Below are 72,089 nucleotides of genomic sequence, written 5' to 3'. Positions count from 1 at the left end.
AAAAAAGCAACCATAAAGATTAAATTCTAAAGATGTCTTCTCCTGTCATCTTCTAAAAAGTTCTTCTCAACCATTTACTCATCATCTTTAATTTGGAGTTGATATATCAAGGAAAGTACATTTTTATAGACCATGCTTCCAAACACCCCAAGCAAAATGTACAGTAGCTCTCTTCACTAGAAGCAGCCATACACAGTGACCAGACATTGGGGTCAAGGTACATCATATAGACAAAAGTATCTGGATACCTCCTGGACCTTTTCTGACCTACAATTCTAAATCCTTATGCATTCATTTGGAATTATTCCCTTTGCATTTTTCACCCTTCAGGGAATGCTTTCTCCAAGATTTTGAAGGTTTCTATGTAAACTTTGGCTCCTTCATCCAGAAGAGCATTTGTGAGGTCAGACACTGATGTTGGTGGAGAGGTCCTGCTCACAATCACTGGTCTAGTTTATCCCAAAGGTGTTAAATGGGATTGAGGTTAGGGTTCTGTGCGTCCGGTCATGTTTTTCCCACCAAACTCCCCCAACCATGTCTGTATGGATCTTGTGCACTGGGCACAATCATGGGGAACAGATAAGAGCCTTCCCCAAACTGTTCCCACAAAACTGGAATCTACAATTGTCCATTCTTGTGCAGAAGAATTAACATTTTCCTTCACTGAAAGCCCATAGCAATTTTCATCCTCCACCAAACTGTACAGCTGATAGAATGCAGACAGGCAGGTAAGGTTCTCCTGGAATCACCAAACCCAGACTCGTCCATCAGATGCCGGATAGAGAAGTGTGATCCTTCACTGCACAGAAGAAGTTTCCACTAGAGTCCGGTAATAGCAGCTTTACAATACTCCATCCGACGCTCAGCATTGTGCTTGGTGATATACGCCTGAATGCAGCTGTTCGATCATGAAGTTTCCAGTAGGGGATGTGATGATGTTATTACCAGAGGAGGTCTGGACTCTGCAGTTATGGAGTCAGCAGAGCGTTGGTGACTTTTCTGCTCTTTGCTCTTCAGCACTCGGTGACCCTGCTCTGTAACGTTATAGGGTCTCCACTTCTTAGCTGAGTTGCTGCGGTTCCTTCCACTTCTAAATAATATCACTCACAGGTGATGGAGGAAGATTCATGAGGAAGAAATGTTCTGAACGGACTTGTTACACCGGTGGCTCCTATTCCAGAACTATGCTGGTATCAGTGAGCTCAGCATCAACACTGGCCATTCTGTCACGTGATAGTAAAGGCTGGCAACATGATGGGGGGCTGGATGTTATACACCGGGGGGGGGCAGATGTTATACACAGAGGACAACGGGGATGGATGTTATACGCCATTGGCAAAGGGAAATCCTGAATGCAATCATTAAGACATGCAGCCCAATACTTTTGTCCACATGGTACAAAAGTATTTGGTATAGTTGCATATTTTCCAGATGTCTGAGATTTTTTTTATGGTTTTCCTACATATTCTGGGAGTATAGATAAGATTTTCATATGGATTTAGTTATACAATGATACATTCACCAGTTCTATATGGCTGCGTACTATAACTAGGGAGATTTATTGTTCCGAAGCCTAGGACATTTGGAAGCCAAACCGAATGAAAATACTAATATTTGCCTTATTTTTGTGTCACTCAGATTTCTCAGAAATAGATATAATAAAGATATATTGTAGGACCCAGCCGAAGAGACTTATTAATAACAGAAGCAGACAACTCCAAATATTATTTTTGGTGGCAAAATAAAGGGGTGTTCCTCGATTTCCCAGTATTCCCAAAGTGAGTCTTTGGATCCTAAGAATGGGGACCTGCAGAGTTCCATCTTGAATGTAGGATAGTTGTGCATGTTTTACCTTCTATAAACTGTCAACAGGACTGCCAGAAATAGCTACGCAGTCACATACACAATGAGTGGGTTGAGCAGTTGCACCATTGCTGATCTCAATATGGAGGTCTTTAGAGCTTGGTTCTTGGGATCTTTGAATGTCCCAGTGGTCGGACCGCTTAGGAACAGCACATAATCCCCTATCCCAGAGCCGTATTTGGTGTTCGCGCTGACCTGGGCACTTTAAGTGGTCCCCCCTACTGATAAGTCGGACTAAAAGTGCCCTTACCCTTTAGATAGTGGTTAAAGTCCCCCATACACACCAGACTAATGTTGGCTAAACTGGCCGGTATCATCGGGTTTGGCTGACAGTCTAAGGTGCCTGTTGATGACCGTATAAGAAATTACCTGAATTTCATCCAGAAAACTTGGACGTTTTTTTTTTCGAATTTTCATCATATTTTAATTAATGTGCCATCCATGTGTCTGTTTTTTATGTCCCTAAGACCACTGTGTGCAATCCATTTTTATACAACTACTTTAAACCATGTACATGATCATAAACAGTTTCAAAGGTTTAGAGTAGAAATGTATACATAAAATTGGATGCCACTTGGATCAGATTTTTTTCTCGCACCCGTAGACTTCAATGTGTGAGTCTCATCCGAGACTCGGTAGAAGGTAGTGCATGCTGCAATTTTTTTCTCATGGACACTCAGACAGAGAAAGAAATCGTTCACCTGAACAGCCCTATTGAATAATATTGATTAGTGTGTTATTCATGTGTGATCCGGTCAAAAATCACACAGCATACAGATGGTTTAAATGCTCATCTGCATGAGCCCTAAGGACCATTAACACATTCGTGTGAGTGTTAAAATCCAATAGTACGGCTGCGTGCACACAATGCATTTTTCATGCGTTTCCGCTGCGGAATTTCCGCAGCGGAAATGCATCAAAAGCGCTTGGTAATCCGCACCCCATGGTCCCCAATGGCATTCCGCAATGTCAATGCACATGCTGCGGATTTTTCCACAGTGTTTCTGCAGCGCTCATAAATCCACAGCATGTTCATTAATTTTGCGGACACGCAGCGTAATCGCCGCCATTGACTTGCATTGAGACGCATATAATCCGTGTCTGTACATTTGTACATGCGGATTATATGCGGTTCAATGTGCGGATGGTACCCAGGTCTGGAGGAGAGAAGACTCTCATCCAGACCTGGGTACCATTGTACCTGTGAAAAAAAGAATAAAATAATGAATAAAGTTTATATTCACCTGTTCGGCGGCCCCTGCAGCGCTTACCTTCCAGGACCTGAGATGACGTCGCGGTCATGTGACCGCAGGCTGTCTCGCGAGATGCCGGCAAGCCAGGAAGGAACCAGGAAGGAGGGCGACGGCACACGCAGCGGCATCGGAGGTAAGTATAGCTTTATTTTTTTATTTTTACGGTCACACTGTTTAAATCCATGACGTTTGCATGGATTTATACAGTGTGACCTAGTTGTCAAGCACTTTCCAAGTGATGCTATCGCCTGGAAAGTGCTTGTCAGTCCGCATGCGGAAACACAAGCGTTAACGCATGTGAATCCGCATGTGGATCCGCATGTATTCTGCAGGAAAACCGCATGCACAATCTGCATGCGTTTTTTCTGCCAGGGAGATGCAGAAATGCTGCAGAAATTTTCTGCTTCATTTCTGCATCGTGGGCACATAGCCTAATAACAGTTCAATTGTTTCTCAGGTGTCCTCCTAGTTGTACCTAATTACTTCTGTGTGTATAGAGGTGTCCTTCCTTCCAAGCAAATTAAAAAAAACTTTGGAAGATCACGTTTTTTCTCAAGACTGCAAAGGAAAGAAGCTCATCAAGAGAATGCCAAGAGTGTGCAAAGCAGTCATCAAAACAAAAGGTGGCTACTTTGAAGAACCTAGAATATAAGACATATTTTCAGTTGTTTCACACTTTTTTGTTAAGTATATAATTCCACGTGTGTTAATTCATAGTTTTGATGCCTTCAGTGTGAATGTACAATTTTCATAGTCATGAAAATACAGAAAAATCTTTAAATGAGAAGGTGTGTCCAAACTTTTGGTCTGTACTGTATATATTATATATATATATTTATTATGCATTGCTTATATACTTCCATCATATTTCACAGCACTTTATAGACATTATCATCGCTATCCCCAATAGGGCTCACAATCTAAATTCTGTATCAATAAGACTTTGGAGTGTGGGAGGAAATTGGAAACACGGGGAGAATATACAAACTCCTTGCAGATGTTGTCCTTGATGGGATTTAAACCCAAGATCCCAGCATAGCAAAGCAACAGTGCTAACCACTGAGCTACCATGCTGCCCATATAGCCAGCACCCCATATATACCCTTACATATAGCCTGCACTCCCTTATATATATCTACCCACCACATACAGACTGCATCCCCATATGAACACCCACATATACCCTGCACCCCCATATGTACCCATATAACGCACATATAGCCATCGCCCCCCCATATGTACTCCAACATATAGCCAGCACTTCCCATATGCACCGTATCATATAGTCTGTACCCCCGTATGTACCCCCACATATAATCTGCACCCACCATATATACCCCCACATATTGCTTGCATCCCCATATGTACCCCCACATATAGCCTGCATCCCCCATATGTAGCTCAACATATGACCATCACCCCATATGTCCTGTTATTTATGGACGTATTTTACCACCAGACACAGGGTATTTTTGGGTGCAGAACCAAAAAAATAAAGTCAATAAAACTTGTGCACAAGAAAAAGAAAGGTGGCACTCAATATCCCTTAAAAGCTCCTTTGTTCAATAAGAGTTAAAACATTGATGCAGGAGAAATTGAACATATTGTGGATGACGGCCATTTCACGACTTACTGTGCTACAACGGGCCCTAAAATGATCCTAGGACCCAGTGAAGCACAGCAGGGTGGGAAATGGCTGTCGTCCAGTACGTGTTCAATGTTTCCTGCATCCATATTTTATGTATTGTTGAATAAAGGAGCTTTAAAGGAGTGGTGAGTGCCACCTTTCTTTTTCTTGTGCACAAATAACCACACATATAGCCTGCACCCCACATGTACAACAACATATAGCCTGCACCTTTCATATATACCCACTCATATAGCCTGAACCCCCCATATGCAACCCACATATATAGCCTGAACCCCCATATGTACCCAAACTCATATCCTGCACCCCTATATGTACCCCCACATACAGCCTGCCCCCATGTGTACCTCCATATACAGCCTGCACTACCATATGTACCTCCACATGTAGCCTGTACCCCCATATATACCCGCCCATATAGCCTGCACCCTTCATATATACCCACACATATAGCCTACACCTCCATATGTACCCACACTCATAGCCTGCCTCCCCCATATGTACCCCCACATATAGTCTGCACCCCCATATGTAACCCCCACATGCAGCCTGCATCCCTCATATGTACCCACACATATATAGTCTGTACCCCCATATGTACCCCCACATACACCTAAACCCTCCATATGTACCCCCACATATATATATTCTGCACCCCATATGTACCTCCACATACAGCCTTCACCCCATATATATACCCATATATTGCCTGAACCCCCATATGTATGCTCACATATAGCTTGCATCCTCCATATATACCCCCACATAAATAGCTTGCACCCCCATATGTAACCCCCACATATAGCCTGCATCACTCATATGTAACCCCACAAATATAGTCTGCACCTCATATGTACCCCTACATATAGCCTGCACACCAATAGGTACCCCACATACAGCCTGCACACCATATGTACCCCCACTTATAGTGTTCACCTCCATATGAACCCATACTAAAGATGGCAGTTTTCATACTCAGTCCAGCAGAAGTAAGAAGAGAAAAATTGTATTAATTATTTTTTTTTATCTTCCTTCATGTTTATGCTGCTCCCCGCATCATGCCGCCATAGACACCTTCCCTTGGTTTGTCTGTTGGTAAATATGGCCCTGCCCTATCCATAGAAGAGTAGCTATAAGACCAATAAGAAACAAAGATCCTGAGACAATAAGGTGATTATTAGTTGTCTTAGGGGACATCAAAGGATCAGTTGTAATCTTTGGAAGAACCTTTTAAAAAAAGTCATTCTCCTGCAGCAACCCCACTGAGAAAATGAAGCATTACAGTTTGTAATTGAAATGAATGGGTTGTTCATGTAATGCAATGGAAATGCTAGTCCTCCAAAGCAAGAGACACTCTTCGATGTGATCAATAATGGAAGGTCCTGAATGGAGAATAGTCCTGGGAATTCAAAAATAGAGGGTTGCCTCTGAGAATGAATGAATGACTATTCACAGAGCTTTTTTAGCCTTCTGAATTACAACTGATCATCAGGGGGTAATTGGAAATCAACTGATCTTTGGTTGGCTTCTTATGCTATTTATACAGCATTGAAAGGTAATTAAACTTAGAGGAGTTCTCAAGAACAATTTTTTTTTACTATGGACCTAAAATCCTAATTCTGCCCGGCATCGGCTCAGATCTCTACTGGCGGAAATTCAGCTGCTCCACGTCAACAGAGCAGCTCTTCCTCTTCCGGGATGCTCTGTTAATGGGGTATGACTGCCGATGTCATGTTAATTGACAGCCAGTTCCCAGCAATTAGGCAGCTAGGAGCCGTCTATCAATCAGCATGACATCCCCCCATCAACATAGAAGGTCAGAAGACTGCTCTCTTGACTTGACGTAAGTGGAAGAAGCTGAATCTCCGGCAGAAGCAGTCTGTGACCACTCTGTGCCAGCAGAGATTGGAGCCGGGCACAAAAGGCACATAGTTAGCAACTACCTGCCTGTTAGTTCCTCAGCCCATAGTAAGAAAATAAAAATTGGCATGGATAACCCCTTTAACTACTTTTGATATGTTTTAGCCCCTGTATTGACGGGTGGTAGAATGGGTCAAAAGATAGTCAATGGGTCTGTATATTGCTATGCTCGGGCTTGAGTATAAACTGAGCTCTTTTGCTCCTTCATTAGAATCCTAGTGTTGGTGGGAGTCTCATGGATCAACACTATATGCATGGAAAATTTGTTAAAAAATTATTTTGTTACTTTTTAACTTCCCTTCCCCTATTTTTTCTTATTATTTTAGAAAATAGATTTTTTTCTTATTTTTCCATTTTCTGTCCCTGTTATACATCTACATGTTTAATTAAAGACTTTAATAAAAAAAAAAAAAGGCCTAAATAAGACTTTGCATCCCAAATTGTTGTTTTCTGTTGCTCAGACGGGCACAGATTTGCTTATCTCCTCATTGGCATCCTAAGTTCATCTCTGTGTTCTAGGAGATAAGATTAGGGGCCTTGATCTTCTCGCTGTTAGAACAAGACCTCAATTTCTCACTGCTTCTATTTAATCAGTATCTCGGTATCTAGATGCCACCGAGCTGTCAACAATGGAAAACAGCCATCCCCCTACAAAGGGGTTAAAATAGATTCTACCGAGTGCAAATTTTCTTCCCTGTTAAGTTCCACCTGTATCCTCCATCAAGTAAATTACTTCTGACTTTTAATTTATTTCCCCGGGAAATAGAAAGGTATGGCATAACCAAAGTCAATAGGGAATAAAGAATGAGGTATAATCAGGCTGTTCACCAATTCAGAGGCTCCTTTGCTGTCAGTTTTAATCGATTCTCAAACCGTACAATTTACGGAACGCTCTGCTTAGCCTTTTACTTGGGTCTCGTCTAGTAAATAGCTTCAACAGGTGACAACTGATGTGTGATGTGATGGTGCCATAAAATAAAGAATGATTCTTGGTGCCAGAATGACTTGTATATATCTCCAAATGGTGCCATTTTATTTCACATTTATCATGTCTCCTTGACGCAAAAGTAAAGAGACTAGATTGGTCATATGACCCACAGTTGAGAGATGGTTTTTAAGGTTCACCATGAGCTAAGCGTGAAGAAGATCCTTTTGCAAATTTTTGATTAGTTGACCATCTTTTGATTAAATTACTAGGGAAGCGGTGGAGTCAGTGCATCACCATGGACTTTTTTTGCCTGCCAGGGGTGTCACGCAAGGTGTGGAAAAGACTGGTGCAACACAAAGGGAAGAGGGAAAGAGAGCCCAGACACTAGGGAAAGGGGAAAGTGCAGACCTCCTAGGTTAATCTGATATCACCCTGTCTCCACTAACGTCCCTATATTGGTTCTTCACCAATAGCCGCACGTGTATAGAATCATAGAATCATAGAATCATAGAATGGTAGAGTTGGAAGGGACCTCCTGGGTCATCTGGTCCAACCCCCTGCTCAAAGCAGGATTCACTAAATCATCTCAGACAGATGTCTGTCCAGCCTCTGTTTGAAGACGTCCATTGAAGGGGAACTCACCACCTCTCGTGGCAGCCTGTTCCACTCATTAATCACCCTAACTGTCAAAACGTTTTTTCTAATATCTAATCTGTGTCTCCTCCCATTTAGTTTCATCCCATTGCTTCTAGTCTTTCCTTGTGCAAATGAGAATAAAGATGATCCTTCTACAATGTGACAGCCCTTGACATATTTGTAGACAGCTATTAAGTCTCCTCTCAGTCTTCTTTTTTGCAAGCTAAACATTCCCAAATCCTGCAACCGTTCCTCATAGGACATGGTTTGCAGACCAGTCACCATTCTGGTCGCTCTTCTCTGAACTTGCTCCAGTTTGTCTATGTCTTTTTTAAAATGTGGTGCCCAAAACTGTACACAGTATTCTAGATGAGGTCTGACCAAAGAGGAGTAAAGACCGATAATAACTTCACGCGATCTAGACTGTATGCTTCTGTTAATACATCCCAGAATTGTATTTGCCTTTTTTGCTGCTGCATCACACTGTTGACTCATGTTCAGTCTATGATCTATTAGTATACCTAAGTCTTTTTCACATGTACTGTTGCTTAGCTCTATTCCTCCCATTCTGTATATGCTTTTTTCATTTTTATTGCCCAGATGTAGTACTTTGCATTTTTCCCTGTTAAAAACCATTCTGTTGGTTGCTGCCCACTGCTCCAGTTTATTTAGGTCTTTTTGAATCCTCTCTCTCTCTTCTCTAGTATTAGCTATCCCTCCTAGCTTTGTGTCATCAGCAAATTTAATCAGTTTACCCTCAATTCCTTCATCTAAATCATTGATAAAGATGTTGAACAATACAGGTCCCAGGACGGAACCCTGCGGTACCCCACTTGAGACATTCATCCAGCTGGATGTGAAACCATTTACAACCACCCTTTGAGTCCGATCACTAAGCCAGTTATGAATCCACCTAACAGTTGCCTGGTCCATTGCATACTTGGTCATTTTTTCAATAAGGATGGTGTGAGATACTTTGTCAAATGCTTTGCTGAAGTCAAGATATACTATATCTACAGCATTTCCCTGATCCACCCAGTCAGTGATTCTGTCATAGAAGGAAATTAAGTTAGTCTGACATGACTTGTTAGTTACAAACCCATGCTGACTCTGGTTAATCACTTCATTCTTATCCATGTACTTACATACATGTTGTTTAATAATTTGTTCAAAGATCTTTCCTGGTATAGAAGTCAGACTCACCAGCCTATAGTTCCCTGGGTCCACCTTCTTCCCCTTTTTGAAGATAGGAACAACATTTGCTCTTCTCCAGTCTTCTGGGACTTCTCCTGTTCTCCAAGAATTTTCAAAGATTATGGAGAGTGGTTCTAAAATTTCTTCTACGATCTCCTTCAGTACTCTGGGGTGTAATTCATCTGGACCTGGAGACTTGAACTCATTTATGTTAGCTAAATATTCCCTCACAATCTTTCTGTTTACAGATAACTTGGATTCCTCTATTCCTTTAAAAGGACAGTGAAGATCAGTTGATGTTACATTTTTTTTCTGAGAGAAAACAGATGCAAAATAGGAATTAAAAAGTTCGGCCTTCTCAACATCCTCTCTTACCATTTCTCCATTTTCATCCTGTAAAAATCCTATAGCATCTTTGACTTTTCTTTTACTTTTGACATACCCCCAAAATCCTTTTTTATTGCTTTTGACATCTCTTGCAAGCCTTAATTCATTGTCAGCTTTAGCTATCCTGATACGTGCCCTGCAGGATCTGCAGACTGCATTATAATCTTCTTTAGATATGCCTCCCTCTTTCCATTTAATAAACATTTCTTTCTTTCTTTTTAGCATGTGTTTAAGTTCTGTGTTCATCCATCCTGGTTTCCTTAAATGCTTCCCATTCTTCCTACTTTTCGGGATTGTTAACGATTGTGCTTTGAGAATCTCATTTTTAAAAATTTCCCATCCTTCCTGGACATTTTTGTCCTTAAGGACATTCAGCCATTGGATCCCTCCTATCATCTTTCTGAGTCTCTTAAAATCTGCCTTTCTAAAATCTAACCTTGAAGTTTGAGTCTTCACATGTCTTCCTCCTCTAGTTATCCAAAATTCTATAATAGCATGATCGCTGCCTCCTAGGGTCCCAGCCACCTTTACCTCCTCAACCATTTCCTCCCTGTTTATAAGGATTAGATCCAAAGAAGCAGATCCCCTTGTTTTCTCCCCTACCTTTTGGAAGATAAAGTTGTCAGCAAGAGAGGATAAGAATTTGCTTGACCTGTTAGTTTTACTTGAGAGAGATTCCCAACAAATGTCTGGATAGTTGAAATCTCCCATGACCACTACGTCATATTTTTTGGAGAACTTGGTCATTTGATACATAAAGAGTTCATCCATATCTTCAGCTTGCCCAGGTGGCCTGTAGTAAATGCCTACAATGGTGTCCTTTCCGTTGTTCTCTCCTTGTATTCTTACCCAAACAGTTTTCACAGAACTCCCAGTCTCTGAAGCTTCAATCTCTGTGCAGATATACGCTTTTCTAACATACAATGCGACACCTCCTCCTCGTTTATCAAGTCTGTTTCTTGCAAATAAGTTGTATCCTTTTAGCCTTTTATTCCAATCATGTGTATCGTCCCACCAAGTTTCAGTGATTCCAATGACATCATATTCCTTTTCCTGCGTTAGTAGTTCCAATTCTCCTTGTTTGTTGCCCATGCTTTGTGCATTTGTATAAAAACATTTTAGTTTGTGATTGGTTTCTCTTCCTCCCATATTTTTATTATTTAAATTGTTTTGTCTTTGTTCTTCTGACGCACCCCCTGGGCCATGTTCAGGGGATACCCGGAGCCGGATCTGGATAGGGGTAGTAGTCCTTGTGGCGGTGACGCGGTCCGTGCCCAGGGTGTCAAACTAAGTGGCAGTCTATGGCAGTAGATGTTAACTTGGATGTCGACTACGCCACCCGTTGAGTGTGGCTTTGCAGCCGCCGCTGCAGAACAGTCCGCTGAGGCCGGTGGTATGGGTGCAGCGATGATGGGATAACCCCCAACGGGAGGGGTATGGCCTCAGGGCAGCAGGTGAAGATGATGGGGGTTGTGACGGTGCAGTAAGAAGAGTCAGAGTCAGGAGATGCAGTTTCAGGGTTTTTACTCACGGGTGTTCTCTCAGTCACTCTGGCCTTGAGTGACCACCCGAGCCGTGCTGCGTCCACCAGGTCCTGGACTCGGCTAACCCCCAGGCAGTTCCGGAGCGTGGTCCTGAGCTCCCTTCTCTCTCTCTGTCTCTGGCCGTTCCCACCAGGGATCCACCTTTGGCCGGCTCCCTCGGGTCTCTTGGTGGTCAAACCTCCTCTGGGTTCCCTGACCCTATACTTGATGTGCCTTTCTGGTGGATTTGGTGAGGGTCGTGGCAAATCTTGACCACGACCTCCGGTTCCTGGCTGAGGATAAGTGGCCTCCACCAGTTCGGGTTCCGGTACCCGTGTCCGCCAACCCTTCACCCTTTTTGGTCTGATTCTGGGTTCTTAGGGTTCCCTCTGGTCTTCCACTCTGGGCCTTTCTTTCTCCTCTCTCCTCTGCAGGCTTGGCTCTGGAGCTGGGCCCAACTGGAGCCACAGCTCCCAGTCAGCCCTCCTGGCTGAGCTCCTCTGCTCTGCTCCTCCTCAGGCTGAACTCGACCCTGTCCTAAGATGGTGCCCACCTTATATACTCCCTCTATGTGTGAGCCCAGGTGACTAGCACCCAATGAGCTCCTAGCTTTACCCAGAGTACTCCCCCTATCTGCCCCTACACTACTGGGATGTTCCACCCCCCTCCCACTCCAGCCAGGGACAGACGCTGTCGTACCTGCACATATACTTGGTGGGAGTACCGTAGTTCTGTCCCCCGGAAATGGGATGTATGTAGTGCATGCAGCCTACTGAGCTCAGTCCCACACTCCATCTTTACCCGGGAGTGGAATACCACACCTCTGGGTCGAGGTGCAATACCCCTGTAGCAGCCGAGTCCTCAGGGTGCTACACTTCCTTTCCACTTCCAGTAGCAGAGATCTCAATAGTATTTGTCAGCTGTATGGCTTTTTCTGGCCTTTTGCTTCCCTTCCCACATTGTTCTAGTTTAAAGCTCTTCTGATGAGTGTAGCAAGGCGACTTCCAAATACATGTTTTCCAGTCTTCGTAAGGTGCACCCCATCTCTAGCAAGTAGTCCATCGTATAGGTAATTCATTCCGTGATCCAGAAATCCAAATCGTTGTTGACGGCACCATCGACGTAGCCAGTTGTTCACCTGTAGAATCTTATTCCACCTCATTGTTCCATGGCCATCCACTGGGAGGATGGATGAGAAGACCACCTGCGCTCCCAATTCTTTCACTTTCTTGCCTAAGTCTTCAAAGTCACTGCAGATGGTTTCCAGGTCCTTTCTTGCGGTGTCATTTGTCCCCACATGTATTAGCAGGAATGGGTAGTGATCTGTAGGTCTGAAGAGTCTTGATATCCTGTCAGACACATCTTTAATTTTTGCTCCTGGAAGACAGCACATTTCTCTTGAGGTTATGTCTGGTCTGCAGATAGCGGCCTCTGTTCCTCTTAACAGGGAATCCCCCATGACCACCACTCTCCGTTTTTTCTTCACAACATTCTTCTTTCTCCATCCAGGAGGATTCTGAGGGCTTACAAGGTTATTCATTGCTGGCAAAGTCTTATTTTGCTGCATTTCTTCATGGTTCTCCTGCGTGAGAGCCTGGTACTGGTTCCTGAGCAGTATGGGTGCTGACTGCCTCTCGATCCTCCTGCTTCTGTGGGTCACATGCTTCCATTCCTCTGTTTCGTCAGGTGCAGTTCGAATTTCTTCTCTTTCTGAATCATGAAGAGATAATTCTGCTCTGTCTAAGAACTCTTCACCTTCCTTAATGATTTTCAAGGTAGTTAACCTCTCTTCTAGATTTCGCAACTTTTCCTCCAACAGGGACACAAGCTTGCATTTCTGGCATGTGAAGTTTGGCTTTTCCACTGGCAAGTCTGTGAACATGTAGCAGGATATGCAGCTCACCAAATGGCTCCTGGACTCTTCCATGTTCTTACTGTTAATGTTCTGAAAACAGTGAAAAAAGTTTCAAAAAAAAGCCTCAAAGCCTCCCCTGGTTTACATCACCCTTTCTTTCCTTGTCGTTAAGCTTTGGTTAGGGAAAGAAGGCGATGAGCACTAGTCGATCCCCACTCATAGCTCAGGACAACAAAGTGGGAACAGACAAGGGAAGATAGCTTAGCTTTACGTTGACTTCAGAGAGATGAGCACCTGTCCTCACAGCTCCAGAGAGGAAGAAGTAATGCACTTGCTCTGAGCCTTCACAAGGGGTAAATGTGAGTATCGGCCGCTCCTCCCTCTGGCACACAGCAGGTATTTATACACCCAGGTCACGGTGTTAATCAGCCAGAGGAAGGTAGCTGCTGGGTCCTAGAGAGACAGCTTCTAAGAAGTTGTCTTTAATGCCAAACAAAGAGATCTCCTGCAACCAACTGCAGGGTGACTGCCTGTCACTTCTAACACACCCGTAACAAAGGGGTGCTGACAAGAAGTGGAAAGAATTAAGGATACATATTTTGTTTTATTGTTCTTTTGGCTCTTGTTGGTTTCTGCTGCATCTTACCAAGGGCAGAGGACTCCAACAGGTCAACAGTGGAAAAAAATTCCCTTTATGGAGTGAACATTTTAATGTCCCTGATATGTAACATTTTTTTTTTCTTGAAGTTTCATTTTAATGTATTATTTTTGCCACTGTATTATATGTGGGAAATCAGGCTCCATCTAAAATAAAGAAATTATAATTTTTTAATAAATATACAAAATAAATAATAATATAATAAATGAATCATAAAATACATAATCAAAATATTATTTGGAGTTTTATTATTATTATTATTATTATTATTATTATTATTATTATTATTGTTAATGATAATAATAATAATAATAATAATTATATACAATAATAATAACAACTATAATTATTATTAGAACTTTTAATAATATAAAATAGTAATAATAAAAATAATAGTAATGATAACAATAATCTAAAATTATAGTATATATTAACAACAATAATAATAATATTAATAATAACAATGACGATGACGATAATAATATAAATATATAATAATAACAATAATCTAAAATAATAATAATAATAATAACATCAATAAAATAATAATAATAATAATAACAATAATATAAGAACAATAATATGCAAAAATATATAGATAAATATATATAATAATAATAATAACAATAATAATAATAAATACGCATATCACCCACCCTACAAGGTGAGACAAATGCAGTGTACTGTAGCCTAACCACCTCTCGATAGCTGCACAAATTGAAATAACCCAGATGAAAGCTTTCTTTCTTCTCGGTACACATGTGATGGTAGCTGAGTGGCTTGACTTGTAGTGGGAATGTATTGATGCGCTTTAAAGCTTTGTGATGATTCATCATTGCATTTGTTTTGTCTTTCCGCTGTTCTACTCACCACTGACGTATTGAAACTTATAAATAATGTTCTTAGGATTACAATTCACAAATGAATCGTTTTATAAATCAGATTTGCAGGTGAAGAGGTAAATGCATCGTTCTTAGAGGTTTTTTTATGTATATTTTATATTTAGAACAATATCCATAAATTTATGCTGCGGGACGAGAGAAGATATATCTTTTTTTTTACGAGGCGCACTATTCAAAAGAAAGACTTTGCTATTTGGGAAAATGTACCATTTATACGGGAGGCAGCCAGCACAATGATTTACCATTTTTAGGAAATACTTGCATTTTTATAGCAAATGGTTATCATTTAATTGCTATTAACTCCTTCCCGACCGGGTGGTTTTTGTTTTTTTCGCTTTCGTTTTTTTTTCTTCTAACTTATGTTTTTCAGCATAGCATTATTAGGGCTTGTTTTTTTTTTCCTTTGCCAGATGAGTTGTAATTTTAAATGACACCATCCATTTCATTGTCTGATGTACTGACTGGCAAGCAGGAAAAAAAATCCAAGTTCGGCGATATTGCAAAAAAGAAAGCACAATTTCGTAATTGTTCTTTTGAGGGTTTTCATTTTACAGCATTCATTATAAGGTAAAAGTGACCTTACAATATGATTCTCCAGGTCAGGATGATGACGGTGATACAAAACATACATGGTATTTTTTGATTTAAGTGGTGAAAAAAAAAAATCGCTAATTTGTAAAAAAAAAAAATTTGGTCAACAGAACTGTGTAAGAGTTTCCACCCTCAGTTGATTATTTTTATATACTGTATACATCTTTTTGCGGTGATTCTTTTTTTTCTTCGTACCGTGTTTACAGTTCAGTTTTATTTAATTTTATATTTTAATAGATTGGAAGCTATACATCGACCGAGAAGAAACCGTCTGATTGGATCACGGAGATATGGCATGGTTCAAAGTAGAGCGAAGCGTCAGATAAGACTGCATCCTGTCACCATTTCTCTTCAATTTATATGCAGAAACTATTTCCACGAAAGCTGAACTTGCGCAAAATGAAGCAGGAATCAAAATTGCGGGATGAATTATCAACAATTTTAAATACGCAAATAATAGAAAATTGATAGCAACAAGCGTAGATGGAATGAAGGACTTAGTACGGAGTGTCAAAATGGAAAGCTCCAACATGGGACTCCTACTCGATACAAAGAAGACAAAGATATTGACTACTGTCAGGTACAACTGGGACACATTTGAGATGGATGGCGATGGACTGGAAGTTGTAAAGGACTTCAACCTACTAGGATCAATGTTCGCTCAAGATACAGCGATGGCACCCGAAGTCAATAGGAGAATAGCTAAGGGCAAATCAACAATGAAGTCACTGGACAATGTCTTCAAATTGAGGAACATTGCTCGGGCGATCAAGACAAAGCTCGTACATATCTGTTTTTTACTGTGGTAACATATGGAGGTGAAACTTGGGTGATAAAGAAACAAGACAAGAAAAATCAACACCTTCGAAATGTGGTGCTGGAGAAGGTTGTTATCAATTCCATGGATTGCAAGGAGAACAAAGAAATCAACTTTGGAACAAATAAAGCAACGCATTTCACCCGAAGCAAGGATCACCAAGCCACGGCTTGCCTAATTTGGATATGACGCGCCTCCTAGGACCGTGGGGTACTCGCCACCGGGTCCGTCCGTTCCTTGGGATAGTCACGATGGCGTGACCCGGTCCGTGGCCCAGGGCAGTTAATAAATAAAGAAAAGAGGGGAATAAAGTTTTGGGGATAAAGTTTTGTGAGGCCACCCATGGTATGTGGCTATAGGTGGCCGCCGCTGCTATTCAGATCCACTGGGACCGTTGGTGACGCAGCAGAGATAGTTCAGCTCTCCACGGGTAGAGCTAGGCCTCAGGGCAGTTAAATAGGAATTTTTTGATGTTGGTGGTGTAGTGCAAGGCAGGTGACGCAGCAATTAAGTCTAGGACACAGCGGGGTGCAGTCTTCAAGTATTTACTCACAGTTTTTACGGTGCTCCAGGTTACAACTGCTAGCCATGTTATAACAGCCCACCGAGTCCTATGTTCTCCGGGGAAGTAATCCAGCAACTCTCAGATAACTTGGTTGCACCCCCTTATTGTGTACCTTCCCGAGTCGTCTCTCTGTGCTTGCTGTCGCCCTCCTGCCCTGCGCCTCACACACAATGTCCCGAGCCAGTGGCCCTGGGCCTTGTCGGGTGACGTCCTCTCTGTCTCCTTGGTCCTATATGGCCACCTTTTCAGCGAATTTGTGTGGTTTTGGTTACGGCACTTAGAGATACCGCAACCTCCAGTTTGCTAGCTGAGTCCTGCAGTCCTCCACTTGTCTGGGGCCGGTCCCCTACTGCTGCCTGATCCCTTCATGGTCGGCATGAACTCGGGTGCACGGGTGGACTCCGCACTTCCCAGTCACCCACATTGATGTAAGTGTCACAGCGGACATTCTAATGCCATTTGCGTAACTCAATGCATCCGGCATCAGGATGTCCATTTAAGTTTTTCTTTTTAGTGTATGTCAGACCCATCTGATGTACATCAGTCCTAAAGGGGCCTAAAAGGACATAAAGGGTTATGCCAGGTTTACTTACTTCCGTTCCGGGAGCCGGTGATGTCATATCTACTTTTACCTACTAGGACATGTGCACACACGGACCCTGGCAAGAATCAGTAGAACGGACATCACCAACTCCACCCAGCTCCTGATTCAGAAGTGAACGGTGTTTTCATGTCCCTTTAAATGATCTTTATCATTTCAGACAACTTGAATTCACTTGATGGATAATTTACTCAATGTTAAATGTGCAGATAACTTTATTAAAAATGATGCTCTTAATCCCAAAGTTCAGGACATTACATGTTTAATTGTCCACTTCTGCGTAATTTACTGCCGACTGCCGGTCATGAAGTGTAATCCACCTCTTGCTACTGTAACATCTAGATTGGTTACTGGTAGTGATGAGTGAGTATGTTCGATTAACCCTTTCGGCGAGTATACTCGGTTGAGTACTGAGTATCTTCAGCGTACTCAGTGATATGTTTGAATCACTACCATGTGCATGATTTGCGACTGTTTGACAGCTTTAATACATGTGAGGAATGCTTGTTTCTTAACATGTATTAAAGCTGTCAAACAGTCGCAAATCATGAGCACGGAAGTGATTTAAACATATCACCGAGTACGCTGAAGATACTCAGTACTCACCAGAGCATACTCGCCGAAAGGGTTAACCGAACATACTCGCTCATCACTAGTTACTGGGAGTTGCATAGGGTATTAAAGGGAATCTGTCAGTAACTGTGAAGGATTTGTCACTAAGAGTTCAACATTGCCGGACTAGTCTGGCAACGCCCCCCCTGTGATAAGCACTTAACTGTCTATGGACTTTGTACACAGAGAGCCTGGTGTGGGCGGGGTTAGCTTTCTCAGCTCTGCTTCATTCTAAATCTAAAAGCTCTGATTGTGTCAAAACCAATGCACCCATTAAACTAAATGATACATCATCAGTTTCAGCTTCTCTTTGCCTATATCCCACTGCTCTCAGATAAGTTATAAAAAACCTGCAGACAGATTGATTTTAAAACTTGCTTCCTTGTCTGCATTCAGGCACAGCAGAGAGGTACAATTTCAGTTTAGGACAGGCAAAACATTAAATAATGGCATATGCATTCCATACTTGAAAGCGAGGAAAAGGAAGTTCCAAAACCTATAGTGCTGGCAGAATGATAAAAAGCAACCATCAGCTTAAAAAAAAAGAGTGGATGATAATTTAAGGAGCAAGTTCCTGGACATTTTGCACTGGTAAGAACACAAATAGAAGTTTTAATTTGTCAAAGGGTATGAGCATGTCAAGACTTTGCTTGTCTGTAGGTTTCATGTGAAAGGAGAGATAAACTAGAAAAACATGGCTAATTAAAAATAAAAAGTCCTACACGTTTTCACAAGTTGTCTACTGTTGTAACCTAGCTCCTCTGACGTGAATAAGGCTTAATCTGCAATACCAACGCCAACCTGTGGACAGGTGTGGCACTGTTTTTAGAAAAAAACACCCACGTTCTTATAATCCTGTTCAAAGCCTTCAAGGGAGATATTATAGTTGATTATTCTCTGTCACGTAGCTTTACCTCTTTGTATTGAAGAAATATTACTTGAAAGACCCCAATTGATTACAGTAGGAAAATACTAGCGTGCAAGACACACAACATGAAGCAGCTCACTCTGTGCTCAGAAAGATTCCTGTTAATGGAAAAGGTCAAAATTATAATATATGGAATTCAATTAAAGAGAATAAATGAGTATATATAAAAGTTAACATTGTTGGTGCTCGTTTTAAAATGAAAAGTATCACTTTCAACACCATTATCTCAATTTGCTAATTATATGTAGTGCAGATTTTGCGCTTTATTAATGCACATAGCACTTTTTCTGATCTTCACCTAGATTCTTTTATTTTGATTTCTTTGGTCTCTGTTTTTCCTTTCAACAGCTAATTCCCTACAACTATGATAAGTGGATAAAAAACTTCAGTTTATAGTAACTAAGTGGTTTCTATTCTCTTAATAATAGAACTGTAGGAGACTCACCATAAATTCCTTAGTTATTATCATATTGTACCTGCAGTGATAATTTTCCACGCTGCCCCTGCACTGATCGTTTTCACATTGCACCTGCACTGATCGTTCTCACCTTGTCACGATAGTAGTCATTCTCAGTGTCCCTTAAGTGGTCATTCTCAAACTATCCATGTAATGGTAATTGTACCTGCAATGGTCATTCTCACACTGCCCTGGCAGTTGTTATTTTCTTTGTCCCAGCAGTGGTCATTCTCACAGTGTTCCTGCATTGGTCATTCTCACACTGTTCTTGTATTTGTCATTCTCACACTGTTCCCACATTGGTCATTCTCACACTGTTCTTGCATTGGCCATTCTAACACTGTTTCTGCATTGATCATTTTTACAGTGTTCCCACATTGGTCATTCTCACACTGTTCCTGCATTGGTCATTCTCACACTGTTTCTGCATTGGTCATTTTCACAGTGTTCCCACATTGGTCATTCTCACACGTTCCTCCATTGGTCATTCTCACACTGTTCACACATCGGTCATGCTCACACTGTTCCTGAATTGTTTTTTCTCACACTGTTCCCACTTTGGTCATTCTCACACTGTTCCTGCATTGGTCATTCTCACACTGTTCCTGCATTGGTCATTCTCACACTGTTCCTGTAGTGGTTCTCACAGTGTTCCTGCATTGGTCATTCTCACACTGTTCCTTTAGTGGTCATTCTCACACTGTTCCTGCATTGGTCATTCTCACACTATTCCTGCATTGGTTATTCTCACACTATTCCTGAATTGGTCATTCTCACACTATTCCCGCATTGATCATTCTCACACTGTTCCTGCATTGGTCATTCTCACACTGTTCCTGTAGTGGTCATTCTCACAGTGTTTCTGTATTGGTCATTCTCACACTATTCCTGCATTGGTCATTCTCACACTGTTCCTGTAATGGTTCTCACAGTGTGCCTGCATTGGTCATTCTCACACTGTTCCTGTAGTGGTTCTCACAGTGTTCCTGCATTGGTCATTCTCCCACTGTTCCTGTAGTGGTTCTCACAGTGTTCCTGCATTGGTCATTCTCACACTGTTCCCACATTGGTCATTCTCACACTGTTCTTGCATTGGCCATTCTAACACTGTTTCTGCATTGGTCATTTTTACAGTGTTCCCACATTGGTCATTCTCACACTGTTCCTGCATTGGTCATTCTCACACTGTTTCTGCATTGGTCATTTTCACAGTGTTCCCACATTGGTCATTCTCACACGTTCCTCCATTGGTCATTCTCACACTGTTCACACATTGGTCATGCTCACATTGTTCCTGAATTGTTTTTTCTCACACTTTTCCCTCATTGGTCATTCTCACACTGTTCCTGCATTGGTCATTCTCACACTGTTCCTGCATTGGTCATTCTCACAATGTTCCTGTAGTGGTTCTCACACTGTTCCTGCATTGGTCATTCTCACACTGTTCTTGTAGTGGTCATTCTCACACTGTTCCTTCATTGGTCATTCTCACACTATTCCCGCATTGATCATTCTCACACTGTTCCTGCATTGGTCATTCTCACACTGTTCCTGTAGTGGTCATTCTCAAAGTGTTCCTGCATTGGTCATTCTCACACTATTCCTGCATTGGTCATTCTCACACTGTTCCTGTAGTGATTCTCACAGTGTTCCTGCATTGGTCATTCTCCCACTGTTCCTGTAGTGGTTCTCACACTGTTCCTGCATTGGTCATTCTCACAGTGTTCTTGCATTGGTCATTCTCACACTATTCCTGCATTGGTCATTCCCAAACTGTTCCTGTAGTGGTCATTCTCACATTGTTCCTGCAGTGGTCTTTCTCATTATCTGTATATATGAGATTAAAGGGAACATGAGAACGAATACACCGAACCACAGGCAGCAAGTGTCAAACTACTGCTCAAGATAAGGGGTAAGTGACTTATTCCTGTACAAGGGCCCACCGGGGGATTCCCCTGTTCTCATGTGGGCCAGTCCAAGTCTGGGAACATTCTTGCATTTTTGAGTAAAACATACCTGGCTGAAATGATAGAGCCAGTGTCTGAAAGTTGCTGCCGGGGTTCAGGCAGAATGCATCCCTTTAAAAAGGAAACCTAAGGTCATTTGCAGGTTGATGTCAATGTTTCTTTATTTAAAACAAGGATATAGATATGTAGCTAAAAAAAACAACAAATCATAAAAGAAACAAACTTTAAAGCTTTGGTTATTTCCTTCAACACTATGTGTTACTATAGAAAATGTTTCATATTCGTAATGACATTTAGCACATATTTACAGTTTATAAGAAAATAAATCCCTATGCTGAGAATGTACAAGACAGATGTTCTAACTCTGTCATCAATTTATTTATTTATTTTAAAGCTTTTTTTTTGGTATGCAGACATATCCCGCTGTACCTGTGTAAATATGCATGTCATACATACACTATCTCCATCGAGGTTAAACATGATTGACAGGTTCATCCTGCATTACTATCCACGTAATAGATTTGCCTTTGGCTGTCCATGTAACTGCAGCAGATTCTAGTCCTTACCAAATTGTTGTCTGTGATAAGAATTAGTCCCAGTCATGATATAAGGTCTAACAATTGCAACACACAACTGGAAGGAATATGCTAATACTGGGAAGGGAGAGCGATGTTACTGGAGTGAAGTGTGGATTACTCCCTGCTGCCATGTTACCATGAGAATGAATCTTATGTTATTATACTGCATGCAAGAAGAAGCCGAAAGTAAGAGGAAATAAGAAAGTAAATAAATTACTGATGTTGAAAATAAAATATAAAAGGATAAAGAAAAATATTGGTAACATGGTGGCTCAGTGGTTAGCATTGTATCCTTGTAGCTCTGGGGTCCTGGAAACATATTGCCTTAAAGACAACATCTGCAAGGAGCTTGTACCTTCTCCTCATGTTTGCGTGGGTTTCCTCTGGGTTCTCCGGTTTCCTCCCACTCCACAAAGAGATGTTGATGCGGAGTTTAGATTGTGATCCCCGATGGGGACAGGGATGATGTCTGTAAAGTGCTGCAGACAAATGCAATGTCACGGATGTGTCAGATGTGACAGACAGTCGCCCTGCAGTTGGTTGAAGAAGATCTCTTCGTTTGACATTACAGACATCTTCTTAGATCTGTCTCACTTTAGGACCCAGCGGCTACCTCCCTCCTGCTAATTGACATCCAGGCCTGCGTGTTTAAATATTTTGTGTTTGCTACAGGGAGATGCCGTTGATATTCATATGTTCCCTTGTGAAGCCTTGGAGCTATCGCAGTCTGCTTACTTCCTCTCTGGTGCTAAGAGGACGTGTGGTGTTGTCTCTCTGAAGTCGGCTCAAGCTAAGTTACTTTTCTCCATGTTTGTCTCCTTGTTGTCTTTAGTAGTGTTGAGCGAATGTTTTCGGCATTTCAAATTCGGGTTTGTGTTCGGGGTTCCGGCTTGCTTGCGCCAAAAAATTGGCTCCGCCATGAACATCCCTGATTTGCCGCGCTGTCACGCTGATGTTATCTGCGTGACAGCGTGGCAAATCAGGGACGTTCGTGGGTGGAGCCGATTTTTTGATGCGAACAAGCCGGAACCTCTTGAACATTAACCCGAATTTGAAATGCCAAACAAATTCGCTCAACACAAGTCTTTAGTTGTTAGTGGGGACTGACTAGTGCTCATCCCCCCTTCCCTATCCAGGGCCAAGCTCTAGGGAAATACAGGGTTTAAGTTCCTGTGTAGCGATTGGTGAGGAACCAATATAGGGATGTTAGGGGAGACAGGATGATATCAGATCAGCCTTGGAGGTCTCCACTCCCCCTTTCCCTAGTGTCTGGGCTCCGTTCCCCTCTTCCCTTCATGTTGCACTTAGTCTTTCCCAGACCCTGCGTGACATGCTAACATAAAGGTTAAAATTACAAGAAACAAATTTATGCAGTCGCGGCATTATTTACATAAGCCAATCATCTGCCTCTATGGTAATTTGTCATGTTGAGCACATTGTTTGGCAGAGGCCGTGTGATTAATGGACATTACTTTTGCAGGAGTCACCTATTTTATCTGCTTCTGTTCCACTACTATCAGTTCTATGGTCCCCACTGCTAGTGCATATGTATGTAAAGCCTCATCCATCTGCAACTGCTGTGTACAGTATCAAGAGCTTGGGCGACAGCACTGCTTCTAAACATAAGTGTCCACGTCCAATTCCCACCAAATTTCTAATTACGTAAAGATGGAGAAACTCATCAGAACTGTTTTTACTTTCAGAAACAACACTGAGGTTCAAATACACATTTCGAGAGGTACAGGTGCGTCTCACTAAATTAGAATATAATCAAAAAGTTAATTTATTTCAGTTCTTCAATACAAAATGTGAAACTCATATATTATATAGAATCATTACAAACAGTGATCTATTTCAAGTGTTTATTTCTAATTTAGTGAGATGCACCTGTATATTACGCCCTTCATCAGGCATTGGTGTCAGTGGTTGGTGATGGGAACTGTTGGAGTATTGATATTAGAGTAATGATTCACTGAATAGCTGAGAGTTATTATTTTATTATTTTAACACATTTCCCGTCCTTACGTCCTTTTTGAAATATCTTGGAAAAAGCTTTAAAGCAAAATCTGTTACATGGACCTCCACAAATGTTCCATCAGTAAAACTAGTGGAGCCTTTGGGACCCTAAGGCAACAGGGTCTAAGTGAGATTTTTACTCATCCCTTTAAAGGGACTCTGTCAGCAGATTTTTGCTACGTAATCTTATAACAGGACAGAGACCCTGATTCCAGTGATATATCACTTAGTTTACTAGGTAAAACAGTTGTGATAAAATCACAGTTTTCTCAGCTGCAGATCAATCAGAGCTCGGAATGCTGAGCTGTGTATAACCCTGCCCACATCACCGATTGGCTGTTTTCAGTGTATACTGTGTATTGATCAGTGCTGTGGGTGTGGTCGGGCCAGGAGGCACGAGACACCAAGTCCTGTAGTGATAATCTCCTGCTGATAAAACTCTGAATTTATTAAAACAGCAACACACAGCCTAGTAAGTGACACGTCTCTGGAATCAGAGTCTCAGCCCCTACAACATGCTGCTGTCAGATAACACAGCAAAAAGGGGTTGTCCAGGATTAGAAATACATGGTTATTTTCAATCAACCTAACCATGGGCTTGTGCCTTATTTTGCAGCTCAGCTCCATTCACTTTAATGGGGCTGAGCTAAAATACCAAAAGGCCAATGGTCAGGGGTGGCACCAAGTCTAAAAGAAAGCTGCCATGTTTTTCTAATTCTAGAGAACCCCTTTAACTGCTAAACTTTTGAGAATCGCCTAAAAATCTATAAATCAATGGGTGACACTGGAGAAGGAAATTACGAGGAACGGGATGTGGAAAATTCTACTTCTAAAAACAGAGATTGTGCAAAAAGATTTCCAGGACCCTGCTCCAGTGACCACCGGACCTGAACTTTTTACATCCAGCACCCAATGGATTTGTAGACCTGACGGGACATCATACAATTAGGAGATGCCAGCAGGTAGGAGGAGGTTGGCAGGGTTCCTGCACGGTGGTCATGGGCTACCAACTGCTGCACCAGAGTCTCGCACATCTTTTTACTCAACTCTGTTAATTACAGAAAGAAAAGAACATGCCTTGTATTATAAATAAATACATTAAAATAACACAATACGTATGGAATTACATTATTTATGGCTACATTTGCATATTTTTTCCTCTTTGCCCTATAGCCGGCACCACGCAGACAAATATTAGTCTTGTTCTTTTCAATGAGCGCTGTCAGCTCGGGCATGTTTGAAGGTCAGGATAAACACTCCATGCATTATGAAACATTTATATTGTAACAAGTCAAGCTGTCATTCATTTGTCTGGCTGTCAATACAACAAGCAAATAGATTCGAGCGCTGAGTCTAATACTGGGTCGCTGCACTGGAGTAAAAATGCATGAAATAATTTTATGGAGATATCAAAACAAACAGAAGGAGAAAACTTCACTTTTACTTATGCCGGTCACACATGGAAATGACTCCTGTGTCCTCTTGAAGCCGTGAGGAGGATTATTGGGCATCTGAGAAAAAGCCGATAAATAGTAATCGGTGACAGCTCCTGTTAGGCTGTCTGTTTAGTTACCTTTCTAACATTTTAATGGGGCGATCCAAAGGGGCGACACTTTTTTTAGACTAACCTTGGACTAATGGCACTCATTGGACTAATCTGTTGTTCAGAATTCCCTTCCTACCTTTGAATAAAAAAGTCTCCAGTTCTTTTCTTGGCGTGTGCACTTTATCAGTCTGGAGTGTAGTTAAAGGGAATCTGTCAGCAATTTTTTGCTACATAATCTGAGCAGCATGATGTAGAGACAGAGACCCTGATTTCAGCGATGTGTCACTTACTAGGTTGTGTTTTTGCTGTTTCAATAAAATTAATGTTTTATCAGCAGGAGATTATCACTACAGGACAAGCTGCCTCGTGCCTCCTGGTCCAATCACGCCCCCACCACTGATTGGCAGTTTTATACAGTGCACACGGAAAGCAGCCAATCAGTGGTGTGGGCAGAGTTATACATGCTCTGCTAGCTTTGCACCAGAGAAAACTATGTTTTTATCACAACTGCTGCACCCAGTAAATTAAGTAATACATTGCAGGAATCAGGGTCTCTGTCTTTATATCATGCTGCTGCCAGATTACATAGCAAAAACCTGCTGACAGATTCCATTTAAGAAAGCATTAAAACCAGAAATTCATTCTTAAATGGTTATTAAAAAATTTTTTTAACCGATATATAGGATAGCCATTAACTTGTTGAGCACTGTGATTCCAACTGCTGAGACCCCCAGTGATCTAGTGATCCGAACTTTGTAATTCTGAAAATGGGACTTTGCAATGAAGTAGCGATATACATGCATGTCCTCCACTCAACTGATTGTCTATGGGACAAGGCTGGACAATGTACTTTGCAGTCCAATTGACAATGAATGGAGTGGAAGTCAAGCATGCGTACCTATGCTTTATCCAGGACAGAGCTGTAGAGCCCCTTCCTGAAATTTCAAAGCCACAATTTTGGAATGGCTTAGGGTCCCAGTGTTCGGACCCATGTTTATAAGTAAATTATCACCTATCCAATGGACAGGAGATAACTTATTTTTCTTGTGAATAATCCTTGAAGTTAAACAAGAAATATAGTCGCTCACACTTAGGTTAACCCTTTCACAACCTGCATGCAAATTTTAATTAGGTTTACTTATACAAACTTTGCATTCCCATGTTAGGGGTAAAAGTACAGAGTATTCTTAAAACATCTTTCCCACCATGAGGATGGTGGTCAGAGCTTTACAATCACTCTCCCCAAAATGTGTTTCGCGACTAATGGCTTCCTCAGGGGGAAGCCCCTGAGGAAGTCATTAGTTGTGAAACACGCATGTTGTGAGAATACTCTGTGATATTACCACTACAGGTTGTATTGATGAGATTAGATATTTATTATGTATGTGATCGTCATCATTCGGAATTGTACAAAATAATGTATTCATAATTATTGCAAGATATGATGCAATGATGTGCTGAATAAGTGACCTTGCAGTTTTTATTCTGTAGAATTCCTTGCTAAGACCAATTATACATGGGAAATTATGTTTTAATTTTTCTTTTTGCATCATATTTAGTGGTTATTCTGTTTCTTTTTTATTGAATAGTATTGTAATGGGTGCTTTGAAGAGAGCACCGACAAGCTCGTGCCATGGGCGGGATGTTGAGATTCAGGGCTAGAGCAATGGAAGGGATACTTGTCAAGGTGAAGGTAAGGCTAGCTATCACTCTAGTTGTTTACTCGACAAGCGCAATAGAAGTAAAGAGTAAAAAGAAACTCTATGGCCAACCTTCATCAAGAAAAAATATTGCAGCAGTAAGAAGGACCCCTCAAAAAAGGTCATAACAACAGGCAGTCACCCCCAAGCCCTGGTGCTAGAGCATTCCCAAAGTCCCCATTGCCACATAATAAGAAATCAGCATTATAAATGAAACATAGAAGGTGGTTGAACCTGTTAAAGATTTTGCATTGGTACCAGAATCTTTAAATTTTGCCTCGAGTAGTGTCCCACCAACATCCACTGGATGACCAATGAGCTCTGGGCAGCTTAGCTGTTAACCAAGTTGTCTTACAACCCCCCAGGAGCAATTATCCCCAGATTAAACCCTGTCTAGCAAGACCTTTCCCTACAACAACATGTAGAATTCAAATAAATGGATGTCCACATGATACATGGATGAAACATAACGGCAGTTTTTGGAGTTCTCACAGAAGTAACTGGGGAGAGCCTCACATAAAGATGACACAGAGCCATGTTCTCGAGACAGACAGAGTTCCCAATGCTGCGCCGCCTTTAGCAGGGGAATCGGTCAGTGGAGACTTACAGCTCTGAATTCCGTAGGTGGGCAACCGATACCAAATGAAATGACCCGGCTCTTAGAAGCTAATTTTGTCAGGGCCTTACAAAAAGGTTGAAAGATGCTTTGGCAGTGTATGAAACCCCGGAGTCCTTGGAGGCTGCCATGTAATTGGTTATATGTGTTGATAGACACTGCGGGATAGGTGGGGAGGACCACCTTCTCCTGGGCCCTCTTTCCAGGACAATGCTTCTTTGCCGGGAGAGTCAGTCTGGGGGTGAACCAGTACTTTTGGAATCAGTAGAACCCATGCAGTTAGGGGATGCTTCTGTGTCATATGTTTCCCCTAATATCTGAAAACGGGCGTGTGTTTATTTGTGGGAAGAAGGGACATTTTAAAGTGGCCTGTCCCTCGATTCCTAAGCAAAAAGAGACTCGATTAACCCTTGGGAGTCTGGAGTTGGATGATCAAGGGGTTTGTTTGTCTCTTACCTGCAGTTCTCGGTTTGTCCTGACGGCAGAGGTGGTGCTAGAGAGCAAGACTGATAAAATGTCTGTGTTTGTAGACAGTGGAGCTGGAGTCAGCATGGTTGATGCTGAGTTTGCGAGAACTCATGGGCTTGTTTGCTGTACTTTAGCTAAGCCCATTCCTATTTATGCCATCGACTCAGCACCACTTGCACAGAAAGATTTGACTCAGATTGTGCAGAGTAAAAGACTAAGGGTGGGGTCTTTTCATTGTGAGATAATTCCTTTCTATGTTCTGGAGGGCCTTCCCACTCCAATTGTACTGGGCTTACCCTGGTTAGTGTAACATAATCCGATAGTCCAGACTGCACAATCTTTCTGGCCCTGAGAGACAAGCCATGAAGGATTTTATTGCTGAGCGTCTGGAGAAGGGACATATCAGACCCTCATCTTCACCCGTGCCAGCAGGGTTCTTTTTCGTGAAGAAGAAGGATGGCGGTCTCCTTCCTTGTTTAGATTTCCGGGATGTGAATCAAATTACCATCCGAGATCCATACCCTCTTAATCTGATTCCAGATTTATTCAACCAGGTTGTGGAAGCTAAGGTGTTCTCCAAGTTGGATTTAAGGGGGACCTACAAGCTGGTTAGAATCCGAGAAGGGATGAATAGAAAACAGAGTTCAATATCCCTGAGGGACATTTCGAGAGTCTTGTTATGCCTTTTGGTCTGATCAATGCACCTGCGGTATTCCAGCATTTCATAAATTATATTTTTCATCATTTGGTGGGCAGGTTTGTGGTGGTCTATCTGGATGATATTTTGGTTTATTCACCTGATTTTGAGACACATCGGAGGCATGTTAGACAGGTGCTTCAGATATTAAGGGATAACAAACTATATGCCAAGCTAGAAAATGTGTTTTCGCCGTCAAGGAGCTGCGGTTTTTGGGGTACCTGTTGTCATCTTTGGGTTTTCGGATGGATCCTGAGAAGGTTCGTGCTGTACTGGATTGGGACCGTCCTGAGCACCTGAAGGCATTACAGCACTTTCTGGGCTTTACTAATTTTTACAGGAAATTTATTCAAAATTATTCGGTAATTGTGAAACCCCTTACTGACATGACAAGGAAGGGGTCTGATTTTTCAAAATGGTCGAATGCCACCCAGCAGGCTTTTTCCTCCCTTAAAAGTTGTCACCTATACTCAGTCAACCCGATGTTGGGGCTTTGTTGTCTCAGGGTCCGTCCCCTGGTAAATGGCGCCCATGCGCTTTCATTTCCAAAAAATTATCTTTGGCTGAGAGAAATTATGACTTAGGTAATAGGGAGCTTTTGGCAATTAAATTGGCTTTCGCAGAATGGCGGATTTGGTTGGAGGGGGCAGTCCATCCTATTACTGTTATCATGGACCATAAGAACCTGTCATATCTTCAGTCTGCTAAACGTCTCAACCATAGGCAAGCTAGGTGGTCCCTGTTTTTAGTATGTTCAATTTTGTTGTCACTTTCCGTCTAGGGGTTAAAAACAGCAAGGCTAATGCTTTGTCCCGGAGCTTCCCTGGTGGTGGTGACCATGAGAACCCTGCCCCTATTTTGCAGAAGGGGGTAGTCATTTCAGTGTTGTATTCTGACCTGGAGGGTGAGGTGTTTGAGGTTCAGGGGGACGCCCCTGCCTCCTCCCCTTGGGGGAGGTTATTTGTACCATCTAATTTGTGCCGTAAAGTAATTAGGGAACATCATAACTCAGTGCTTGCGGGTCATCCAGATGGTAAGGAAACCACGGACCTCCTTTCTCATCATTTTTGGTGGCCGGGGTTGCATCGGGATGTAGTTGAACAGGTGTCTGCTTGCAGTATTTGCACACTTTCTAAAATTTTCCTCTGCCTTTCATCCTTAGTAGAATGGACAGACTGAGAGCATTAATTAGAATTTAGAGACTTACCTCAGGTGCTTTGTCTCTGAAAACCAGGAGGATTTGGCATCTTACTTACCGTTGGCCACGTTTGCTATTAATAATCTTTGCCAAGAATCTACTGGCAGGTCACCGTTCTTTGGTGCATTCGGTTTCCATCCATAGCTTGGTACTTTTACTGGGGGAGGAGCTTCGGCAGTTCCTGAGGAGGAATGTTTTGCTTCTTCGCCATCCTAGGTGTGGCGGGGGGTTCAGAGTAATTTGAAGATCATGGGAGACAAGTAGAAACATATGGCTGACAGGAAACGTTCACCAGGTCCGGACCTAAGTGTGAATGACTTTGTGTGGTTGTCTTCCAGGAATATCAAGTTGAAAATTCCTTCCTGGAAGCTTTGACCTAGGTTTATTGACCCCTATAAAATAACCACTGTCATTAGACCTGCAGCGTTCTGTCTTGAGTTACCTTAGGCTCTTAAAATCCACAATGTGTTCCACAGGTCTCTGCTCAAGAAATATGTAGATCCTCTCCCTTGCCGCCACCCCCAATCATGGTTAATGGTAATTTGGAGTTCCAAATGTCGAGGTTTATTGATTCCCGCCTCCAGTGTTGTTCCCTACAGTGCTTGGTGCACTGGAAGGGTTATGGTCCAGAGGAAAGGATGTGTTTTCAGCATCAGAGGTAAATGCCCCTAGGCTGGTTCATTCCTTCCATGCCTCTCATCCTGAGAAACCTGGTCCTGAGTGTCTGGAGGCCACTTGTAGAAGGGGGGTACTGTCACGGGTGTGTCAGGTGTGACAGACAGTTATTCTGGATTCAACTGTAGAAGGTCATTGCGCTTGGCTTTGCAGGCACATTCTTGATCTTTTTACTGTAGTGATATCCTTCTCCCTCTAGGACCTAGTAGTTACCTCCACCATTTGCTGCTTATTCACACGCCTTAAAGTGCTGTTGTAATTTTACACGTTGCAGTAGATTGTACTAGCTAGAGAAGAATGACATGATATCGGATAGGCTTCCCCATTATATATTTCAATTATCAAATCACATGGTATAGCACAGCCAATGAGGAGGTACTATCAAAACCTTTATAACAGCAGAGGCAGGAAATGCAGTGGCCTTTTTATTAGGTGAATCTGGATATTGATATGATGTCACAGTTCACAGATAAGCCGTAAAGATAGGGAGACAAACCCATAAAACATTGAAAAAAACTAATGCTGCATTCACACATTGCGGCTGCAAAAAAAGTGGCAAAAACAATGCAGATTTACCTCGATCACCGAAAAAAATCAGAGAAATGGCTGCAATGTGAGATCGTGGCCTAAAGATAGCAGTAAAGAAGATTAATGTGCAAGTAAAAGATAATTGTGTTAGACTAGGATGCCAATGGCCCACCAGTGGGACGGACTCTCAGGGCCCACTGTTCAGCTACATACAAAGATTACATTCAAATTTACCTTTGCTTCTATATAATAAAAGACTGGGTAGTTTATTAATTGAATAATAAGATGCTTTCCTTGTCTGTACATAGTGAAATGAGTGTGTTGTACCAACTACTGCTCATATAGGCAAGGTGAGGGGCCCATCGGGGAATTCACCTCTTCCCCTGTTGACCAGTCCAAGGCTAAGTTTGTCACTTTTGCACTTTGGAGAACTATTAATTTGTCAAAAATTGAATTTTCTAGGAAAAATCTGTGAATTTGAAAAGGTCCTACCTGGCTGAATGAATTACAACAAGACCTCCCCTCCTGATACGCTACTTCTATATCTTACATTTTTATGCTCATGTTACTGCTACCGTTTGCAGCAGCAGAAGTTGTAATATTATTATATATTGTTATTTTTTAATATTTATTATTTAATGCTGATCGCTCAGGAATCAAGATAATACACAGTAGTGCAGAATAACAGCAATGTGTTTTATTCGTGCCTAAGACATAGCAACCAGAGTGAAGATCATCTTCTTCTAATTCACTTTCAGTTTATCTGCAAGGACAAGAGAGAAAAAAAAAAACACGGTACAATCAGGCGGCTCTACTTCAAACATTTTCATGTAGCAGTAGCAGACAATTTATATCAGCATGTTCTTTACTAGAATGTGAAGTAGCTAGAATACAAGAGAACATTGCACTGCAGTCTATTCTTCCCTGTGTTTTTAGTGCATGGAAAATATAGAAATCTGAAGATAGTAGTAGATAGAAAATAATAAAATTATCAATGCATGATTATTATTACTACTATTATCATTATTATTACATACTAGAAAAATAGGAAAAAGAAGGCACGCTGGAACCAAGCGATCATCTCGTGTTGAGCAGGTTGTATCGCCTCTAGTGATGAGCGAGCATGCTCTGTTAACCCGAGCATGCTCGCCTAGTATTTGCGGCGTGCTCGAATGTTATGTTTGAGTCACTGTGTGTTCATGATTTGCGACTGTTTGACAGCTTTAATACATGAGAGGAATGTCTAACAAACAGGCATTCCTCAAATGTATTTTAGTTGTCAAACAGTTACAAATCATGCACACAGAGTGACTCAAACATAACATTCGAGCACGCCGAAATACTCGGAAAACACCCGAGCATGCTCATAAATCTCAAGTAATGAGCATGCTCGCTCTTCACTAATCACCTCCCAGCTGAGTGAGGAAAAATGCATTGGCACTGAAACCTGGGAACACCCCTGAGTATTCAAGGGTCTTGAGCAACCATTTTTTCTTACTGATATGTCATTTTGTGTGAGGCATGTATGCACTTTATCTATATCTAGTCTGTATGCACTTTATTAAAGGGGTTGTCAGGTCCAAATCGATAAGTCTCCAAATCGATAAGTCTGCAGTCACTCTGTGTGACTGCAGACTTATGAATCCCACCAGCACACGCACTATGCGCTTCGGGGATTTGCTGGTTTCTGACCCGGTACTGGAGGCTATATATGAGTTGTACATACCTAGTGGACGTGCCTCACTCCATACACTTATTGAGCAAGGCCGCAACCCGACTAGCGATGTGGCTGACCAGTAGGCATGGCCGACTAGAAGGCACGGCCTCTCTCCATACAAGTGTACACGGATGCACCCACTCGCTTGAGGTATGTATAACTCATACATACCTCCGGTACCGACTCCCAAAATCGGCAAATCCCTGCAGCGCACAGTGCGTGTGCTGGGGGGATTCATAAGTCTGCAAACATACAAAGTGACAGCAGACTTATCGATTAGGATTGGACAAACCCTTTAATGACTAACAGGAGATGTGATACATGGTTGTTATGCGCTAATTGATATGCTCTCTATCTATAGCTAATAGGAGATAGCCTGATGCATTGCTAGCTACCTGGAATCAGACTCACATTTTTTTTATTTGTGGTGTCTGTTATTGCACAGGGACAACTAGATACTCCATTAGGACCAGGCAATGACGAAGGGATGGCACCATTACGTCTATTAGGACTGGGGTGTCAACCCCTATGGACAGGTAAAATTAGAGTCTGAAGAGGGTAAGACTCAATCTATTTAGGGGTCCATTTATTTCTCCTGTACCTACATTTTTTATGTGTAGATTCTCTATATCCTTTAGATGTTTATAGCTTCCTTTTAATATAAAGAAATAAAAATTGTTGTACCATCTTTTAACTTTTTTATGAATTCGATAGTCTTTGCAGTATTGAATTTTTTTTTCTATAATAATAGTAATGCATAGCACTTGGGACTAGAAATGAGCGAATAAGTTCAAGTAGGACTGAATTCTCCATGAATCTGACAAAAAAAAAAAAAGATTTTTTTTTTTGTAATTTGATTATCGCACATAAAAGGCAATTGAAATCTTACAAAATAAAAATAAATCTAATACTCACTAGTGATGAGCGAGTATGTTTTGTTAACCCTTTCGGCGAGTATGCTCGGGCGAGCACCGAGTATTTACAGCATGATCGGTGTTATGTTTGAATCACTCCCGTGTGCATGATTTGCAACAGCTTTAATACATGTGAGGAATGTGTAAGAAATAGACATTCCTCACATGTAATAAAACTGTCAAACAGTCGCAAATCATGCACACGGGAGTGATTCAAACATAACACCGAGCAGCTGTAGCTACTCGGTGCTCGCCCGAGCATACTCGGCGAAAGGGTTAACAAAACATACTCGCTCATCACTAATACTCACCTTACCGCTCACCTCTCCAGCCCCTCGGTGTCACCCATCAGGTCTTCGCTGCATCTTCTGATTGCCACCACTCGCACTTTAATCCCTGAACATCTCACTGTAAGCCGGGACTTCCGGCTTTTATGGGGCTCTCAAGGGTTATGCGCAAAACAGCAAAAGGTCACAGTGTCATGACGTTAACACATGTGCCATGACCCTGTGGGCAGGTGCATAGATCCCTCCTAGGCCTCATTACATGTGGAAATCCTGGACCAGCATGATAGGCCCAGGGATTTCAGCATGAGTGGTGGTGATCTGAAGATATGGTGAGGACCAACAGGTGATAGTGAGGAGGAGAGAGGCTAGAGAGTTATAGTGAATATAAGGAATTTTCTTATGTTTTAGATTTTACTTTTATCATGCTCCGGGGTCTGATGAGACCCTGGAGCATAGTAAAGTACATTAAATTCTCAGAGAAAAACTTTTCAGCAAATCAAATTTTCTGGGAAAATCTGTGCCAACAGTTGAATTCGAATTTTGCCTCATCGGCCCATATCTTCTTGGGGTGTTTGTATTTTATATATATATATATATATATTATATATTTTATTTCATGACTCATAAGGACAAATAGAGAATATCATAAAATAAAAACTTTTCTGTAAATTGAATTGGTCCTTGGTTTGTTCAGAGGTTTGTACTTTTCTAGTACGGTATTGTGTCCAGCTAAAATGGGAGGAAGAACAAACAACAGGCTTGGACTGGCCCAAAGGGGAACAGCGGAATCGACTGGTAGGCCTCTGTGCAGGAGCAAGCCACCCAACTTCCCACATAGGCAGTGCTTGGCACTGTATACTTGATGTAGTGTTTAAAGACAAATGTTTCTGGTGGGTACTTGGCTCTCGAATTCAACACTGATAAATGGAGTCCAAAGTTGCAGACTTCCGACTTTGTTTCATTCATTGAACACAACAGCTCTGTTTGGGGTTGTCCCCAAAAAATGGGATTTAGGAGGAGCATTGAACATTGAGTCAAAACCTAACATGAACCCAGCTTTAAGCATAGATCCTACACCTAAATTCTGACAAAAACCTCTGTATTCTTTCTCTATTTCAGATACAATGGATCATTCTTTGCTTTAAATGGTTCATATACCCAGTCATTCACCACCAATAATAGGACCGAACCATTATATGTCTTTTTAGGCCTGTGGACGGCAGGGTGAAGGTAGAGTTAAGTGTATCAGATATAACTAAGACTTAAAAATTATTCAAAAATAATTATCATCACCTTGAGGAGTAATCTAGAATATGCGTGAAATATAATCATAGTTTTATCGAAACACCTTCCTCAGGCTAGACAGAAAGTCGTCTTAAGGCTGAAATCTCCTAGGAGATGATCTTGGAGACTTGGAGAAGTGTATCCGGTTCTGTAAGATCTGCATTGTAATTATTTGTAATATGTGCTCATACAATTTCACCACAGATAAATTATTCTAAGATTGATTATAGATAACTAGATTTATTTAGACTTTAGTATATACTAGCGTTGAAACTTCAATAGGACTTTAATTGCGACAAGGTTCTTTGAGAACTACGTAAATAAGTAGGGAAATCGTGATGAGCCTCAGCCAAATCCAACACCCACTACCCAATAAATAAAAAAATACAAACTGATTTCTTTATAGCATTCTCAACAGCCTTTCATTTTACATAAGTCATTATCAACATTGAAAAAAATTATTGCCGATAAAGTGCAATAAACCAGAGAGAGGAGTTCATCTGAATTCATTTCATAAAACCAGTACCTACAGCCAACGTCTTACTCTCAGGTGTAAACTCCACCTCGAGGGCAATGTTTTAGTTTTGTAGATACAATTGACTTCAGTCTGGACCATGCCCCACCTACTCACGTAGGTTCTCGCTAACTGGCATAACAATGTAACAATAGGGAAGTAAGGGAATTAAAATTGTTATTTCAGATAGATTCCAACAAAAAACATTCCTCACTATCTCCTACCCCATGGTGAACTTGACCCTACCACAACTCCTTCAACACAAGCTCCAGCCTTGCTCCTTTATGCACAAACTCTGCCATGCTCCATTACGTCTTCTCAGTTATTATCAAACATCTTAGTCTATATAACACATAAATATGATTATAAGAGACTGTAGAGACGCTTCACAGACATTATCATCTCCATTCCCATCGGGATTCATAATCTAAATTCCCTATTAGTATGTCTTTGGAGTTTCAGAGGAAACCGGAGAACCTGAAGAAACCCAGTACTTCAGCGTTGTTAAAGCGGTTGTTTAGGCTTGGGAGTCAAGGGAAGTGTGCACACCACGTGAGCACTATCAGGATTCTCCAGAGTCGGCACCAGGAACAGTGGGCCCATGACAGTAAGTATTCAATTAGCATACATGCAGTCACATGCTGACTAGAATTGAGCAACATGAATTGAGCGAGGCCAGACATGTCTAGTCGGAATGTAGCCAGAAGTATACAAATCACATAATTGCCTGCTCTCCATGCTGGCACCAGAGAACCCTGATGTATAAAACTCCTGACAGTAGTGAATTGCATCCATCTGTATTGGTTTACTTAAAAATTTGTGGTTTATCCCCAGATTATTTTTCTGCATACCAAGGGGCAACAATAAATAAGATAGAGATGCTTGGTCGATGGTGGACTATACATGGCAAACGGCCAACGGATGCCACATCGGTATTGTCTCTCACCTCCTAATAAGCCACCAGGGAGGCTTATGTAGATGCGTGCGCTGTGTGACGCTTAAGGAACGCGGTATCCACCACTTGCACAGCACAGGAACAAGCGGTGGATACCGCGTTCCTTAAGCGTCACACAGCGCACGCATCTACATAATCCTCCCTGGTGGCTTCTGTCCACCTTATGAAAACCTCACACGTATATTGTACACTGATGAAGGTCCTGAGTGACCGAAACATCTGTACAATGTATTAAACTTCATTAAAAATCAAGAAAATTTAACTTAAGTCTTAGAGTGCCGGGTTATTATAGACTTTAAATTGGCTTGGTACCTTACCCGGGCACCAACCAACATCAGGAAGTGCAATAGTTTTCCAAAAATCAAGTGAAGCAATTGACACTAGTTTGCTGTTCAAAACAGTTACCTAAAGGCCAGGTATTTAAAAATGTGTTTTCTCTGTCACACGGATCACATATAAGTTTTCAGAAAATACTGCCATTTCTGACCTCCATTAAAAATTTGTTTCAGTGTGTCAATGAAGCAATTGACACCAGGTTGCTGTTCAAAATGGTTATCTACAGCCAGCTATTTAAAATTGTGGTTTGTCCATCACTCGGATCACATATAAGTTTGCTCCAAATTCAGTCATTTGTAGTGAGCGTGAAAGATATTGTCCTCCATTTAAAATGGGCAAGGCAAGTGGCAAGGGACGTGGAACTCGACGTGATGGTGATGATGGTGCATGCAGAGGCCGAGGCAGTGGGCAAGCTGAAATTGTGCCACAACAAACACTCACATCTTCTCGTTCGACCTTACTATCCCAATTAATAGGGGCCCGCAGAACACCACTTTTTAACATAGAGGAGTGTGAAAAGGTTATTGTTTGGATAGCAGATAATGCTTCCAGTCACTTAGCCACCACCACCACCACCACCACCTTGTCTTCCACATGGTCAAGTCTCAGTAGCTGTGAGTCTGGACCGCATATTTCTCACCCTGAACCTCCTTCCTTCCACCATGTCAAGTACCCAGAGACAAATGATCCCACACTTGGACACTCCGAAGAGCGGTTCACTTTTCCATTTATAGATTTGGGCCTCTTGCCTGGTCCACTTGAAGCGAAGCAAGAGGATATCGCATGTAGCGATGCCCAAATATTTGAGCAGCCACGGTCACATGAAGGCGACGGTGGGAAAGTGTCCCAAGAGGTGGACGATGATGAGACAAAATTGCCAGAAAGTCAGGAGGAGGACCAGAGTGTGGAAGTGGAAGACGAGGCGGTGGATGATATATTAAGTGACCTAACATGGCAGGAGGACATGCAGAGTGAGGATATCAGCACACAGAGGGAAGGAGGCAGAGCACCCCAACAGGCAGGAAGAAGCAATGTGGTGGCTGCAGAAAGAAGTCAGTCAACTGTTCCCCTTAACACCAACACAAAGAAAGTTTCCAGTACAACTGTTAGGTCTTCCCGAGTCTGGTTGTTTTTTAAAGACTCTGCCGATATCCGCAAAAAGGCCATTTGTACCACTTGCCAGGCCAGCATCAGCAGGGGTGGCAAAACTACCAGCCTGTCCACCACCAGCATGATCAGGCACATGGCAGCAAAGCACCCGACTTTGTGGGCCGAACCCCAGGGTCCAGGAACAGTGTCTGCGGCAGGCACCATTCCTTCTTCCGCTGTTTTGCATGCATGCCAATCCCCTGTCTATGGTGCATGCGAAGATGCCTCCTGCCCTGCACCTGTCGTTGCACACTCTCAAGTAGCAGCATCAGGAAGCACGTCCACGTCCTTGTCCAAGCACAAAGTTTAGTTGTCCATGCTCCAGTCCTTGGAATGCAAGCGCAAATATGCAGCCAACGCCCCACAGGCCACATTACTAAATTCCCACATTTCACGACTGCTTGCTCTCGAAATGTTGCCTTTTAGGTTCGTGGAGACAGAAGCATTCCGCAACCTGATGGCGGCGGTCATCCCTTGGTACTAAGTCCCCAGCCGCCACTATTTCTCCTGTTCTGCCGTCCCCGCATTACACAAGCACATGTCCCAAAACATTAGCCGTGCCCTCAACAATGCAGATACCGGGAGAGTACACCTAAACACGTACACGTGGACAGGTGCTTGTGGGCAGGGACGGTACATCTCGCTGACAGCAAACTGGGTTAACATAGTGGAAGCCGAGACCAAGTCGGACCTTTGGACGGAACACGTCCTCTCGACACCAAGGATTGCGGGCCATAGGTCAATCAGTGTTGACCCCACAGTCTACAGCTCCTGCACCTCATCCTCCACCTCCTCTTCAGCCTCCATCTCCAAATTGACCACATCAGTCAGAAGCTGGAAGCACTGCAGCACTGCCTCAGCCTAGCAGCAACAGGCTGTGCTAAAGCTAATATGCTTAGGTGACAAACCGCATATTGCTGAAGAGTTGTGGACAGCTCTGAAAAAGCTCACAAAGCTGAATCTACAGCCAGGCATGGTAGTGTGTGACAATGGCTGGAACTTGGTGGCGGCTCTGAGGCGAGGCGAGCTCACACACGTACCATGCCTGGCCCATGTGCTTAACCTTGTGGTTCAGCGGTTTCTAAAATCCTACCCGGAACTGCTGGATCTCCTTGTTAAAGTACGCCGCCTGTGTGCCCATTTTAGAAAGTCACCTACAGCTTCAGTCGTCCGTGCTGTGTTTCAGCAGAGTTTTCAGCTTCGGGCTCACAGACTGGTATGTGATGTCACCACACGTTGGAACTCTACACTGCAGATGTTGGGAAGAATTTGTGAGCAGAAGAGGGCAGTTGTTGAGTACCAGCATCAACAAGGCCGTCAGTATTCAGTTCAGACTCCACACGTAAGACCTCAGGAGTGGACATGGATGTCAGACATATGTACCATCCTCCAAAACTTTGAAAACTCCACCAAGATGGTGAGAGGTGATGACGCCATTAGCGTCACCATCCCTCTTCTCTGTCTTCTGAAACGCTCTCTGCTCACAATAAAAGAGGATGCATTGCAGGCAGAGCACGATGAGATGGAGAAAGGAACCATACAGGGTGATTACTCATAGTCCAGCCTCATCTCATCCCAATGTGGATTGGGTGACAATGAGGAAGAGGAGGAGGAAGAACAGGAGCTAGTTTTATGCACTATAGACGCTACTACCTGCACAACTGTCATACCGTCTGTTCAGCGTGGATGGCCAGAGGACAGAGAGGAGGAGGAGGAGAGCATGGTCAGTCATCCTTTTGGTGAGGACACGGAAGTCTTGCCTGATAGCAGTCTGGCACACATGGCTGAGTTTATGTTACGCTGCCTTTCCCATGACCCTCGCATTCTCAAAATTTTGGGTGACAGTCATTACTGGTTGGTGACACTTCTAGACCCACGCTACAAGGAGAAATTTATATCTCTTATTCCTGAGGTGGACAGGTCTACAACAATGGGTCCATACCAGAAGGCCCTTGTTGCGGAAATTTAAAAAAAATTCCCATCTGAAAACGCTGGCGGCAGAGGTCACAGTTCGTTGTACAACCAAGGAGTACAGCCGAGATAGACACAAATGCAATCCAGCGGAGGCAGGGTAACACTGACAAAGTTCTGGGACAGTTTTCTCTGACCCTCCCATCGCACAGGCCCTGAGGCACGGGGTTCTCTCGCAAGGAGTGCAAAGTTTGGGAAGATGCTGAGAGAGTACCATGCCGACTCTACCAACGTCCTCTGTGATTCCTCTGTAACTTATAATTATTGGGTATCCAAGCTGGATGCATGGAATGAACTGGCTCTCCACACCTTGGAAGTTCTGGGCTGCCCTGCCGCTAGAATTTAATCAGAGGGGGTTTTTAGTGCTGCTGGTGGAATTATAACTTCCTGATTTTGGCTATTTGCTTTTGTCCTCCTTCTTCTCCTCATCCTCATCCTCCACCACCATATCACCAGAGTGATAGTGGTCCGTGATGCAACATCCGCATAATTTTTTTAAAGGGTGTTTATGATGCCCGTAAAATGAATACAGTATGTTCATGTATACCCCCAAGGGGTAAATGTTTGTCAGCCCATACACTTAGTGCATGGGCATTACAAGTAAAGGAGACCCGCTCCTTTCTAATAGGAACATTTTTTTATGAGTCGCTCTAAGTGTAATGTATAGAATTCAGTGTATATGGAGTCTTGGCATGAGTGCAAAGGAAGTACAAGAAACACAGATCTTGATAAAGTAATATTCTTTTATTACATCATACAAGCAGATGCACAGTAATATACAAGTCTCTGAGCAAAAGAGAACACCTCCTGATGTAACTGGATTAACCCCGGATTCCCCGGAGTTGCAAAAGGCACAACAACAAAAGACAGTCTTTAAGCAATAAGCAAAGTCTCTCTTACGGGTGCTGAGAAGTCCTTTGAGAAGAGCAATAGTCCAGTGATCCAGCAGGTAAGAAGACTCAGATCCATAAAGGGGAACTTCAGACAGGCAGGTAAACAATGAGGATTCCTCAGAGAGTGAAGCTGACTTGAAGAGCTTAGTCCAGAGGCTTCAGGAAGCAATGTTACAGACTGGCTGCAGACAGGATTCAGAAGCACTGAACTAACAGCTGAGGCTGCTTAAGTGCAAATGGCAGAAAAACAGGGTGGAGACGAAGAGGCTGAAGACTCCATTACAATTGAGGGCAAAATGGATGCACAAAACAGAAAGCAAGATGGCTGCAGGGAAAAAACAAGATCTAAGCACAACATGAAAAAACCATGATAGAAAGTCTCAGAACCTCACACTAAGTCTCTTCCAAGGGGCATTCGAGTGCCTCCCAATTTTTGGCAGCCCTTGCATTCACAGCATAGGCCAACACTATGGGAGACCCTCTCCTTTCTCATGTGAATTTGTCGTTACTGTGGCCCTGCTCTATGTGTCTTTAAATTCTTAGTGGGGTTTTTCCTAAATTTGGTCAGCCGTTGGACTCACTGCATACCCTATAACTATATAGCAGACTCTCTCCTTTCTAATAGGAACATGTCGTACTCGTTACTGTGGCCCTGCTCTATTTGTCTTTAAATTGTTAGTGGGGTTTTTCCCAAATTTTGGCAGCCCTTGCAGTCACAGCATGGGCATTACAACTTTAGGAGACTAGCTCCTTTATAATGGGAACATTTTTTTACTGAGGCCCTCCTCTATGTCTCTTCAAAGGGGTACTGGGTTGCGTAAGAATTTTTGGCAGCCCTTGCAGTCACTGCATATGCAATAACAGTATAGGAGACCCACTCAGTAATAACGGGAACAACAAAGCATAGCCGGCTGATGGCTCTCTAACAATAGCGAATGCCGACTACTGGCCTTTTAAGAATAGTAAGAGCCGCCTGATGGCCCTATAAAAATAGGCTTTGTGACTTTCAGAGTCCCTCCATTATAAGTGAATCAGGATGTGTCTGATGATGTGTCACACACCTCATTGCGAGATAAGGTTATAAAATTTTAAAACTACATTTCCCAGTGAATGCATTTGTCTTAAAAAATAAGACATACTTGATTGCCTTCCAAGTAACAGAAATCTAAGCAGATGGTAGCCTCTATCATTGTCATGGCCTCACCTCGGCACTACGAACTCTCTTGAAGGAGAAGTCAGGGCGCAGCGGAGGAGTCTCTGGTTTTCTAGTGGGTCCATCCAACCCTGCCAAGAAGCAGCCCTGGCTAAGAAAAGTGTGGGGGAAGGTTCCCCGACACTCTATGGCTGCTTTTTTAATGTGGATCGGATGTGCTTATGCATGTTATTTCTCAAACCGTATTGCAGATCAGGCCATTGCCCAACTCTGTAGTTATGAAATTAAATCCGCAAAGATTGTTTGGGTGTCAAAGCACTACTGACAAGTGCGAGTTGATGTTTGACCGGCTTCCATTGCTTCTGCAACAAGCTGCATTAGAGGACTTCCTGGGAGAAATGACACGCAGAGTAGATACGGTTTCCCTCTATGCCAATCCTTTCACCGAGCTAAAGAATATAGCTGTGGTGAAATACAAGTCAGCAAAAAAAGCTGTGGACTGGCTCCGTACCGTCCCTGACCACATTCACCTGTCCACGTGTTTGTGGTTAGGCGGTCCTTCCCAGTAAGTGCACTGGGAAGGGCACGGGTAATGTTGTGGGACCCGTGCTTGTGGAAGGCGGAGACGATATCGGGAGAAATAGTGGTGGCTGGGGACCGAGTATGGACACCCAGCCACTGCCGGCATGAGGTTATGAAAAGCTTCCGCCTCCACGAGCCTAAAAGGCCACATTTCAAGTGCAAGCAGCTTTAGAGAACTTCCTGGGAGAAATGACAGCTGGGTAGATATTGTTTGCCAAGTCCTTTCACCAAGCTAAAGAATATGGCTGTGGTGAAATACAACTCAGCAAAAAATGCTGTGGACTGGCTCCATACCATCCCTGGCCACATTCAGTTGACCACGTGTTTGTTGTTAGGCGGTCCTTACCAGTAAGTGCACTGAGGAGGGCACGTGTAATGTTGTGGTACCAGTGCTTGTTGAAGGCGGAGATGATACCGGGAGAAATAGTGGAGGCCAGGGAACGAGTATGGACACTCGGCCGCCGTCGGCATAAGGTTATGAAAAGCTTCCACCTCCACGAGCCTAAAAGGCCACATTTCAAGTGAAAGCAGCTTTAGAGGACTTCCTGGGAGAAATGACAGCTGGGTAGATATGGTTTCCCAAGTCCTTTCACCAAGCTAAAGAATATGGCTGTGGTGAAATACAACTCAGCAAAAAAAGCTGTGGCCTGGCTCCATACCATCCCTGGCCACATTCAGTTGACCACGTGTTTGTGGTTAGGCGGTCCTTACCAGTAAGTGCACTGAGGAGGGCACGGGTAATGTTGTGGAACCAGTGCTTGTTGAAGGCGGAGACGATACCGGGAGAAATAGTGGCGGCCAGGGAACGAGTATGGACACCCGGCCGCCGTCGGCATGAGTTTATGAAAAGCTTCCACCTCCACGAGCCTAAAAGGCCACATTTCAAGTGAAAGCAGCTTTAGAGGACTTCCTGGGAAAAATGACAGCTGGTAGATATGGTTTCCCAAGTCCTTTCACCAAGCTATAGAATATGGCTGTGGTGAAATACAACTCAGCAAAAAAAGCTATGGACTGGCTCCGTACCGTCCCTGGCCATATTCACCTGTCTACGTGTCTGTGGTTAGGCCGTCCTTCCCAGTAAGTGCACTGGGGAGGGCACGGGTAATGTTATGGGACCAGTGCTAGTGGATGGTGGAGATGACATTGGGACAAATAGTGGCGGCTTGGGACCGAGTATGGATACCCGGTTGCAGCCATTATAAGATTGTGGACAGCTTCCGCCTCCACGAGCCTAAAAGGCCACATTTCAAGTGCAAGCAGCTATCAAAAATTTGGCAGCATAGTATTGCAGCCTGTGGGTAGGTGGGTGTCTGGCTGCATACTTGCACTTGCATTCCAAGGAATGGGGAAGGGATAACTGAACGCTGCACTGGGACAAGGACGTGGACGGTAATTGTTGCAAGTCTGCAATGACAGGTGCATAGCGGGAGGCATCTTCGCCTGCGCCAAGGATCACTTATGATGGGCACACTTTTAGGCAGTGACTTGGGAGTCAGAGATGCTTCCGGAGCTCTTCCCCATGCTGTTCCCATGTCTTTTCAGCACTGTATGCATATGATGTGTCACACACCACATGGCCAGATAAGGTTGTAAAATGTTAAAATGACATTTCCCAGTGAATGCATTTGTCTTGATTGAAAGCAATGCAAAAGGGCAAAAACACATCAAAAACGCTACGTGTGAACATAGCCCAAGGTGTGGAGGAGTATTTTTGTTTTGGGCTATTTATTTTGCCCTATATGCAAGTCATTACCCAGAAAAGGAGGTTCCTTAACATATTTCCAAGGAAAATCCATTTTGGTTTTGTTTCTGTATGTTTTATTGTGAGCCCGTAAAAGTAGCGTAATACTCTGACAACGTTGTTGAAAGCAGTGACCTGGGAGTCAGAAATGCTTCCAGGGGTCTTCCCCATGCTGTTCCCATGTCATTTGAGCACTGTTCCCATCGTTTTGGGCAATTTTTAGTCCCTCTGCAGACCGCCAGGGGGAGCCGCCTGAAAAATGCTTGAGTTTCCCATAGACTTACATTGGGCTTGTTGCTCGGGTCGAGCTCCCGAGTATTTCAATTTGGTCGACCCGAGCAACGAGTACCTGAGTATTTTAGTGCTTGCTCATCACTACGGAAGACCTAACAGTTGTACTGGTAACTTCCGTTGTGTTGGTGTTACAGGGAACGGTTGCCCGCCTTCTGTCTGCGGCCACCACACTGCTTCTTGCTGCCTGTTGTGGTGCTACGCCTCCATCCCCCTGTGTTCTGCTGTCCTTGCTCTGTATGTCCCCCTGCTAGGTTGGGCAGTTATTATATCATCCACCTCCTCGTCTTCCACTTCTGCACCCTGGTCCTCCTCCTGACTTTCTGGCAATTGTGTCTCATCATCGTTCACCTCTTGTGACAGTTTTCCACCGTCGCCTTCTTGTGACCGTGGCTGCTCAAATATTTGGACATTGCTACATGCGATCTCTGCCCCGCTTCAAGTGGCAAGAGGCCCGAATCTATAAATGGAAAAGTGAACAGCTCTTCGGAGAGTCCAAGTGTGGGATCTGTTGTCTCCGGGCACTCGGCATAGTGGGAGGAAGGAGGATCAGGGTGAGGAATATGTGGTCCAGACTCACAGCTACTGAGACTTGACCATGTGGAATACAGGGTGGTGGTGGTGGTGGTGGTGGCTAAGTGACTGGAAGCATTATCTTCTATCCAAATAATAACCTCTTCACACTGCTCTGTATTCAGTGGTGTTCTGCAGTCCCCTATTAATTGGGACAGGAAGGTCGAGTGAGAAGATGTGGGTGTTTGTTGTGGCACAATTTCAGCTAGCCAACGGCCTCGTCCTCTGCATGCACCATCATCACCATCACGTCCACTTTCCCGTCCCTTGCCACGTGCCTTGTCCATTTTAAATGGAGGATAATATTTTCCACGTTCAGTACAAATGGCTGGATTTGAAACGCAGTGATATGTGATACGTGTGACGGAAAACCACAGTTTTAAATAGCTGGCCAGTAGGTAACTATTTTTAACAGCTACCTCGTGTCAATAGCTTCACTGACACACTGCAACAAAATTTCAATGGAGGCCAGAAATGGCAGAATTTTCAGCGCGCTTATATGTGATCCGTGTGACGGACAAACCACACTTTTAAATAGCTGGCCTGTAGGTAACTATTTTTAACAGCGAACTCGTGTCAATAAGTTCACTGACACACTGCAACAAAAAGTCAGTGGAGGCCAGAAATGGCAGCATTTTCAGCGCAATTATATGTGATCCGTGTGACGGACAAACCACAGTTTTAAATAGCTGGTCTGTAGGTTACTATTTTTAACAACGACCTCGTGTCAATAACTTCGCTGACACATTGCAACAAAATTTAAATGGAGGCCTGAAATGGCATAATTTTCAGCACAATTATATGTGATCCGTGTGACACACAAACCACTCTTTTAAATAGATGGATTTTTAGCGCCATAATATGGAAAGGATCTGGTTGTATTCTGCAGTGCCAGCAAGCAAATGGAGCAGAAAAACAGTGTTCTCTGGATTGCTTTTTAAGCAAATAATCAGAATTAAGATCCAATAAAAATTATTCCTGGACCCAGATACCTGGGGCTATTTCTAGAAATATCTGTAAAAGCACCAGTAGACAACTGGAATGGACCCTCTTGCTGTATGCACTGCAGTCTGCCACATACACTGCCTGCCTGCCTGCCTAGCTCTGATATCTATGGAGCTGGACTAGTCCTCAGAAGGACTGTTAGTTCAGATGGATATGTGAATAATATATGGTGGTATACCTACAATAACTAAGAAATAAGCAAATCTCTCCCTAGCTCATCAGCTGCTCTCCCTGCTCTGCCTGGTTCTGGAGTAACTGTGACTAGCATGGCGGCGCCTGGTCTGATATAGACCTGATGACGCTGTGCGGCCAGTCAATCACTGTAATGCCCACAACCAACATGGCATGCATTACAGTGTGTGGCAGACAATCCCTGCATGTTCATTGGCACTTAAAGAGCGCCAAACATGCAGGGAGGGTACCCAATCTCTCGCCAAGCAACCGCGGAAATACTCAGCGAGCGCCGAGCATCTCGAGCAGTGAGATGCTCGGGTGAACACCGAGCAGTAGTGACCATGCTCACTCATCACTAGAACTGATACTTTATCTAAGACTCTTTTTTTCAATGTAACTAAGCACTAACAGGCAAACAGTCACAAACTATCTACCTGTTGTGCCGCCAATTTAGTGGCTTCCGCTGAAGTCACGTCAACAGAGCACCGCTTTGTTTCCACTCTGCTCTGTTGCCAGAACGTTACTGCCGATGTCATGCTGATTGACAGCCGGCCCCCAACTACTTAACTGCGGGGAGCAATTAGTATTACATCGGCAGTCAAGCTCCATCAATAGAGCAGCCCAGAAGAAGAAGAGCTGGTCTGTTGACTTGGAGCAGCTGAATCGCCGGCAGGAGTGGTTGGTGACCGTTCTGAGCCTGCACCGGGTACAGCAGGCAGGTTTTTGCCTCTATTAGGAACTAATTGCCTGTTAGTTTTTAGGCACATAGTAAAAATAAAAATTTTGGATAACCTCTTTGTTACCGATCCGGGTGGTGGAACCTCTGTGCTGCGGTGCAAGGAGGGGCCAGATGGGCATGACTACGTATCTACTCGGCCAGACCGAGGTCGCACGGCGGCTCCGTCGACTCTGTGAACCAGGGAGGAACCAAGCAGATGGACCATGTACCACTCTGGGACTGACCTTGTAAGAGAGCAGGTGACTCCCATGGGTCAGAAGGCAGGAACTGACAGGTACAGCGGATGAGCACGGCAGGCAGGCTGACGGGTGGTCTGGGTAGACAAGCAGGCTGATTCGGCTGATAGGTAGACGGGTGCTCCGGGTAAGCAGGCAGGCGGGCAATGCAGGTAACAGGCAGGTGCTTCCCGGTGCGCAGGCTGGCAGGCAGGGCAGGTAACAGGCAGGTGCTTCCAGGTAAGCAGGTGGGCAAACACAGCAGGTAACAGGCAGGTGCTTCCAGGTAGGCAGGCAGACATGGCAGGTAACAGGCAGGTGCCTCCAGGTAAGCAGGCGGGCAGGGCCCACAGACAGACTGGCAGACTGGACTGTAGACAGACTGTCGGGCTGGAAAGTAGTCAGACTGGCGGACTGGACTGAAGATCAGACTGGCGGACATGACTGACTGCAAAGGACCTGAGGGCTGAAGCAAAGTAAGTATCACAGAGCAACAACCTGTAAACGGCCACCTCCATATTGGAGGAGGTGCCTTTTATAGAGAAAGTCTTCCGGACATTGGCCGGGGACTTTTTAGGACGGCGCACATGGCCCCTTTAAGAGGGAGGGAGTGCACGCGCCCTAAGCACAGAGCCAGAGAAGCTGCGTGCACCAGCAGCAGCTGCAGGGAGGCCGGAAGACGCCGGAGCAAGACCACGGCGGTAAAGGGGACGGTGTCTCTGCCTGGCAGGGGGTAGAGATGCCGATGCTACACTCTTGATGAATCAGCCACCTTAAAACCCCAACTCCTGCCAACGACGATGAGCATAAAAAAAGGAGAACAACACAAAATACTTTTCAAAATAAGAATGAGGGACATATTAAAAAAAGGGGAAAAAAAACTCTAAAATGGAGACAAAAAAAAGTGCAAGTGCAATAATAAAACTGGCCCCTAGTGTATTATTCCTTTCCTGTAACTAACTTTTTTTTTAAAGTAAATTTCAATACGTCAGCAAATGAGGAATATGTCTCCTTATTTCCTCATCATAGTTTTAGACTGTCCTGTGATTGCAATTTTCAAATTTTGCAGTAAAATTACCTGATTACAAGAATCACTTTATATCATTTTGTAAGAACATCTCTGACAATGTAATTGCCCCATGAAGCCTCGATGGGTCTTCAAAATTATGTTGCAAGAAAATGGGACGTTTCAGGTTGAGAATCTTTCTTTTCACATAAAATTGAAAAGAATTATGTGATATGTGACCATCGCCGAGTTTATGAAACAGACTCCCGGTTTTATTTGAAAACCTTTAAGTCAAGCCAAATGCACAGGAGGAATATGTTTTATTAAAACTGTATATAAAACCTCTAAAAAAAAAACATTACAAGTAAATCACCATGTTAGATGATTTCTTGTTTATTTATATGAACACAAGGAATGAGAAGCTGAAGGGCAAAATCAATGTTACGTATCGGGAAAACAAAATAAGCTAACGAAAGGAGGAGGAAGAAATATAACATCAAGGGTGTTAGAGCCATCGGGGTGTCTTATTCCCTTGCAGCATAGCAATAACAAACCAAATTAACAATCTTCCAAGCCGTCCAGCTCCTCACCAGAAGTCTTCTTCAGGCTAGACGCGAATGACTCATTGGATTATGACTAGTGCACAATATCAATATTTCTAAGGTTTATGTCTATCATGTCTTGATTATGTCTATTACTTGTACTAGACCAAGAAATTATGCTTTACCCAACTTTTTTGTGCTCATATTAATGTCCATTGGAATCATCATAGTCTTTCCACCCATGGACACAATGCAATGAGTTGAGCTGCATGACTATGATTGCCCATACAAAGGGGAGTAACTATAAAAGGTGTGGGGGTTGTAATCACACCAGGGCTCTGGAGCTTAGGATGCCAAAAAAGTCCCTTTTGACTATATGAAAAGACTATTAATATTAAAGACTTGCGATAATTGGTGGCCCTGTTGGAGCTTTTGCATTGGGACCAACGAGCTTCAAGTTACGCCACAGCCCATATTCTTCCGATAACTGTTAGCCTGTCTGCCCTGGTTGGCTCAGTCACGTATGCATGTGTTCTTGATAGGGTGAGCAGAGTAAAGGTATCCAAATGCTCATTTGACCAAGAGTGGTCACTCTTGACTGAGACGCTCGGATGAGCCTTCATCTTTCTTTAATGGGAAGAGGAGAGTAAACTGCTGCCAAACACCTCTGGATGCATCTTCTCACCCTGAAAACAAAATTGGGTGTTTAATAAAGAAGATCGAATAAATTTGAGTGGAACTGAATTCTACTCGAATTATACAAATATCTGAATTTGCCCAAATGTGGAATTTTTTTGTAAATAGCTTTTGGGAGGATTCAGCAAAATTAACAATAATGGGCTATTAAAATTTGATCAAAAAAAGTTTTATACTCACTTTGCTGCACACTTCTTTGGCCCTTTCCTCCACTCACTTCCCCCCCGTCCAGTCCTTGCCACATCTTTTAATCCCTCGCCAATCGTGCTGGAATCTTCGGGCACTTTAAGCTGTCCCTGGACTTCCAGGTTTCTTGGGACCGGGCGAATTCTGCACTTGCGTGCAGAAAGGTCTTGGGCGCACGTCGTGACGTTATCGTGTTGTGTCTTCCCGCACGCTTGTACTGAACCCTCCGGGCCTCATAAAAACTGTAAGTCTGGCACAACATGTGGGGCTAAGAGAATCTAGCTAGAGCAGCATAGAATCAAAAGAAGTGACGAGGATCGGATGGTTACGATGAGCAGCACAGTGGCCTGAGAAATGAGCAGTAAAGTGACTATAAGGATTTTGTTCACTAATTATGTTTGTTATGCTCTGGGGTCTAGAGAGACCCCAGAGTATAAAAAGGGACCTGATATTTGTGAAAAAATAACATCTCCGTAAACAAAATTTTCCAAGAAAAACTCAGTGAACAACCAAATTCAAATTTTGACTGATCTGCTCATCTCTAGTCTTTATCTCCAAATTGCCCAATTCTTTGCTTGGGTTGAGCGTCCCTTATACACATTGACTTGTTGATTGGTCTCACTGAAATCAGTGGCTTTGGTTTACTAACATCTAATGGGGGCATTTAATCTCTGCCACAATCTTTCACAATAACTGATAGAGACCTCCATATACAGTTGAAACCAGAAGTTTACATATGCTAAAACGGAGTGAGCCTGGCCTCTCTCCAACATCAGTGTCTGATCTCAAACAATGCTCTTCTGGATGAATGGACAAAGATTCCCACGGTCACTTCCAAAATTTTGTAGAAAGTCTTTTGCGTAGCTGCAAATAGAGGGCCCATATAAAGGCCTATGGATGAAGAAAGGGAGGTCAGAAAAGCTCCGTTAGGTGTAGTGTAGAGGTGACTAGATAGATAGATAGATAGACAACATGTATGTTGTATATAGTGAAAAATAGATAGAAACTGTATGAAATGGTTTTGTTGGCACCTGAGTGAATAAAGTTTTCATCATCTCTTTACATTGATACCTAGATTCAATCAACTTTCTTTTTTTGTCTGCAGTAAAATGATTAAAAGACAAACACCATTCCCCTAAAGATAAATGGATCATATTACAAAGCTTTCAAATGGTACCTGCTAAAAATAAGGTCTCTCTGGAGTTACAGCTACTTCTGAGAACTGCGTATACGGGTCTCGGACTGATCTCCAATGACAGCTTTCATCTCTGTCACCAAATCGCAAAAGGTCACAACTGTTTCGCAATGATTTGACACAGAGCCATCAGCCCGCTTCCCAATTTTTGGAGTGTAAATTGCTGACTCAAGGACCACTTAGCTATATTGCGGCTTTTGAGACTTACTGAACCACCAGTTTATTAAGGCAGCTGCTCTTCTGTTCCTGAGACCAGAGCGTCTTGTACTGTACTCTTCTGTATAGACACAGAAAGTTCATCATGGCCAAGTTGTGGTAACATGTGAATGACCGTTCACTAAATGAGAGCTTCTACATAACGTCAGTGTTTTGCTATACATTATATGCTAAAGAAGTTGTTCACTACTATGATGCCAATGTATTTAAACTGTGGGGAGAAGTCTTTTTATAATTACCTTGCTTGTCCTTTATTGCCTGTGAGCGGCACTGACCGCTCATAGGCCTCACGTGACCCCCGCTGCAGCCTCCTCTGGCATTCGCTGATGTCACGTCAAGTCAGGTGTGACCCAGTGGTGCACTCCCCGCTGATTGATGGGCTGTGGGCTGGGTTTCCCCGCATGGCATAGCCCAGCATCCACAGCACGCTTTCCCAATGAATGCAGAGAAGAGGGAAAGTCCGCGGTGTATGCTGGGCTGTGATGCGCAGAGAAACCCCGCTCACAGTCCACCAATCAGACGGAACTTGACGTTTCATCAGCGGATGCCAGAGCCGGCTGTAGCATGGGGGCATTTTATATAGTAGTGGACAACTTCATTAAATACAATCCTTTCTTCAGATTATCTCTTCTACACCCTATGAAAGTGAATTCAGACTATAATGACTCCTATAGAGGAAAATAGAAACATTATCTCTCAAAGGAGCTCCGTTTGATCACTTTTCAGGTACCTGTAAAATTTGATTGACCAAGGGCCCGCAATCCTCGGGGTCGGGAGGACTTGTTCCGTCACAAGGTCTGACTGGGTCCCGGCTTCCACTATGTTAACCCAGTGTGCCATCAGCGAGATGGCCACAAGCGCTTGTCCACGTGTCCGTGGTTACGTGGACCTTCCCAGTAACTGCGTTGTTGAGGGATGGCTAATGTTGTGTGACATGTGCTTGTGTAATGCGGGGACGGCACATCGGGAGAAATAGTGATGGCTGGGGACCGAGTACCGAGGGACAGCCGCCGCCATCAGGTTGCGGAAAGATTCTGTCTCTACGAGCCTAAAAGGCAATGTGGCGCCCCTGAGGGTTCGACCGCCACAGGAATGCTGCACTTCTTTAATGGTGTGTGGTGTTCCTCCTCTGAGGTAAGTCCGGTGCGATGGTAGTTACCTAGATTTGCACCCAACTCCACATTTCCACCAGAGGGAGCTAGTATGCACTAGGTGCTGCTCCCCTGGTTACAGGGATACTGGGGAACACAAAGTAGTAGGAACCAGTTAGTGAGTGTGGGTGGAGGAACAGTTAGTCAATGACACTTCTAATTTCATATTTATTAGAATGCCATCTTTGATCTTGGTCTTGGTTGCTGTAAAACTACTGTGTGTTACGTGACCTCCCTCCGGGAGCGCAGATCCTGTGTGGGCCTGCACCGAGAAGGGACACAGCCCTCGTACCTTGGCCTTGGGACGAGAGGTAGGTTGCAGATGAGGAATGTCTCAACCCGGCCAAGGACCAGGATCAAGAAGACCCGGGAGCTTTAGAGTGTGGCTCCCTAGCAAATGGGTCCCGGGGAGGATGCAGACGGAGCGGAGTACACCACCTGTCCTCGCCTACCTGATCAATTCAGAGGGATTCCGGCTGCAAGAGGGGTACCGGCCCCCGACACCCGACCTCGTACTCTATGTCCAGGACGGGAAAGCCCGGTTAGGCCCTGAGGATCCCGCCGGGCTTGGGATGGAGAGGAATTGCCACCCGAGCCATACACCTGATAGGAGCTCAGAGGGAGACCCGGCCTATCCACACACGCACAGATGGGAAAGGGTAAAGTCTGTAGTGCAGGAACACACTGGTGTAGGGATGCTACCTCACACTGGACTTCCTCGGAGGTAGTCGGACCCCCGTCCTTGGTGGCCGCAGGACTCCGCGAGGAGCAGGGAGAAGCCTTGCGCTGCTTATGAGAACTGTGAGTAAAGCCTTGGAAATTCATCCCTATGGCCTCCGGACTGTTCATTACGCGACATACCATGTGACACGGTTCCCGCACTCCCACACTACTACCCCCCTTTATCCTGCCTTGCCTGCCCTGAGGCCGCGCTCCACCTGTGGGGAGCAGGGAGAACTTTAGCCGCCATGACTCCGGGCCTCAGCGGACTGTAGCGGCGCTGGTGGCGGATCACCAGACGCCACAGGTGGCGTAGTCGACAATTACCACTCAACCCGGAAAGCCCTAACATCATTTTCAATGAGACGGCCCTAGGCACGGAACGGGTCGAGGCCACGACTGCATCCTCGTTCTCAACATCTGACCCGGCTCCGAGTACCCCATCTTCCCAGGGCAGGGCTTGCAAACGTCACACCACTGGCGTAGACGGCAGGATATCGTGCCCGCAGCAACGGAGAAAAGTGCCCATTGCTATCGGGTACTGTGTGCCTTACACCTTGGACTGTTGTTTTGCACTTAAAATGGTGCCCGCCCAAGAAGAACAGGCGCCATAATGCTGTGAAAAGACTGTCTTTGTACACCTCCCATCGTGGGCTGGGTTCTCACTTGGCGCCAAAAATGTTGACTGCCCTTTCCATCAGAGACTGTCCGTGGGATAATGCCCGTCAAACAGGATGGGCTGAACGAAGGCGGGCCTGTCAGCATGCCGCCCAGGAACCGCCCCGAAAGAGGAGGAGGAAGAAGAAGGAAAGCAACAAGGTGCGGCCATGTCAGTCGGAGCTTGGCAGTCAACGGAGGCAGTCATGGATGCCTCTGGGGAGCGAGACCACGAGCCAATGAACCTGGTCCAGGCCCTTTACCCGGCAGAGAGCGAAGTGGCGGCGTATTAACACCGGGATATATTGAGTTTCTCCACTCGGAAGCTCCGGGACTTGCAAGGAGGCAGAAGGAGGCCCAGGAGGCGGCGACGGCTGCGTGGAAAGCGGAGATGCTGTAGCGGATCCGAGACCGCCGTCGAGGAGAGGAGGTTCCAGGACCAGTCGACCCGGAGGTCGAAGTCGAGGGTGAGCTAGCGGCAGGTGAGAGTGCAACCCCTGCCCCGGCTGCGGAGCCATCAGAGACTATCCTGGACCTCATGGCGGAGTACATAGTCCCCCACGTGGTCACCTGGGAGCAAGCACTAGCTCCTGAGCTGCAACCGGCAGCTGTTGGTGGGGACTTGCGCTGCCATGAGAGCTCTACAACGGAGGTTCCTGGAGCTGCGGAGGAGGCAACCGGCTCCAACCTGGACTGGTCCGCATCGGTAGAGGACTTGCAGCAACCTGTCCTCTCCCCGCTTCCTGCACCAGCGGTGACCTGGCCCGAGGCCGAGGAGTGGGCCTGGGAAAACCAGGGGGGCGACCTTATGGGCTTCCCGCGGGAGACCAGATCTGAAGCGCAAAGGAGGAGCCAATGGTGCAGCGACCAGGCCTTCCAACTGGCACGGGAGCAACGTCGGCGGGAGCAATGCTGCGAGCGCCTCGAGGTGAGGACCAAGGCTACAAAGACTCGGGCGTGACTGGAGGAGGCCACCTGTCCTAGTCCCCGGTATGAAGGCCAGGTTGTGCGTTTTCACCATGAGGCGGGGTGGGGGTTTATCCGGTGTCCCATGTTCCAGGACGATGTGTTCGTCAGCAGGCGGGACATCGAGCTGCGCCTTAAGAAGGGACACCCCAGCCGGAACCTCTTCCCGGGCGACACAGTGACTTTCACTCGCCACCAGGGGGAGCGTGGGTGGTACGCCCTGGACGTCCGCAAAGTGTCTGGGAGTGATGCCACCACGCCCTCAACCTCAGGTGACCGGCTAGCCTCTGTCGGGAGGAATGAGCCCTTCCCTCCACGTGAGCCCCAAGTCTAAAGCAGCCCCCCGGCTGCTGTTGTAGTTGTTTGAAGTTTAACTATTGCTGCTATTTTTCGTGTGTTTTCCTTTTCTTATAGAGACTTTTGGTCCCTGCGGACTATGGCAGGCGGCGGACTGTAATGTAAATAGTTATGCATCTATTTAGGTGCTCCTTATTGGTTTTATACAAAACCGTGCCTACTTTCTACCTCAGACCTCAGAAGCAAAACCTGTCTGGAGTGGCTTGTGTGGGGGTCCAACTCCGGATCTTCATGCCCTGCAGCCACCCCAGGTCCCACGTAGAGGGTTTAGGGCAGGTCCCTCTTGCTACTGAACTGACCGTCGTCACCTTTAAGCAGTCCGCTGTCTTGATCAAAAAGTCTCTTGTCTTAATTTATAATTTTGCACTTTTATATCTCTTTATTTTTATAATTGTATACTCTTGCACTTTTTGTACTTTTATAACTGTTATGCAACGTTACAAGAAATGTGCCTCCCATAAAGGGATGATCGTTTTACTTGTTATATAAAAAGAATTTTCCTGGGTGCTATTCCTTTACAGCCCGCGGACATGCTGTGTTTTACCAGGGGGGAATGTGGCGCCCCTGAGGGTTCGACCGCCACAGGAATGCTGCACTTCTTTAATGGTGTGTGGTGTTCTTCCTCTGAGGTTAGTCCGGTGCGATGGTAGTTACCTAGATTTGCACCCAACTCCACATTTCCACCAGAGGGAGCTAGTATGCACTAGGTGCTGCTCCCCTGGTTACAGGGATACTGGGGAACACAAAGTAGTAGGAACCAGTTAGTGGGTGTGGGTGGAGGAACAGTTAGTCAGTGACACTTCTAATTTCATATTTATTAGAATGCCATCTTTGATCTTGGTCTTGGTTGCTGTAAAACTACTGTGTGTTACGTGACCTCCCTCCGGGAGAGCAGATCCTGTGTGGGCCTGCACCGAGAAGGGACACAGCCCTCGTACCCTGGCCTTGGGACGAGAGGTAGGTTGCAGACGAGGAATGTCTCAACCCGGCCAAGGACCAGGATCAAGAAGGCCCGGGAGCTTTAGAGTGTGGCTCCCTAGCAAATGGGTCCCGGGGAGGATGCAGACGGAGCGGAGTACGCCACCTGTCCTCGCCTACCTGATCTATTCAGAGGGATTCCGGCCCTCGACACCCGACCTCGTACTCTATGTCCAGGACGGGAAAGCCCGGTTAGGCCCTGAGGATCCCGCCGGGATTGGGATGGAGAGGAATTGCCACCCGAGCCATACACCTGAGAGGAGCTCAGAGGGAGACCCGGCCTATCCACACACGCACAGACGGGAAAGGGTAAAGTCTGTAGTGCAGGAACCCTCTGGTGTAGGGATACTACCTCACACTGGACTTCCTCAGAGGTAGTCGGACCCCTGTCCCTGGTGGCCGCAGGACTCTGCGAGGAGCAGGGAGAAGCCTTGTGCTGCTTATGAGAACTGTGAGTAAAGCCTTGGAAATTCATCCCTTTGGCCTCCGGACTGTTCATTACCCGCCATATCACGCGACACGGTTCCCGCACTCCCACACTACTACCCCCCTTTATCCTGCCTTGCCTGCCCTGAGGCCGCGCTCCGCCTGTGGGGAGCAGCGAGAACTTTAGCCGCCATGACACCGGGCCTCAGCGGACTGTAGCGGCGCTGGTGGGGCATCACCAGACACCACAGGTGGCATAGTCGACAATTACCACTCAACCCGGAAAGCCCTAACATCATTTTCAATGTGACGGCCCTGGGCACGGAATGGGTCCAGGCCACGACTGCATCCCCGTTCTCAACATCGGACCCGACTCCGAGTACCCCATCTTCCCAGGGCAGGGCTTGCGAGCGTCACAGCAACATTTCAAGTGTAAGCACTCAAAAAATGTGTGAGTTTAGTAGTGTGGCCTGTGGGGTGTTAGCTGCGTATTTGCACTTATGTTCCAAGGATTGGGGTAGAGACAACTGAACGCTGTGCTGGGACACGGACGTGGACAGTGATGGTTGCAAGTGTGCAACGACAGGTGCAGGGCGGGAGGCATCTTCGCCTGCACCATGGACAAGGGATTGGCTTGCACGCACAACAGTGGAATAGGCAATGGTGTCACATGCAGACATTGTTCCTGGACCCTGGCTTTCAGCTCACCTAGTCAAGTGCTTTGCTGTCATGTGCCTGAGCAATCTGATGGTGGTCAGGCTGGTAGTTTTGCTGCCCCTGCTGAAGATGGCCTGACAGATGTTGCAAATGGCCTTTTTGGGGTTATCTGGACAGTTTTTAAAAAAGAACCAGACTCGGGAAGACCTAACAGTTGGACTGGCAACTTCCATCGTGTTGGTGTTCCGAGGCACAATTGGCCGCCTTGTATCTGTGGCCTCCACTCTGCTTGTTCCTGCCTGTTGTGGTGATACACCTCCCTCCCCCTAATTGCTGCTGTCCTCGCTCTGCATGTCACCTTGCCAGGTTGGGTCAGTGACTTCATTGTCCACCACCTCGTCTTCCACTTCCGCACCCTGGTCCTCCTTCTGACTTTCTGGCAATTGTGTATCATCATCATCCACCTCTTGCAACAGTAATTGCGCTTTTCCACCATCGCCTTCGTATGACCGTGGCTGCTCAAATATTTGGGCATCTCTACATGCGATCTTCTCTTGCCCGGCATTTAATCTATAAATGGAAAAGTGAATAGCTCTTCGGAGTGTCCAAGTGTGGGATCACTCTTCTCCGGGCACTTGGCATGGTGGGAGAAAGTAGGATCAGGGTGAGGAATATGTCCTTCAGGCTCACGGCTACTAAGACTTGTCCTTGTGGAAGACAGGGTGGTGGTGGTGGTGATGGCAAAGTGACTGGAAGCATTATCTGCTATCCAACCAACAACCTTTTCACACTGCTCTGGCTTCAAGAGTGGTGTTTCGTGGCCCTGTTCTAATTGGGACAGGAAGGTGTGTTGACATGTTGTGGGTGTTTGTTGTGCTGCCTTTTCAGGCCCAATTTCACCTTGCCCACTGCCTCAGCCTCTGCATGCACTATCACCATCACATCCACTTTCCCGACCCTTGCCACATGCCTTTACCATTTTAAATGGAGTGTAATATTCGGTATGCTCCACAAAATGTCTGTATTATTACTGCAGTAATATGCGATCACGTGCGACGACCATAGTTTTAGGCTGTGGCCTTGTAGTATAGTGTTGATTAGTGACAAAGTGTGAATAGGTTCAATAAAATAGAAATGGCGGACTTTAAATGGAGTGGAATATTTGGTACGCTCCAAAAAATGTCACGATTATTGCCATAGTAATATGGGATCACATGTGATGTAATGGAAAAGCTTCTCTGCTTACACAATACAGCAGTGTGAATAAAAAAAAAAAAAACTGCCTGTATTCTGCTAACAAGAAAATGGAGCAATAAAATGGAGTACTGTATTGCTTTTTAACCCCTTTACCCCCGAGGGTGGTTTGCACGTTAGTGACCAGGCCAATTTTTACAATTCTGACCACTGTCACTTTATGAGGTAATTTCTCTGGAACGCTTAAACGGATCCTCCTGATTCTGAGAATTTTTTTTCTTGACATATTGTACTTCATGATAGTGGTAAAATTTCTTCGATATCACTTGCGTTTATTTGTGAAAAAATTGGAAATTTGGCGAACATTTTGAAAATTTTACAATTTTCAAAATTTTTATTTTTATGCCCTTAAATCAAAGAGAAATGTCACAAAAAATAGTTAATAAATAACATTTCCCACATGACTACTTTACATCAGCACAATTTTGGAACAAAACATTTTTTTTAGCAGGGAGCTATAAGGGTTAAATTTGACCAGCGATTTCTCATTTTAACAACAAAATTTACAAAACAATTTTTTTAGAGACCACATCATATTTGACGTGACTTTGAGGGGCCTTTATGACAGAAATACCCAAACGTGACACCATTCTAAAAACTGCACCCCTCAAGGTGCTCAAAACCACATTCAAGAAGTTTATTAACCCTTCAGGTGCTTCACAGGAATTTTTGGAATGTGGAAGAAAAAAATTTACATTTAACTTTTTTCACAAAAATGTTACTTTAGACCCCAATTTTTTTATTTTCGCAGGGGTAACAGGAAAAAATGAACTCCAAATTTGTTGTGCAATTTCCCCTGAGCACGCAGATACCCCATATGTGAGGAAAAAACACTGTTTGGGCGCACAGCAGGGTTTGGAAGGGAAGGAGCGCTATTTGACTTTTTGAATGTAAAATTTGCTTGAATAATTAGCTGACACAATGTTGCATTTGGGGAGCCCCTGATGTGCCTAAACAGTGGAAACCCCCCACAATTGACACCATTTTGAAAACTAGACTGCTTAGGGAACTTATCTAGATGCATGGTGTGCACCTTGAACCTCCAGGTGCTTCACAGAAGTTTATAACATTGAGCCGTAAAAAGAAAATTTTCACATTTTTCCAACAAAAATGTTTCTCAGTCCCCAATTTTGCATTTTCATAAGGGTAACAGGAGAAATTGCACCATGCAGTTTGTTGTGCAATTTCTCCTGAGTAAGCCGATATCCCATATGTGGGGGAAAATCACTGTTTGGGCGCATGGCAGAGCTCGGAAGAGAAGGAGCGCCATTTGACTTTTTGAATGTAAAATTTTCTTGAATATTTAGCGGACGCCATGTTGCGTTTGGAGAGCACCTGATGTGCCTAAACAGTGGAAACCCCCCAAAGGTGACACAATTTTGGAAACTATACCCCTCAGTGAACTTATCTAGATGTGTGGTGAGCACCTTGAACCCCCAGGTGCTTCACAGAAGTTTATAACATTGAGCCGTAAAAATAAAATTTTTACATTTTTCCAACAAAAATGTTTTTCAGCCCCCAATTTTGCATTTTCATAAGGGTAACAGGAGAAATTGCACCATGCAGTTTGTTGTGCAATTTTTCCTGAGTAAGCCGATACCCCATATGTGGGGGAAAACAACTGTTTGGGCGGACGGCAGGGTTTGGAAGGGAAGGAGCGCCATTTAACTTTTTGAATGTAAAATTTGCTTGAATAATTAGCGGACGCCATGTTGCGTTTGGGGAGCCCCTGATGTGTCTAAACAGTGGAAACCCCTCACAAGTGACACCATTTTGGAAACTAGACCCCTTAGGGAACTTATCTAGATGTGTGGTGAGCACCCTGAACCCCCAGATGCTTCACAGAAGTTTATAACATTGAACCGTAAAAATAACATTTACACATTTTTTCAACAAAAATGTTTTTCAGCCCTCAATTTTACATTATCACAAGGGTAACAGGTTGCATTTGGGGAGTCCCTGATGTGCCTAAATAGTGGAAACCACCCCACCCTCCACCCAGTGGCTCAATTTTGGAAGCTACACCCCTCCAGGATTTTATCAAGGGGTATAGTGAACATTTTGAAACCAGAGGTACGACACAGAATTTGATAACAATAGGTCATCATATTGAATAAGTTGTCATTAGTCTTGAGTGCAAGTGCTCGCTATTTGAGTTTGCATCAGGTACTAGGGTATGCACCAAGTATCGTGGGTGCTTAAGTGACATGCTCGAGTCCCTGCCCCGCATGTTTTTTTTATTAGACACCCAAAAAAACATGCGGGGATCGCTCGTGCATGGCAGGCAATCCCCGCAAGGTTTTTTTGGCTGTATAACAGTTGCAAAACATTTGGGGAGGAGACTCGAGCATGTCACTCGAGCAACCGCCATACTCGGTGCATACCCAAGCACCCGATGCAAACTCAAGTAGCGAGTACTTGCGCTCTCTAGTCGCCATATCGTCGTCATTTTTTTTTTCTTTACTTCTGAAAAAATCCCAACCCGAACCTTAGCCCAACCCTAAACCTAGCCTAATCCTAACCTTAGCCTAACCCTAGCCCAACCCTAACCCTAGCCCAACCCTAACCCTAGCCCAACCCTAACCCTAGCCCAACATTAATCCAAACCCTAGCACAACCCTAGCACAACCCTAACCCTAAAGTTTCTTTTTTACGCCGTTCCTCGTGTGGTATAAGTGATTAGACGATGTTATTCTTCGGATCGGTGCAATTACAGCGATGCCAGATTCATATCGGGTTTTTATGATAGACAGATGTCACACACAAAAAGACGCATTTTTTTGCAAAGACTAGTTTTTGCATCGCCATATTTTGAGAGGTATAATTTTTCCATATTTCGGCCGACAGAGTCATGTGACAGCTTGTTTTTTGCGGGACAAGTTGAAGTTTTTATCGGTATCCTTTTCGGGCAAATGACATTTTTTGATCGCTTTCTATTCCGATTTTTGGGAGGCAGTATTAACAAAAAACAACAATTCAGGAATTGTTTTTTTGTTTTTTTTTTTATGCCGTTCTGCGTGTGGTAAAATTGATAAAGTAGCTTTATTCTTCTGGTCAGTGCGTTTACAGCGGTACCGCATTTATTTATTTTTTTACATTTTGGCGCTTTTACACAAAAAAACCTATTTTATAGAAAAAAGAATTGGTTTTGCATCGCTTTATTCTGAGAGCTATAACTTTTTTATTTTTGTGTTGTTGGAGCTGTATTGTGGCTTGTTTTTTGCGGGACAAGATGAAGTTTTCAGCGGTATAATTTTTATTTACATTCGTTTTTTTGATCGCGTTTTATTCCATTTTTTGTTTGGCGGTATGATGATAAAACATTGTTTTATGTTTCTTCTTTTTTTTTTTTTTACCATGTTCACTAAAGGGGTTAACTAGTGGGACAGTTTTATAGGTCAGGTCATTCCGGAAGCAGCGATACCAAATATGTGTACTTTTATTGTTTTATTTTTTTTTTTCATAAGATTATTTATTTATGGGTACAATATATATATATATTTTTTTATTATTATTATTTTCATTTTTTTTTTTTATATTTTTTTAAAAAAAAAAATTTTTTTTTTCACTTTCTGACATTTTTATTACTTGTTCACATTGTCCCACTATGGGACTTTCACTTTTTGCAGCCTGATCGCCTGCATGGCATAGAAAGCAGCAGCTCCCTATGCCATGCAGCCTGTCAGCGCTGCACAGGGAGAAGTTGCTTTGGTCTTGCACTGCGCATGACCAAATCAACTTCCTGCCTCCTGGTGACCCAGATGTTGTCATGATGACATCGGGTCACCATGGCAACATCCGGGACCGGATTCAGACGCCGCTGGACGCCTGCAGAGAAAGTAAGTATAGCGCTTACCTCCTCTTGCCACCGGAATGCTGCGGAGGGGACCCGTGCTCCCGCCGAGCAACCCGGAAATACTAGCCGAGCATCTCGAGCAGTGAAATGCTCGGGCGAGCACCGAGCAGTAGCGAGCATGCTCGCTCATCACTGATAGATATATAAATAGATAGATAGATAGATAGATAGATAGATAGATAGATAGAATCAGTTGAGGGTCTCAGATATGTGAGTATAATGTGTGAGGGGTTTTTTTGTTTTATTTTTAACCCTTTTCCAGCTCTCAAAATATTCATTTTATGTGAACCAAATCCCCCCCAAAAAAATCAGATTTGCCAGAATTCAAATTTTTGAGGAAATTACAGACCCATTTGCTAACCTCTCCACCTTATAAAAGACTGCACCTACTCTTCCATTTTGCCGCCCCTCCTTTGGCTTAAAGGCTTCTTAAAGAAACTCTCCGGCTATTTTTATTTTATTCCCTATACCTGTGTAAATATATATGTGGCATAGTGTCAGTGTGCTTAATATACTCACTGATCGCCGGCTTCTCTGATATCCAGAGTCACTCTGCTCGTCTTCTGAGACGTGTGATGGCCATTCAGACTCTCTGGTTCACTCTGCTCTCTGGAAATCGCTTTAAGGCCACATTCACATTATCAGTTTTTGGTCAGTGTTTTACATCAGTATTTGTAAGCCAAAACCAACAGAGGAACAATCAGAGGAACAGTATATTAGAAACACGTCACCACTTCTGTATTTATCATCCACTCCTGGTTTTGGCTACTGATGTAAAATACTGACCAAATACTGAATGTGTGAATGTGGCCTTACAATGTAAGTCTAAGGAGCATTAGAATAAGGCTTCATAGGCTTACATAAGCCAACTCCAGCTCATACAAAAAACATAGATTGACCCGACTGGTGGCAATCGCCATTGCGTGACTCAGAAAAGGAGCAGAATGGCACTGGGTACTGAAGAAGATGGCAATCAGTGAATATATTAATACACCTATACTAAGATTTATGTAGGTTTATGAGGTTAAGAAAAATACCTGGAGTGCTTCTTTAAAAAAATAAACTGCAAGTAAAATTGGAAAAAAAAGAAAAAAATGCATTGAAACTTAACTGCAAAATAAAAGGGAATGAGATTTTGAAAAATAAAAAGTTAATAGGATTTAGACATACAGTATGTATGTCCTTGGTATGTTTCAGAAATGTGAATATGTAAGATGCGAAAAGCCTTTCCTTCATTGAAAACTGAAGATAACAGAACAATAATTTGTATTGAAAATATTGGCAAATACAAAAAACATGAATAAATCAAAAATGAGCAAAAAGAAAAAGGAAAGTAAACAAATAAGTAAAATGACAAGTAAGTAAAAATGTGATTGTTTTTCCGACAGAGCCCAGTAGGTGGCTCTCCAGTGCGCTCGTGAGCTCGACAAACTCTTGTCACAACCTCTGCTGCTTATGCTCGGCTACATAAAGCCCTGCAGGAGAGAATATGATGTCATTATTAATGTATTATTTCTCTGTCTACATTTTGCGCTTGCCAAGTGCACTAACATGGTAGTTGACAGCGTTCAGGTTTAATCTCAGCTTCTCAGGTTGAATCCAACAGCTCAATTTGAAGCAAGTCTCCTACTTTTTAGCTTTCCTAGCTGCAGCAGAATTGGTAGCACCTACGTGTCACTTCTCTAAAGGAGCATCGAGGTTACCTTTCAAACCCCCGTCGTGCTGAACGTCTCATTTAGACCTTATTCTCTTCTCCAAAAAAAAGACACTCAGATTAGATTTCCCGAATGGAGACAGTTGTAAAAGAAGAGACATCAACATAAGGACGGGGGGGGAGAGAATGTGATATATATTTTATTTCTTGGTTGGAATATTAACCTCTGTCCTCACGTTCCTTTGACTTCACCATTTCCGCAGCCAAATTGAAACATATTGATTTGCAAATTATGGTCCCGGCCCGGCGTCTCATTTTCATGTGCTAACAATACATTAAGGGGTAGAAGACGTTCCCCAATGATATCACAATCCTCATAATGAATGGATGGTCTTTTGTTTCCGTTGTTAATTAACCCTTTGCTCTTAGAGAGAAAACAGGCATAAAATGCTTTGAAAAATTGCAAAAATTTTGCCACTATTGGCATTAACCGCCATTTCGTCAAATTCAACAAATGTGCCGGCACTTTTTAGACCAGAAATGCTACTCCACTGAGAAGACACTGAGAAGATGCATCGGATTTATTAAGTCATGTGCACCTCTTAGTGAATTTAGCTCATTGTACTCCAGGGAGTCCTTCATTAAGGCTGGTGTGTGCAATGCCAGTCTTAATGAATCAGTCCCTGAGTCACAGATCACGCAGGAATATGGCCAGATGGTTGGAACAGAGTGCTTCTTCTTAACACTTTATAAATGTTCAACCATATCACTACGAAGTTGGTGGCATTTGCTGTGGGACAGATGAAATTATTTGTTGACTAAGGGCTTTTTGCACATACCGTATTTTCGGTTCGAGTGCAATCCAACAAGACATCAAATCGTACTCAGACCATTGTTAGTCTACAGGGCCGTGCACGTGTCCAATTTTTTTCTTGAACAAGGGGGTTCGTAGCATGCACGATCCAATTATCAGATAGCACTTGGCCATGCAAGTCAATGAGTTTGTGGAAACCATCAGACTTCACGCGGATGACATCTGACTGCAGTCTAATCTTCACTGAGTGACACAATGGAGAAGATGGAGAATTTTTTTTTATCCATCTTCTGATCTGAGAAAATCTGATCACACTCTGAATAAACTGATCAGAGTGTGATTTGCATAATTGGCCGAATTCTCTTGAATGAGTGAAAACACGCAGGTGTAACCCTAGACTTAGTGCTAGTGATCACTGAACCTGTTGGAATTCCAATTTGGGAGTATTCACTTGAACTTGACCAGGAAATTTGATTACCTCTCCAGATGGCAGAGCATAATACGTATAAAAAAAGTTACACCAATCTGGCAGTCAACGGTCTCTTTGCGCTGCCCCACTTTGGTGTGGTCGTCTTCTTGGGTCTGGTCACCAGTGCCATCTTCAATTTTCCATTTTCTGTGTTTTTTGGGATCTGGTATCTTCTTTAGCCATCTGCATGTACTTGGCCTTGATGTTTTTAGCATTATAATGTGGCGATACACATGTTGTTATGATATTGCTACCTAGTCAGTGCTGGAGGCGCCAAAGAAGCCAGAAAACACCACCTGGGTTGTCCAGCCTTGTAGTTCAAGTCTGTAGACACTCTATGTGAATACAGTTTTGTGAAATCGCACAGTGTGCGCTGTCAGGATTCTCTAGTGTCGGTACCAGGAGCCTGCGGTCAAGTGACGGCAATTTTTGTGATCTGCATACTTCCAGCCACATTCCGACTAGACGTATCCGGCCAAGCTCAATTCACTTGTATTGAGAGAGGCTGTGCATGTCTAGTCGGCATGTGACCGCATACTTACGGTCACGAATCCTCACTGGAGAATCCTGACAGTGCGCACTGTAAGGATTCACAAGTCTGCAGTCACTTAGAGTGTCTGCAGACTTGAACTACAAGCTTGGACAACCCCTTAAATGCATAATAAACTCCACCTATCAGTCACCATGTAAATGTGTATGGTCAGAACACATCCTTTAAAGCTAAAAATTAAAATTTCCTAAACAGTTACTAAACTTTTAGTTTTTTTTAATCCACTGTTTAGTTGTATTAATTATTGGGGTCCTGATTATGAAACCCCCAATTAATCTCAAACCAAGGAACCGAAGACCTCAGCCTATCTTTGGGCATCTTCGAGGGTATATGGTAGACTTTCTACTGAGCCCTGTTTGTCAACACACAAAAAAATAAAAATCATGAAAAAGTATAAAAAAGGGAAAAATTGCAGATGTGATATGCATAAATATGTAGGAATAATCTTTTTTAGGAAACTTTATTGTTGCAAGTATACTTTATATAGAAACCTTTTATTCACATAGCAACACAAATGCAGTGTAACAGCAAAGAAACATTCACCCACCAACAAAAAACAGTAAGAGATCAACTTCACCTCCTGAAATAAACCTCCAGTGACCCGATATGGAGACGGCAGCAGTTCTTACCTGAAAGAAGTCATTTCTCCAGGTCCTGAATGAGGTCACTGGATAAATAGATGGAAGATGAAAACACACAATGCCTTCAAAACATTTTTTTTTGCCAGGTAAGTATACTTCTCGACTTTCAGCTGTAATCAATCTAGATGTCCTCAGGAACCCGTACCAGCAAAACGCGGGGAGAAAAAGAAAGATCAAATGTTTTTTTATCTGCCGAGATTGTGTAATGGACGCCGATTTAATGCTGCAGTATACAAGAGAAAAAAAGAAAAGAAAGGGCAAGTATGAATAAATGAAAAATAAAAATAACCAACTATGTAAAGAAAAAAACAATATGCTCATTATCCATCAGTGATTGACAGAAACCCCCTTGTTTCTCTACAAAAAGAAGTGCGATTTCCTAGAGATGAGATGATCAATTCGCGTCAAATCAAATTTTTTGAGATTCGATTCACATTTTGTAAAAAACAAAAATTTACTCGCCTCCATTTCCCATACTGCTGAAGCATCAGAGTTATTTTAGTCGGGCCTCCCTATAATGCGCAGCAGCTATGACATCTAGCGGATTATCATACATTTTACAGTGATGGTCAGTACCTGGGTCATCATAGATCAGCAGTTCCCAGCACATTTTATACGACAGAGTCACCGAGTAAGCCTCTCTCCAATAGAGTGTAAGCGCTTATCGTTACTGGGGTTCGCTCTCTCTCTCTCCTGTATAGTGTAATCTCTTATGGTCAGCAGGGTCCTCTCTCTCCTGTACAGTATAAGCTCTTATGGTCAGCGTAGTCCTCTCTCTCTCCTGTAGAGTGTAAGCTCTTATGGTCAGTGAGGTCCTCTCTCTCTTGTAGAGTGTAAGCTCTTATGATCAGCAGGGTCCTCTCTCTCCTGTAGAGTGTAAGCTCTTATGGTCAGTGGGGTCCTCTCTCTCCTGTAGAGTGTAAGCTTTTATGGTTTGTGGAGTTTTCTCTCTCCTGTAGAGTGTAAGCTCTTAGAGTCAGTGGGGTCCTCTATCTCCTGTTGAGTGTAAGCTCTTATGGTCAGCGGGGTCCTCTCTCATGTAGAGTGTAAGCTCTTATGGCCAGCAGGGTCCTCTCTCTCCTGTAGAGAGTAATCTTTTATGGTCAGCGGGGTCCTCTCTCTCCTGTGTAGTGTAAGTTCTTATGGTCAGCGGGGTCCTCTCTCTCTCCTGCAGAGTGTAGGCTCATATGGTCAGGGGGGTCCTCTATCCTGTAGAGTATAAGCTCTTATGGTCAGTGAGGTCCTCTCTCTCTCCTGTAGAGTATAAGCTCTTACGGTAAGCGGGGTCCTCTCACTCCTGTTGAGTGTTTGATCTTATATTCAGTGGGGTCCTCTTTTTCCTTTAGAGAATAAGCTCTTATGGTCAGTGGGGTCCTCTCTCTCTATATATATCTCCTCTCACCGGTATATTCAGAGAAATTACAAGCTTTTCAGTATTGAGACTTACACAAATTTTTCATGGGAAATCAACTCTTTTGGGAAAGTTTGGCAAAGCTGGCGAATTTGAATTTCAAAATATCCGCTCATCTGTTCAATTTCCAATTGTATATACCCTCTACTACACATTATTGGGAAACATCTCAAGGTGTTGTGCTATTTTATAACAACTCTATAACTGATGCATCATACAAACATTGGTGCAAAATGCATAGTACATTTATGATGCCCCAAGGGACATAATGGTACAGTACATGGATGGCGGGCACAGGTCCTTTGGCCAAACTATCTTTATTGAATGTCAGTTGTACATTCCAGTTGACATTCTGTTGCATTGGCCAGGATTGATGATGATAATTCATACAGCATATTTATTTTATTTAATAACATTTAAGAAGCTTTGAATAAGGAAGGGTCCCCTCTGTCACCCATAGGGTGGCCCCGCAATGAGATTGTGGAGTGTCAATGGGTTATCATGGCAGCTGAGGACTTAAAGAAGTCACAAGTCTGCCTTGTATGTATGTCTTTTAGGTCCTGCCATAGAAGCTTAGTAATTTATTATGTCAAGTTCTAAAGTATCATATACAAAATATTAAAGAGGTTGCCCATTGCTTGGACAACCCTTTCTCAATCAGCATGTTTGCACCCTGTAAATTGAAAGTACTTATATTCAACACATTCCTGTGGTGTCTGCTCTAGCTGTCATGGGGCTCACATCACATTATTATGTTAAGCAAACCCTGAAGCCAATCAGTGATGACTTCACTCTCCCCATCTTTGGATGAATCAGACATCAAGAAGAAGTCAGATTCATCTGGCCCCTCACTTTCTCTTGATGTCCACAGGTAGAGAGAGTGAGGCCATCACTGTTTGAGCGTAGGGCTCACTGTAACATAATAATGTGATGTGAGCCCCGGGAGAACGTATGCCAACACCACTGGCAAGGCGCCGGCACCAGAGGTGAGTATAAGTATTGTTATTTTAAGAGGGCATATGTGCTGATCGAGAAGGGGTGGTCCGAGTAGTGGACAACCCATTTAATTAAAAAGTATGCATATAAAGTAGAGATAAGCAAACCCGAACTTAAAAGTTTGGGGTTCATACCGGACAGTTAGTGTCCGGTGCTAAATGTCGAACACTGACTTCTCTCGGAAGTCTGTTGCATTGTCCATTTCAGAGACTGATTGCAGAGACTGAAAGAGAGAGAATTTTCCAGCTCAAAAGTTCGGGTCCCCATTGTATTCAATGGGTTTCGGGTTCTTGGTCAAGTTCGGTTACAGTTCTGGTACCCGAATCGAACTTTGGAATACAATTCAGGTACTAGAACCAGAACTTCCACGGGTCCGATCATCCCTAATAAAAAGTTAAGGAATATGTAAAAAAAAATCAGTTAAACTTTATTATGGAAAATTTAAATTAAAATTTAAATAAATATAACTGATATTTTCAGAACTTTACCAACTAGAGTGCATTCGAATCAATTTGCAGGACTTGGTCTGTGGCCAACAGACAGGAGCCCTGATGACACCAACAACTCTTCTTTTGCTTAGCGGACTCCCCGTGCAACATGTCGTAACAATGTTAGTGGCTGATCAACAGAAGAGTTGGGGATGACATCAGGTTCAGAGGTAGTTCTTAGGATTACCGATGTTGCCGATGAATCGAGTCTTGAGATTAGAATCACGTCAACTCTACTACCAAACCATAATGAATCTTTATTATGTTTTGCATATGTTATACATATACGAAAACGGACAGGGTCTATTTAATAATATTTACAGCTGAATTCCCAAATTTGCCAGTCATCTGGTTCATGGCAATCTCCAGACACCTCAGAATTACAAAAGATAAAAGAAGAAAATCAAACAGATGTATTCGCTTTTAAACAGAATGCACAACATGTGCTGTAAAATAAAAGCAGCATTTGGCAGAGTGAAATATCTTGGCATCTGTTCAGTATTTGTAAATGTGGTAAAATATTAATAAAGCTTATAAAGTAAAAAGGAATGTTTCCATATCTTTGGTTTGTTTGCTTTGAAAAATGGGAAGTTAAGTCCACATGCTTTGTTTGTGCTGGCTTGTAAACACGATGAGATAGCCAAATTATGCCTGAGACTAGAACATGCAATGAATGTACACAGTCTACACGGCAGAATGGCAAGACAACAGGACTCGACAGGATCTGTATCTTAGCCTCATCAGGATGACCTGCATTAAAGAAAATCACAATAATATGGTTTGTAGAAGCAGAAGACGATTTTCTCTTGTTAGAGAAAAACAACTTAAATGTGGCAGTCAAAATAAATCCTTTAATGCCTTACAGCTATCACATCAAATGATAGTACACTATGATAGCCAGTGTAAAAGCAGAGGCTGGGAAAGCAGCAGCCATTTGCTATAAATCTGGATAGAAGGAGGATGTAATTGCTCACAGCTTAGCTGCAGAGATGGGCTATGGCCCCACTATCAGAATTTGGTCAGTAATTTTTCTCAGGAGTAGGAGCAAAAACCATGAGTGGGTGACAAATGCAGAATTGGTGACTTGTTTCTATTATACCTTTTTTCTGATCATTCCTCATCTGTTTTTGCCTCCCACTCCTGAGAAAAAATACTGACCGAATACTGATAGTGGGGCCATGGCCATAGAGAGAAAAACTCTTAAAACACTGAAAAAATTGCACAGATAGCATGTGACAGCACAGCACTGAAGTTTAGTTGCAATAAAAATAATTCTGGAGTACATTTGATTGAATCACAGAGATTAGAATCGATTAAAATGCCTTAAAACATTCTCTCTCTCTCATTATTCTGGCATTTTTCAAATATTAAAAATGATGGTAATCCTAACTGACCTAAAACAGGAAAGGTTTATTCTGATTTAGTGTCAGATATTGAGAAAAACCTGCATATGTGTCTTTTTATATAGTGTATCTAAACTTCTGGTTTCAACTGTACATGTAGTCTCGTGCCAACTAGACGTACGCAGCCTCACTCAATACAACTGAATTGAGAGAGGATAAACATGTCTAGTCGGAATGTGGCCGAAAGTATGCAAATCACATACTTGCAGTTATATGCCAGCACCGGTGAATCATGACAGCGAGCATGGTGCGCACTATGAGGATTCACAAGTCTGCAGTTACATAACGTGACTGAAGACTTGAGCCTCAAGCTTGGACAACCCCTTTAAACAATACAGAGACAGTCTTACAAATTTGAATGTATTGGGATTCATATGTTGGTAAGTATAGGACTGTGCATAATGCTGCAGTAACTTTCAGTCTTTTTTGGAATGCATATATCGGTATCCCCAGCTTCTATTTCTTTACTCTTTCTTGCTTTTGGATTTTATGCCCATCTTGATTTGTTGTGCTCTGTGGGCAGCGGTATGAGCAGACTTCTTGTTAGCAGACAGACAATAAATATAATCATGTCCAGCTCTGGCATTTATGGGCGGCATTTTGTGAATCATCACCGACTTGCTTGTATTATTGTATTTTTTATAAACTCCTCTCCTGCAATATCCAATTTCTACTGATACAAATTTTTATTACATGGATATCCGAACATGAACTAGGGAAAAAGTAATTTAATGAATATAGTGATGGAAGAATTTGTTTGTCATTTTGTGCATTGATTTACTTTGTGGCTGTTATTTTATATTGATGACCTGTCCAATAAATAAAGTCATCAATATCAGATCAATGGGTGTCCAAAACGCTGCACTCGCATTATCAGCTGTTGACAAATCCCACTCCATATACTGTGTAAGGGCCGTTCTTGGGTGCTGCAAATAAGCCCCTATTAATGTCCCCTTTACAGGTTATGGATCTGTAGTATT

This window comes from Phyllobates terribilis, unplaced genomic scaffold (assembly GCF_046119375.1).
Source record: "Phyllobates terribilis strain yellow unplaced genomic scaffold, ASM4611937v1 Scaffold_13__5_contigs__length_258822181, whole genome shotgun sequence".
NCBI lineage: Eukaryota > Metazoa > Chordata > Amphibia > Anura > Dendrobatidae > Phyllobates > Phyllobates terribilis.
The sequence above is the reverse complement of the archived record's forward strand: the minus strand, read 5'-3'. Positions refer to the sequence as shown.